General features: G+C 36.2%; 7 protein-coding genes across 7 annotated transcripts; 3 read left to right on the top strand and 4 right to left on the bottom strand.

Annotated features, from left to right (window-relative positions):
• The first annotated feature begins 2,776 nt into the window (after positions 1 to 2,776).
• LOC149002851 (GDSL esterase/lipase At2g04570-like) lies at positions 2,777 to 5,549 on the top strand. The gene is made up of 3 exons (XM_089137083.1): positions 2,777 to 3,221; positions 3,689 to 4,178; positions 4,532 to 5,549. Exons 1-3 carry the CDS (start codon positions 2,835 to 2,837, stop codon positions 4,726 to 4,728), a joined length of 1,074 nt encoding a protein of 357 aa, XP_088993209.1. The 5' UTR covers positions 2,777 to 2,834; the 3' UTR covers positions 4,729 to 5,549.
• A 1,756-nt stretch (positions 5,550 to 7,305) lies between these two features.
• LOC149002850 (uncharacterized) lies at positions 7,306 to 9,073 on the top strand. The gene has a single exon (XM_089137738.1). The coding sequence runs from the start codon at positions 7,538 to 7,540 to the stop codon at positions 8,156 to 8,158; it is 621 nt and encodes a 206-aa protein (XP_088993864.1). The 5' UTR covers positions 7,306 to 7,537; the 3' UTR covers positions 8,159 to 9,073.
• A 5,607-nt stretch (positions 9,074 to 14,680) lies between these two features.
• HT1 (Protein kinase superfamily protein) lies at positions 14,681 to 21,236 on the bottom strand. Its single transcript, XM_089137910.1, has 3 exons — positions 20,021 to 21,236; positions 17,003 to 17,458; positions 14,681 to 15,698 (listed from the first exon to the last, which is right to left on the bottom strand). The coding sequence occupies exons 1-3, from the start codon at positions 20,432 to 20,434 to the stop codon at positions 15,459 to 15,461; spliced, it is 1,110 nt and encodes a 369-aa protein (XP_088994036.1). The 5' UTR covers positions 20,435 to 21,236; the 3' UTR covers positions 14,681 to 15,458.
• Positions 21,237 to 23,113: 1,877 nt separating this feature from the next.
• On the bottom strand, positions 23,114 to 33,912 carry IBR1 (indole-3-butyric acid response 1). The gene is made up of 6 exons (XM_089138297.1): positions 33,678 to 33,912; positions 33,445 to 33,561; positions 26,383 to 26,517; positions 25,198 to 25,323; positions 24,795 to 24,896; positions 23,114 to 23,701 (listed from the first exon to the last, which is right to left on the bottom strand). Exons 1-6 carry the CDS (start codon positions 33,807 to 33,809, stop codon positions 23,552 to 23,554), a joined length of 762 nt encoding a protein of 253 aa, XP_088994423.1. The 5' UTR covers positions 33,810 to 33,912; the 3' UTR covers positions 23,114 to 23,551.
• A 2,885-nt stretch (positions 33,913 to 36,797) lies between these two features.
• LOC149002847 (acyl-CoA-binding protein) lies at positions 36,798 to 39,028 on the top strand. The gene is made up of 4 exons (XM_089138114.1): positions 36,798 to 36,853; positions 38,371 to 38,488; positions 38,576 to 38,638; positions 38,745 to 39,028. Exons 1-4 carry the CDS (start codon positions 36,842 to 36,844, stop codon positions 38,822 to 38,824), a joined length of 273 nt encoding a protein of 90 aa, XP_088994240.1. The 5' UTR covers positions 36,798 to 36,841; the 3' UTR covers positions 38,825 to 39,028.
• Positions 39,029 to 41,386: 2,358 nt separating this feature from the next.
• LOC149002846 (EH domain-containing protein 1-like) lies at positions 41,387 to 57,997 on the bottom strand. Its single transcript, XM_089136362.1, has 16 exons — positions 57,754 to 57,997; positions 57,588 to 57,667; positions 57,232 to 57,300; positions 57,098 to 57,152; positions 56,809 to 56,864; positions 56,682 to 56,721; positions 56,544 to 56,596; positions 55,550 to 55,663; positions 55,033 to 55,135; positions 54,884 to 54,933; positions 45,103 to 45,231; positions 44,774 to 45,025; positions 44,527 to 44,606; positions 42,403 to 42,529; positions 42,166 to 42,309; positions 41,387 to 42,000 (listed from the first exon to the last, which is right to left on the bottom strand). Exons 1-16 carry the CDS (start codon positions 57,836 to 57,838, stop codon positions 41,815 to 41,817), a joined length of 1,623 nt encoding a protein of 540 aa, XP_088992488.1. The 5' UTR covers positions 57,839 to 57,997; the 3' UTR covers positions 41,387 to 41,814.
• Positions 57,998 to 61,468: 3,471 nt separating this feature from the next.
• On the bottom strand, positions 61,469 to 63,489 carry LOC149002845 (uncharacterized). Its single transcript, XM_089137785.1, has 4 exons — positions 62,831 to 63,489; positions 62,278 to 62,727; positions 61,859 to 62,186; positions 61,469 to 61,746 (listed from the first exon to the last, which is right to left on the bottom strand). The coding sequence occupies exons 1-4, from the start codon at positions 63,242 to 63,244 to the stop codon at positions 61,610 to 61,612; spliced, it is 1,329 nt and encodes a 442-aa protein (XP_088993911.1). The 5' UTR covers positions 63,245 to 63,489; the 3' UTR covers positions 61,469 to 61,609.
• Positions 63,490 to 70,749: the final 7,260 nt, after the last annotated feature.

Raw genomic sequence — 70,749 nt, 5'->3', positions numbered from 1 at the left:
AGGCAAGTTCTTTTTTTAAAAGAAAAATTAGTATAAAGGGCTAGTATTTTGCCACCAAGCAACCCCTCAAGCTTGTATCAAATCAAATGTTATAAAAGAATTTTTTTTTTAGTAGAAATGTTAAAAAAAAATCATTGCCTTACTTCCCTTTCAACTCAAAACGAAAGTCATATAATGAGGATTTTTGCCTTCATATCTTAGTAATCTCTATCAATGCTCTTACATAAATTTAGCCTCTGCCTTACATTCAAAAATATACATAGATAAGACAAAATGCCTAATGCCTTTTCTGTGTTAGAACTTGTAGTACCAAAGAAAATAAAATTTTAAAATAGTTCTTATTACGTGATCATGATCCCTATGCTTACCTGTTGAAATATGGAATATAAAATTAATAAAGGCTTTTGCGCATGTTAGCATCATATTTACCACATATTTCATTTGGGACTTGGGAGATATACATCCAAATTCACTAAAAAGGATTTATTTGGAAATGATGATCATGAACACTTCTGTCATATAAATTCTAGAAAAAAAAAAATCCATTAGAGTTCTCCTTATTAGGTCTTAAAATCAAGTTGAGGCCCATTGGTCCAGTTTAAAGTGAGGGGATTGGTCTTCTCCAGGGATTTTGTTTCGAAGTTTGGTTTGGAGAAGGGAAACTTGATTTTTTGGGAGATGAAAACCTTGCTACGGCTGCGTTTGTTTGCAAAGTTGGGGTGGAAAAAAAAACATGTGAGTCCCATGTGTAATGGGGGTGAGGGAGAAGGAAAGGAAAATATTTAGTGGAAAAGTGATAATAGTGGGGTCCCACTTTTTTTACTTTTCCCAACTTTCCCACAAAGTCGCACCAAATATGTGAGTTTTAAAATGGCTTTGTGTGAGAAAGTTGGGTTGTCACATCATCATTCAAGGAAACATGTCTCTCACTTTCTCACCCCAATAGCAATCAAACAATCTACCATCACTTTTTCCCCCCACTTTTATTCCAGAAACAAACGCAGGGGATCTAAAAGTTGGTTTCCTGAGGAATTTGGAGTTAAGGGTGGATTTATCGGCCGCGGTGGCTAGAGCTTGTCGATCTCCATGCTCTTATTAGGTCGAGTCACTTCCCCCCCCCCCACTTTTATTCCAGCAAACAAACGCAGGGGATCTAAAAGTTGGTTTCCTGAGGAATTTGGAGTTAACGGGTTGTGATTTACCGGCCAAGCGGTGGCTAGATAGCTTCGTCGATCTCCATGACTCTTATTAGTGTACAGGAGGACCATATTGGCTATGATTATCCTTCGACTACTATTCTTCTGTGACAAGTTGTGTTTTTCTATTTTCAGCAATTTCTTTTCTTTCTTATTACCTTGATTTACTCCAATGTCTTATTCCTTGAAATTTTATATATGTGATTCTTCCTCTTATAGTTTACCTGAAAAAGAAAAAATGTATACGGTGGATGTTTTTATTTTCAATAAAGAAATTATAGCTTATTATAAGCACATATCACATTAAAATGCATGGTGGTCTTGTATATCCAATGTTCATAGCAAATGCATTTTCATTAATAAATAACTAGAACTGTTACAAACATTGACATCCAAATTTAATGAATGACTAGTTTTTCTGCCAAATTTTTGGCAGGTCAACGAAAAGTTGGAGTTCCTTAAAACAAATAGACTCAAAAGAGTTTTTTCACCTAAATGATATGTTTGATATCATTGATTTCGCATAGAAGTCTAAGCAGGAATTCAGATTTATCCATTGAATCAAGTCTTTTGAATCTAACTCCACCACTAAATGCTTAATTAGCTCTAATGCTAATGGTCTACAATTAACCATTTCCAATAGCATTTGCTTCAGCTATAATAATTGAGTTACATGTAGTTCCAAACATAAAGGTTGTCTAGATTTTCAACTGAGTTTCTAATCAGGGCGGTGGTTGCCACCCAGACTGATTCATCAAGATTTAAGATTTCAAAACTTGAAATTTTTTTGAATAATCTGAAATCCGCAATATATTTAAGAGAGAAACCTACCTTTTGATCCTATGATTATATCATTTATGTAATGATGATGCGAGTTGACAAATAAAGAGAGGTTACCTGAAATCTTATTCATAGATCTGTTAGCATTACTTTTAATTTCAAAAACAAACCAAAAAGGAAAAAAAAATTCTCTCTCTCTCGCCAAAACCATGCAGAGAATTAAAGGAAAGGCAACCCTAAAATTCTATCCCCAGGAAAACTCAACAACCACTTTTTCTGTTTCTAAGTTTCAGTTAAGCAACCATTAATGCCTCTCTCACTCTCTTTCTCTGAAAAAGCTTTTCTGGAAGCTCTGAAAATTTTGAAAAGGTCAGATTAATTGGTCCAATGAATCCATGGCTCATTAAATACAAAGACCAACAGTTTCGGTGGATCTGGGTAGAGAATTGCAGCCCTGCAATGCATATCATGCTTACAGCTTAAACCATCTCAGTTCCCACCTACTTCTTACCAGGATATAGCAGTTTACCATAGACCTTAGTACTTTTAATTCTAAAAAGTACAGACAAGTCTTCATCACTCTCAGACTTACATGAATTAGCTGATTCACCGTTCCTGAATTCCTGTGCATCATTACTTCTTTTTCCTTTTTCTAAAAGTTAAAAACTGTATTGAATTGTCATTAAATCTCTCAACTAACATCTTCTCTCTCGGGCCCATCTTATCGTTGTCCACTTCTCCCACCCATCCTTCTTAAACTCATCACCTGACTTCAATTATAAAAACAGTTCTGATCCAAGTTTCCAGCTCTCAAAGTTCCTTAAGCTCTGCTTTTGATCTGGGCAAGTGAAGGAAACGATGATAGTTGCAGCTTTACCTTCAAAGAAGACAATGCAGTGTCTCTTTCTCTTGATCTTTTTAGTTGCAGGAGCAGTACCCAGTAGAGCCAAGGTCCCTGCAGTCATAGTTTTTGGTGATTCATCGGTGGATTCTGGGAACAATAATCTGATTCAAACCATCCTGAAGAGCAATTTCAAGCCATACGGTCGTGATTTCGAAGGTGGTAATCCTACAGGTCGCTTCTGCAATGGTCGAATTCCACCTGATTTCATCTCCCAGGCACTAGGATTGAAGAACACAGTTCCTGCTTACTTAGATCCAAATTTCACCATCGAGGATTTCGCCACTGGTGTCTGCTTTGCTTCTGCAGGAACTGGTTATGATAATGCCACCTCTGCCGTCATGGTAATGAAAAGCTAAATTTTATACTTGTTCCATTGAATGCAGCTCACATTCTTCCACTAGGTAGCCCTCTCTAAGTAGCTACATTTTGCATTCTTATAGAGATTACAACCCTTGAAGTGGTGCTAGTTCTGATGCCAAGTGTTAGACACCTAAGCCAAAAGTTTCAAAGCTAATGGAACAGTTGAATCAAACCCTTTAACTTATTCTTCATGCTAGATAGTTTCTCTTTTAAGTAAGTACATTTTGTTTTCTTATAGAGATTACAACACTTGGGGTGGTGGTAGTTCTGATACCAAATATTAGACATATGTGCCAAAAGCTTTGAAGCTAATAGAATAGTTGAATTAACTCTCTTAACCCATTCATTCATGTTAGATTCACTCAATCTAGTACCCATACATCATGATATAAGACAATTCAACCTTAAAACCAACAGCTAATGTTATATTACTTTGATTGGCATGCAGAATGTTATACCACTGTGGAAGCAATTGGAGAACTACAAGGTATACCAGAATAAGTTGAAGAACTATCTTGGGAAGGAGAAAGCAGAGGAGACACTGAGGGAGGCTCTGTATCTAATGAGCATTGGAACCAATGATTTCTTGGAGAATTACTACCTATTCCCCAATCGGCCATTGCAATTTTCCGAAGAGCAATATGAGGATTTTCTGGTGGGAATTGCAGAGAATTTTGTCCAAGAACTGTATAAGTTGGGTGGAAGGAAGATATCTCTGGGTGGATTACCTCCCATGGGTTGCTTGCCATTAGAGAGAACCAGAAATATCATGTCAGGAAGTGGGTGTATGGAACAGTACAATGAAGTGGCCATGGATTTCAATGGAAAGCTACAGGAGTTGGTGATCAGGTTAAAGGAGGAATTGCCAGAGATCAGACTAGTTTTCTCTGATTCTTATCAAATCCTCCTTAATATCATTCATGAACCCTATTCTTATGGTAAGTCTCTCATGCATCCACCCTTCCTCTTTATTTTTGCAGCTTTTGAACTACCTCCAACAGTGGGACAAAGAGTGAGAAATTAATGCTAGGAAAAGAGACAGAATTAATTGTACCAAAAATTGAAGGGAGTTGGGAAAGAAATTGAATCATGCTTTTCCTAAGTGATATAAATACTTTTCCCCCATTTGGATTCGTCATCAATGTTTTCATAATTCCCAAACTGCTTTTAAATCTTTTCTGATTTTATAGCATAGTTTTTGAGCTTAGTATAACTCTTACTAAAAAAATTCATCTTCTTGATCTATCTATATTTTTGGGAATGAGATTACTGAGTAATTGGAAAATTGCAGGATTTGAGAGTGTTACTGTAGCATGCTGTGCAACAGGAATGTTCGAGATGGGTTTCCTTTGCGATCAACACAACCCCTTCACTTGTTCTGATGCAAATAAATACGTATTTTGGGATTCCTTCCACCCTTCTGAGAGAACAAATCAAATTATATCTGATCATTTGATGAACACAGCCCTTTCTGAGTTCTTGTTATGATTTATACTCTCTTTTCTCTGAAAGCCACAGATTTAATTATCTGGGTTGTATATAAACATATCATCTGATTGTATCTTTTGAGATGAGACCATGGAATTGCCATGCTATTACTCTGCAATATATGATACCCTCCAAGGACAAAGGATCTCCCTTTCTCTTTTCTTAACCTTTTAGATTTATTATCTATTTATATAAGAGGGGGTTCACCCAAAAAACAAAAAATGTAAGTGGGGACCTTGGGTCTATCTATACAATCCTGATCTGTATTTTAGTACCACAAAAAAGAAGGAACCTTGGAAGAAAAAAAAAACAAACATGGTGGGTCTGGGTCATGCTAGAGGGACAAATAACAAATTGAAGTCCAAGTCCAAAGTTTCAGTTTTCTGGGCCATTACTTCCTCACTATTGTCAGCCCTATTTATGAACATTGACAAGGTGGACTCTCCCTAAATGTATAATGTCGACGGAATTAGTGATCGAGAATATATTTCATTTGGTAGAAATTATAGCACTATTATGTCAAAATATATTCTAAATTCCATTTATTTCATGCATCCTTGATTCGTCTTCTTCACTCCAACAAAGTGTCTTTCGTGCTTGCCCATCTGCTTTGTTTTCATTTTCAAAATTTTTTAAGGCCCTTGACCAATTCTCCATGATTGGTCACCCCAACCTAGGTTGATCTTTGTCAATTAATGTAAGCTTAACCCAAAGGGGTTGGTTTAGTTGGCATAGATTAGGCGTGTCAATTTGCATTTTGAACTATTAAAACTGAACAAAACTTGTCCGTTATAGCCCTAACCGGTCCAAACTAAATCTTAATGGGCTGTGTTTAGCAAAGCCCAAATAGTTTGGGCTGGTTCGGGCCAACCTGTGTTCAGCCTATTAGCCTGTTAGTTTTATTAAGATATAGTATTGTAAAGGCTTTAGTGGACCAGTTCTATTAAGCCCGCTAGCTCTTTCTTTTTTCCCCTTTTGAGGGAAGTCTTAGTTTTCTACCAGATATAGTTTTGGAGATGTAATTTTTCATTCAATAGCATCCGTATTTATGAAATATCTATAGGTTCAATTTTGAACTTCACTTCTCTAATATATTTTAAGTTTAACCCATGTACATTTTGCTTCAAATGCTCTTTATTTTCTATTCAAAATCTATTGTTGAGGGTAAATAACAATAATGTAATTAGCTTAATGATTTGATAACGGGTTGATACTGGTCTAAAGCTGTTATACCATGAATTCAAATCGTTAGTCAACTCAAACCCAAACCGCACCAAATCAAAATTGTTATGTTGTGAATGGGCTGTGTTTGGACTTGGCATTTTTTCAGTTAAAAACCTTTAAGCCTAGACTAAAACTGCCCAAAATCTCACCATTAACACCTCGAGCATAGATCACTACCTCATAATATGAGATATTTTTTTTTGAATCTCCTTAAGCTAGGAGGGGACTTTGGATCACCATCCCTTTGGAGGAACACAGATGTTTTTTCACTGCACATATTTTGTACGGTCCATTTGAGAACCATTGGGTCCCACTCTTGAATTATTTTATTAGTTTCAAAAATGATCCTGTATAAAATATATGGTGAAAATACATAAGGAAGAGCACCCGACAAGAAAATGATCCAGACTCACAAGAGAAAGCCCTCATATGTGTATAACCACATGTGACTTATATCACATCCGTACTCCACCCAGATTGGCAATCACTGCCGTGACACACATAAACCAACATTACCATGCACCATACGGTTCCATCTCCTTCTGTTACAAGTTAAAACAAGACAAAGGGAAATCATGTCTATCTAAATAGTAATTTTAAAAATCTTGACTATTCAAATTTAATTTCTTGGAGTGTTTAAATGACATATGTATAAGCATATTCAGGAACCAGGTTCCTTCCTCTTTATCTTCAAATGCTCTTAAGATTCACAATATTTAAGGGTTTCGAAATATAATTTGAAAATAATTACTAAAAATTCATCTTAATTTCGACTAATTTGCCTTCAAATATAAATAAATTCACAAACCATAATTTTTCTTATTATTATTTTTTTTAATTTGAGGTTCATCTGGACCAGCTTACGGGCACATCGACTACATCCTCAAGAGAACTTTATATAATTAATAAGGTAAAGCTTTGCCCCTGGCCTCAACGAAATTCGAACTTTAACTTCCTATGTGAAAGTATTTGATCTTTTGCCAACTAAACCATCCATCTGAGTTCTTCTTTGAGCTTTTCATTTACATTTTTTCACCACATATTTAAGAGAAATACTTATCTGGCTCACCTTGTCACTGTTAACGAATCTTCGACACTGACAAGGTGGGCCAGATGGACCTCTCTTAATGTATGGTGGATGAAATGACTCTTCCCAAAATATGTGGGGGAAAGAGTATGAAAGAGAAAATACAAATCTCTAACTCTAACCACATGGGTGACTCAGTCTCAACCTTCTCAGGGTGTCTCTCCCCACCTCATACGTTGCCTGTTTTTTTATTATGTATTTAATTTTGTTGGGTTGATAAAACTCTGAAAAAATGAAAAAAAAATCAAACAAAATCGATGATTTATATGTGTGGCCGTGTGGGAGAGAGACGAAGTAAAACCCAACCACCCTTCAAACTTCACTTTCAACTCTGCAAAGCCAGAAATGAAATGAAACAAAGTGACGGAGAGACAGACATATAAGACCAGCAGTGCAACAAAAGGAAGAGAGAGAGAGGGAGAGAGGGAGAGAGGGAGAGAGGGAGAGAGGTATATAGAGATAGAGAAGGAGAAAAGGGTTATCAATCAGTTGATAGATATGAAGAAGCGCAAAGTTCATCCATCACCACCGATGGTTTCCGACCATCTAGCCTTTCTACCGGCGACGCTTTTAACGTTGACGGTGGCGCTTTCTCCAGGAGAGAAGGAGGTGCTGGCGTATCTCATCTCTTGTACTGGAATCTCAACGGATGGTCGGAGGAAAACCCAGAAGAGTGCTACTATCGGCGGCCGTGGAGGCGGCGGCGGAGGAGGAGGAGATCATCCATCGTCTTTTCATTGTAACTGTTTCAGATGTTATATGGGTTATTGGGTTCGTTGGGATTCTTCACCAAATCGTCAACTTATTCACGAGATACTCGAAGGATTCGAAGATGGGTTACTTCATCATAATCAAAGAGTTAACTACAAGAACAGCAGAAGAGACAGAAAGAAGAAAGGTGGTCACGGGTCTAACCAAGATGTGAAACCTTTTCAAGAGGGTTCTGTTGTCCGGCATGAGCTGGAAGCGGTGGAGATGAACAACCATGGTGGTGGTGGTGGTGGTAATGACGGCGAGATTGATGGTGGTTGTGGAGAGGATGAAGAGGTGGAGAAAGGATCGGTTAGAAGATTTGTGAGTTTTATTGGAGAAAGAATCTGGGGTGTTTGGGGCCCTTAGAGAATAAAGATGGGATTAGATTTAGTAAAAATAGGTGAGTATGAGTTCTTCTCTGCTCCTTGAATCTGCTCTTTTCTTCCCTATATTTCCTTTTATTCATTTCCACTTGTTAATACCTACCCTCTTTTTTGATAATGTAAAAATGGGTATTATGAATTAGCTCAAGCTTTTCTCTCTAAAACTTGCAATGAAGAAACTTGAAATGAAGATGGTCTGTTCTGGGTTTTTTATGTTGTTTGACCCTTCTTCTAGTCCTGAATCAGATATGAAGCTCCTTTCTTTTCTGGGTAACTTCTCTTTTGGATGATGTTGTTTAGTCTTCTTTTATGGATGGATTTTCCAGTTTCACTTCTTCTTCTTCTTCTTCCACCTTGAGTTCTTCACCTTCAAAAGACACATAGATAATCTCCATTATTTCTGCAAGCGATGATGAACAAGATTTGATTTTGAGGACATTGGAAGAAGTAGATGATTGATAGAAACGATGTTTTTCTTTTGCCCTACAAATGGGTAATGGTCATGGTGCAGCTGTAATGTCTTTTACTTTGGTGTTTAGGGATGTTTGGACTTTGGAGTCATTACAGAGAGAAAAGCCTAAGAATGGACCGCTCAGAGGCAAATTCCCTTAACTGCCCATATTAGGGATTCACAATATAGAATGATTTGAATTTGGGATAGTGGGTATGATGGTCAAAGAATTCAAATTTTATCCAGTGTGTGGTCCCTGTCGCCATTAACGAGGTATGCTAAGCTGAGGCAGCTCTCGAATATAGTGCCAAGCAGGCAGAGAGTCCCGTTAATGGGGGCATTTATGGAGACTCTATAGTGCTCTAAAACCTCTCTTTTCTGACCCAAAAAAAGTAGAAAAAAAACTGTTATAAATTGTTTCATGTGGGCCTTCTTCAATCTTCACTGTGCTTTTGATATGTGAGGTTGATCTTGGCTAGTTTATATACATCTTCATCATATAATAATGGGGCTTTATTCTACTAAGATTCAATCTCTTCTTGAGATTATTTAAAGATATTTATTGGATCAATTATATAGCACAAAATGTCTTACAAACGCACTGACATGGTTGGTAGTTTAATGGAAGGAAGTCCTTGTCTTGTCATATTGGTATCAATCAGTTCTGGAGTTCCTTTACCAAAAAAAAATAAAAAATAAAAAATCAGTTCTGGAGTTCCTAACAGGTAAAACAAGTTGGGGAGTTTGAATTCAATGGTCTTCAATATTGTTTGTTGAGAACGAGTCTTCCACCTTTGGGTAGGGGCGTAAACGAATCGGATTTGGATCGATGGTGGTAATATCATATTTGCATTTTATTATATTTGGATGGATTCAGTCGGATTTGAATGATAATCGAATAGTTATTTTTTTAAGTAAATTATTCTAAATGAACATGAATATATATTATATACAAGTTTTCGACTATTTGTTGATATCTTTACCAGTTTATTTGTCAATCCTAGATTCAAATTTTAGAAATTTAACAATTTTGGTAGTTATTTTAGTAGAAAAATAGTTACATATCTCAAGTGAAAAAATTACAAAAATAAGAAAAATAAATCTAAATAAGTAATTTAATCGGATAATTTAATCGGACGGATAATAATTTGTAAGAAAGTGATATACCATATCCGCATCTTATTAGTAATCGGATGGATTCGGATACTACTAAACGGATGTTGGTGCAAATTTAGAAGCGGATTTTGGTTATCCATTTACACCCCTACCCGAAGAGTTATAGGATTATGTTTTCTTACACTTTATTATACATTTAATAAGGAGATTTATTTCTTATCCACCTTATCAATGCTCAAACTTTCCCTAAACATCTAGTGAAAGAGTGTGAAAGGAGCAGTGTTCTCTACCTTTGTGGATAGAGGAACCCCTTGTTTGTCTTGTGAAAAACTATTTCTTGTCTACTTTGTATCGATGGTTCGGTGTTAGTGGTTGATAAAAACATATCCAATGTCGAAGGCTTTTGTACAAGCAAAATTCAAGGGTAATTATTTTAAGCAGTGTTATTTGAGTAATTTGTGTTGAGAGGTTATTTTGATGTCTTAACTTCAATTCCCATTTGAATTTTGTCGATGGGTAGGTGTTAAAATGTTGATATTTTTATTATTTTTTTGGTATAAAACTCTTTCATTCAAAGAACCGAGACAAACACGGGAGATGTTCACAGAGTCATCCAGCCACGGAGTGGTATTAGGCCTACAATTTATATTGAAGTGAATTGATTTCGTATGTGAATTAACCCTACGATTTATAAGGTTGATGGGTCATCTAAATTTTTAGGGTTTCAAATTAATTCAAGGCCCATTTCAACTGAAAAAGAACAATTGAGATTAAGAACATTGTCACTTCAAATCGGTCAATTTGTATTGGATCCTTGATTCTAACCAATTCCACTTGAACTAGAATTGATAGAGACTCATCTATTGAATTTGAAAGCATATATTGATAGCTGACTTGGAACTTTTCATAGAATTTCTTTTATACATCATATGATTTCATCTCTTTTGTTAATTTAGGGAGAGATTCTCTCCCCACTTAAGTGAGGATTTTTTTTTAGGGGGAGGGGGGAGGGGGTGTGGATTCTCTCCCCACTTAAAGAAAGAACCAGTAAAGTGTGATTGATACCTTGAGAAAGTAAAATTTCATAAGAGAAAAAAAAATACTATTTCTTTTTCTGAATTTATCAGTTATTTATAGACAAAAGAGTAATCACAATCTCCCAATTGCCACAAGCTATAATGTCCACTCTATGTATCTTTTTCTTCTCTTTTTTTTTAATGACTTTTTATACTTTCATTTTTTTGGGTAGAATATATGTATTTTCTTCTGTGATGACCTGTCTTGCACTCATTGGTATACAAACAATTGTGTTCCTATACTTCTCCCATTATTTATTTTTAAACATGACTTTTTAATTTTGAGTAAAACATGGCTTTTTTATCATTATGGTTTGTTTGTTTAGTTCTTTCCCAACACAAATGGCATTGGTGTTTGGGCAACCCATACTCCCAAGTTTCTCCTTTTCAAAAAAAATGAAAAATCACTAATTAATAAAAATATAAGGGGACAAAAGCAGGCTCATGTCTCGGGAAAACACCTTCATTAGGGTTTTTTAATGCTTCTTGTTTCCAAGCCAAATACTCACATAAAATGGTAAAGATGTCGTCAATAATTTGTACTCAATGTGTATTTATATCTGTTTAGAAGAATCTATGTGAAGAAAATAACTATCCAAATATCATCCGAACCGATTGAATTTGTTCGAAAACCGATAAGATATTATTTAAATTCATCCAAATATAATAGGATGCGAATATGGGTACTGCAACTATTCGATCCGTTTACAAACCTAGTTAATGAGCTCACCCACAAACATCGGCTTTAAGTCACGCATTTGATACTTGTATGCTATCTTGTCACGTCATTTTCTTCATCCATAGCACTTAATCTTCTTAAGTCGATAATTGAACAAGAACCCTCGCTGTTGACTCGGGCATATTCAACCTACATAGTTGACTAAGACACGTCGCAAAACAAAATCCAAAGTAGGGTAAATATAAATATTTTCCCAACCAAAGCCAAACAAGGATATACACTTCTAGTTCTCAATCCCTATTGCTAAGCATTGGTTGAACACCATTTCTTTGGTGTTGCTGATCAACTCGATCAATCTGCTCTAACTTTTCTTTGATTTCATAGCAGATCCAAGTGAGATTCAGCAGCACCAGCACTTCTTAAATTCCTTAAACTCTCATTTCAATTTTTTTAATCAAGAATAAAATCGTGCCAAGCACTTCCTCTTAATCATTAAATTATTTTTCTTCTTTCCTTTAATTTCTCTTAAACTAAAGAATTAATAGAAAACCCACCATTAGTGTCTCCTGAATTAACAAGTGGGGGGGGGGGGGTCAGGAATGTGAGATTAGTATCTTGAGAACAAATAACTTAAGGTTTATATATATTATTAATTTTATTTTTTATTATTTTTTTTTGGTGAAACTTTATTTATTCTTCCTATGAGGAGAACAGAACATAGATACCAGTACCACTATAGGATTATGTTATTCTAGTTTTGGATGATTCTTATGTTTCAACTTTCAAAAGAGCTTAAAATAGATTTGGTCAGCACAAATGTTTAGAAGCTTTGTCAAAGACATAGATAGAAGCGTTGAATGAGTATTCCACATTTTAACTTTGAATTGAAATTTTGAATTCCTATCAACAAATGTTCAAAGGATATGAAACGAATCATGAATCATTCAAAAGTATTTTGACTTTCGATTTAAACATGGAAAGAACATAGTTTTGGAATTTTGATTTTTTTTGGGTTAACTCTGATTTTAGCTAAAGGGCAGAGAAAATGTTACATCAATAATATATCAAATGGTCTTTTGAGTGTGAATTTGAAGGTTTTGACCTGTGTATGAGATATGAATAAGATTAAAAAAAAAAAAAGATTAAGATATGAAAAATACAATACAAGAAATAAAAAATCATGCAAAAATATTTCCCTGTTGATGTTTACCTGTGTACATTCCCATTGGTCCTATTAGACAAGTAGGAGCCCATACACTCATAGAACACTCTTGGCTTATAAATAATTTCAAACTCCTTAGCTGGAGGGTGTCACAATCACAATCACAATCACAATCACTTTCAAAACAAAACTCAGAAAAGTGAATCATCAAGTTGGTTAGGTTGGAATTTAGAATCTCTTTGTGTTGCACCTGAAATAGTAGTGGTCAACTAGATTCGCTTCTTTTAAGTTATATATTATATAATTCAAATTTGCATTTCATAATATGAGGTTAAGAGTTTGAATCTTTATGGGTCAGGGTAAGATTTCATCGTATATTTAAATTATATATAAAAAATATTTTAAAATATAGGCAATGTAAGTTGGCTAGATGAATTCCAAATAAATAAATAAAATGTTAGATATTATATTTTCTAAGTTATTTGTCTAGTTAACTATTTGAATTTAACATTTTTTTTTTTCCAAATTAAGAAACTAAAATAACCCAGGTCCCCAACCTTACCAAAGTCAGCTATTTGCTTATTAAACAAATTCAATTGGATAATTTGAGTTATGTTAATCTAGATTTCATTTAATTACAAAATTAGAATGTTTTGGGCATGGATGGGTTGTTGCTTGCATGAACCCTCTTAAAACAAGGCCATTTCAACCCAAAAAATTGTTTTCTACAACTTGAATAATAAACTAATTTGATTCATTGTAGTTTGGATAATTTACAGGTACATGTACTATTTCTCCTTAAAGTACTAGTCAAGAAAGTGATGAAGGCCTTCCCTTCAATAAATGGCTTTCTACCAAAAAAAAAAAAAGAAAGTGATGGAGGCCAAAATATCTATGGCAATTATCACTATAGGTTTATCCCTATGATAATAAACTTCAGGGTTATGTTGTGATTTTTGAAAAATGCAAAAATGTCATGGTCGTCAGTCAATTAACAGAACTTAACAGCAAGAAGGCATCACTGTTTTCAGGGTCAATGTTGGATTAGTAGTTTCAAATGCATAGGGAATAAGATAGTAAATTATCAACTTTTTTTTTTGGGGGAGGGGGGTTGGTGTCGGGTACTACATGATTAACTACTTTTAGGTTTTTCTTTACTAAATAACCATTGTGTAGTTAGCATTTTGACTTTTGGTTCACAAAACTAACCAAAACAATGATTTTTCATACTCTCTAAACATTTTTAGCTATACTGACACATTAGTGCACCGTGAAAGTAATGAAAAGAGAAAAAGAATAGAGAAATTGGGGTTACAAGAAGAAGATGACGGATGCTTTACTGATCGGTATATAATTAGTTTTAGGGATAAAAATGGCTAAAGATGATAAAAATCACTATTTTGATTAGTTTTGTAAACCCAAAGTAAGTTTTGAGCTAGTTCTGTTAACTTACACATTGAATGGCTAAAAGGAAAACCTTAAAGTAACTAATCATATAATTTTCCTCCTTTTTTTTCTCTCCCTTTCCTTTCCTTCTTGGATGACTCCTCAAGCTGTAAAGCTAAAATTTATGGTAAAGGTTTCATCTAAGCCAAACAACAAAAAAATGTGGATGAACACTACGCATTGGAAATGATTCCACCTTCATGGGGGTGATGAATCATTTCAAATGAAGAAGAGGGATAGACATATAGGGCATAGCATATCATATACCACTAGCATATTCATTACCCAAAAAAATTCTAAAAAAGAATATACCACTAGCATATCTCTCCTTTTTGTTTAAATCGAGCCTACCATGCTTTGACAATCTATAGATAGTTGCATGGATTTGCCATCCAGCAACTTTGCTCCACAGATTCTTTGGTGAAGCCCTATTGCCTCTACTTCTCAGGATCTTGCATGAGCATAATCTATAAAAGCATATAAAATTATTCCAAAAATGATAACATTTGCCTAACCTACTTCCTTTGAAAATGAATAATAACTTTCATATGAAGTTTCAAGAAGATGTCCACTAACATTAACAAGCAGGTTACTGTAGTATTGCAAGGTAAGATATGTGGTTTTTTTCATCCCCCCACAAGGAGGTCAGGGAGATGCAAAAGATAGCTAGGTTGAAGGTGAAGCCTTGCAATAAGGCTGACATGAAGTACTTCTTATTTGACATTCTTAATGAAGTCATAAAGATTAAAAGGAAAATGGATTACCTTGATGACTGATGGCTTGTGCTGATCGAGGTCTACAGTTGAGTCAGGAAAAATGGTTAAGAACAGAGAAACCCACCTCTGCATTGTAAAAAAAAATTGGAGGCAATTTTATGAACCTCACAGGGCCTTGTGCTTCATTTGCTTCCTCTTCTTTCGCTGTAACGTGGCTGGCCAATTAACAGGTTGTGCAAAGTGAATATACAGCTTCATAAAAGTCCTGTCATCACTTCTCCCCATATAGTCTCTGATATAAAGTTAGAAACAATAATAGACATGATCCTCTTATAACCAACAGGATTCTAGAATGAAGAAAGCATCACATCAGTTCTGAGATTTGGCTCATATCATGTGCTTGTAGGAGGCTACAGATGTTGTCGTAGATATATCCACAATTACATTTGTCCACAATCACATAAATAACAAAGAATACAAGCTTAAATTCATCACACAATTATATTAGATGGTCAAAGAATTGTCAAATATACAGCCTATCTACCAAGCTGATCTACAGGATATAAGACACAGGTTACCCTACCCCACAAACCCACCCCCACTGAAAAAAATAATAAAAACATTAACATCAACATTATCAAACATTTACAGGTATGGAGGAGATACAGGTTTTGAAACGATCAAGAATCACATTCTGACTGACCAAACCTGAATGGGAAGGAAGTGGCTGACCATCTTTGACACACCTATCATAATTTTCCAACGTTAAGACAATGTTGCTGAAATCTGGTCTCCTTGAAGGGTTCGATGACCAGCAATGCTTTATGAGGTTTGCAAGAGCAGGCTGACAATTAGCTTGTAAAGGGGGCCTTTCATTCTGCCACAAGAAAAATGAGGAACCAAAATGAAGCTTTATTAAGTATAAAATAGATAGAGAACCACAAGAAGGGGAAGTTTCTCAATAAACAAGGAAAAACGTATTTTGGATCCCAAGACTCCATGCAGAAGTCCATGGTTCCTCTCTATGTGGTCTCTAATGAACAAATGTGTCGTGTACCAAAGTAAACATCCTAGGTTGATGCTTTAAGAACATAATTGAGCAAGATATAAATTTTCCTTTGAGTTGTGTGAGTGAAAAGCAATATATTTTGTTCTCATTTCAATCAAGTGAAATAAATTACAGTCTTTTATTTTATTTTATGTTTCTCAATTGTTGGGGTTGTTTCGGCAATGCAATCATGTTGAGAATCATCAGTATGGATGGGATTTCCACATCTCATGGGTGGCAGTGTGGTTTGTGTACGTATTTATCCCTAACAATAAACACAAACAAAAACTTGCAACCTGTAGGTTGTGAGACATACAATTTGGTCAATGAGCTTCAGAATGACAAGCAGAGTAGCCTGACAGAGAATGTACGGAGTTTTCATCCAACACATGCATAAATACTTTCATCATAATAACAGAAAAAGAAAATGAGTATTTTTCTCCTTTTTCAAGACAAATACCTAATAAAAGTATCCTTTTTAAATCTAATGAAACCATGTGCTATGTAGAAAGTAATATGCCCTTAAAAAACAATCCAAGCATTAACTACTGTCCAATATTTTTAAAGACAGGCACTGACTCGAAGGGTCTTACTGTCCATTAGGTAGAAGAAGACTTCAAATTTTTTTACTCATTCTGAATAAGGACCTTCATCTTAATGAACAAAGCACATATTACTTCAATGAGGTACAAATCTCCTCTTACCTATTGGTTCAATATCTTCTCCTTAGAGTAAATTCATGAAACAATTGATTGACGCTAACAGTTGATTTTTACTTCTGACACGAGGAAAATAGAGAAAATGGGACAAAGGAGATATATAGATCAAAATGAAAAATGACCAATGGTGAGGCTAAATATTATTTTATCTTTTTCCATCTAAAATCTTGATGGTTACCATCAAACAATTGGTCCACCCACCTAATCATGTATACACACCAGATGCAGCACCATTTTGAAAATCCAGATCATCCAACGTCCAACAGAGGATTATATAACATAATAATAACCTTAAATGTTGTCCTAATTCTAAACATTATTTTCCCAAAAAAAAAACAAAAAATCTGTTTCGCTGAACCAAATTAATCAAATAAGCAAAAAGAAACAAGGCTTGGGTTCTGAAAAACTGGCTACCTTCTCTGATACAGCATATCCTGCTTGCACAGGTGTCTTTCCTTGAAATGGTAGCAGAGCTGTTGTGAGTTCCCAAAGAACAATCCCAAAGCTATACACATCTACTTTCCTGGTGTATGGCTTCTCCTTGATCATCTCAGGGGCCATCCAACGATAAGTCCCCATGTTACCTTTTGCTGCTCGGCATTGAGTTTCAAGACAAGAGGTACCAAAGTCTGCCACTTTGACCCGCATCTCATCGTTGAGGAGTAAATTACTGGATTTCAGGTCCCTGTGGATCACACCTTGAGAATGAAGATATTCCATTCCTCTGGAAATATCAAGAGCTAATCTCAAAATTGTTTCAGTTGAAAGCGAATATGGCTCTTTCTTGTTGAGATACATTCTAAGAGTTCCCTGTGACATGTACTCGGTGATGATGCAATAAACAGGAGGCTTTTTACAAGCCGCAATGAACTGTTAAGAGAAGTGGAATGACCTCTGTCACCAGTGTATCCATTTAGTGGCAAACTAGCAACAAGTGAATTAACTTACTATCTTGGAAATCTATCTAGGAAAATATCAGAAAGCACCCCCCCCCCCATCAAAATAAGCCAATCCCAAATCTCATTTTTTAGTTTCTATATCCAATTGGATTCCCAAAATAAAAAACCAACCCTGCCCCTTTGTTACAATGTAGCTGTTTTAAGTATATTAAATTCCCAATCATCCATGATAACACCTACAAACTGGGACTGCAATGGTGTATCATTGAAACATAATTGGCATTCCAACTGGAACCTTTAAGCATGTTATAACACTTCAGTTGTGCTTTGGGTAATGCTTTTGTCCTTCCCTAGATTCCAACAACTAAAATAGCTGATGGTTCTTGGCTTCTTGTGCAAGTAGATACTAAATTTTCTAATGCTTTATTTTTTCAGATACGACATTTTTACTGAAAGGCTATTAAAATACTTTCCAATGGAGATATTAGTTCAAAACATCATCATTTTGAAGGCTTTCAATCAAGTTTACAAATGTATACTTTTCATCCTGATTATATAGTTAAACTAGTTGAAGCAGATCACTTCATTTGAGTACCAACTAATTAAATAATAAAAAATACAACTGGAAAAAGTTGACCAATGAACTAATTAATATGATATCTTCATCTGATATTGGATAGTTTGAGATGATTGAACTCTTCCAGAAAGAAAGAAGAAAAAAAAAAGAAAGAGAGAAGGTTCTCCCCTGAAATATTATGGAAAACCAAAACGAATTGTATCATCCAAAAGGCAGTGTAACTGCCTGAGTATCTGCTTTTGGCAATTTTATAAGGTCTAATATATTAAGACATGCCAGGGTTCTTGCATCTTCAGCATGCTTCTCATAAAAAAAAAATCCAAGACAGTTTTTGCACTAATAATTTCTACTTGCCATTTTGAGCTTATAAAAGTAATTCTTGCATTAGCTGGTATCCTCTAGAGTTCTTTTTCCCTTCAAATATAAATGAACTACCTCAAGTTTTGAGCATTTCAAAGTGTTTTTTTTTTTTTTTATAACATAGTAAACGTATTTTTGTTATTTCATGAAGTAATTTAAACATATAAACGTTTTCTTTTAGGAAGAGAATAGATTAAGGGTCAAGGTTAATTATCCCATTTCCTTTTTTTTTTTTTTATTTTGTAGACGTTTATGAGTTATTAATGTTGATAGATGTGGTAATTGTTTAGGAATTACCTTTTTTTTCTTCCTCTTTTAAAGGTGTTTTTTTTAAATAATATATCGGTGGAATTTTGGGATTGGATATATAGTGCGATTTTTTTTTGGCTGTGAATAATATTTATAGGAATGAAATAAAGGAGGTGGGCAAAGAGACATAAGGTTTGAGCCTTTGAGGTAAGGGGGTATTAGTTGAAGAGGTACCTCTTGGGAGAACCTGTTAGATAGGTAGGACATTTCATTCGGGGTGTTATTCACGAATATTACATGGGGGTGGCTTGAAAGGATTTGTTCAATGAGAAAAAGGTATGTTGTTTTGGAGGAAGGGTATTTTGATCCAATGAAAGATTTGCCATAACTGAATTGGGTGGATTTTTGGGGTCGGATGAAATACAATGAGAATTTTTTGGCTATGAAGAATATTTATAGGGGAGAAAATAAGGAAGGTGGGCGACGAGACATAAGGTCTGAGGTAAAGGGGTTTTAGTTGAAGACATTTACCTTTTGAGAGAACCTATTAAGGATAGGTAGGATTTTTCATTCGTGGCATGATTCAAGGAATATTACCTAGGGGTGGCTTGAAAGGATTTGTTCAATAAGAAAAATGTATGTTGTTTTGGAGGAAGGGTACTTTGGTCCAATGAAAGATTTGCTATAACTGATTTAAGGTTTTACTTTTATATAGTAGTGACAGTAATAGTGATTAAAAAAAAATCATCAACCAAAAGGAGAGGAGGAAAAAAAAAGGTGGGGGGAAGAACAACAGAAGCAAAGGCCTAAGCCCAACAGTGTCATACAGCTGTAAGCAAAGGAAGGTCTAAAGAACTAAACACTAAATACCGAGGCCAAAGAGCCAAAACAAAATCAAGATTGACACTAGTGCTTTCTATTTTTCTTCTTCTTCTTCCAGAAGATTGGAGCTTAACCATGAAATCATTTTCAAGGTGGTGATGCCCTCTAGTAGCAAGGTTACTGCGTTTCAAAGTTGAAAAAAGTGAGAGGAATAAAACTCTATTATAAAATGATCTGAATGAAGCCATACCATTACTGAGCAGTATGATAAGCTAAGGTAACAAAATAAATAAATTTATCTGGCTATCTAAAATTTCACTTGGATGAGTAGTTACTACGATTGGAGATTGATAATTGTTATTACCACCAAATGTATGAACTACAGAAAACAGAAAACCCCAACCATTCTTCCATAGATAGTACTCATACTTGAATTTTGGTGACTGAATTAGTATCAGCAATATAATGAGAACAGTCATGTTTATTTCCAATTCTCTAGATTTGGAGCTGGAGGTGAAATCTAACCTGAACAATATTAGGATGGGAAAGACTGGAAAGCAGCGCAACTTCAGACTTGAACTGCTTTTCAAGCAAATCCCGGGTGTCCTCATCCTGATTTGGGATCCTGACCATCTTCACTGCAACCGCTCTTTGTTTATAAATTCCTCGGTAGATCCTACTGTGAGCACCAGAAGCAAATTTGTTGCCGATAAATAGCTGAGAAAGATCAGCAGTCCATTCCTCCTTATCCTGATTTGATGCTTCCCAGGTCTCCACATTTTCGGAATCCAATATCATGGACCATGATTCCAGACTATCAAATCTTTTTTTTTCCAAATCCTCTGCTTGCACAACTGGAGCCCTTGATGAGGTAAGAGAAGGGAGGGGTTTACTCCTATCCTTCTTCAGCCTAAGTGCCCGGAAAAATGAAGTTCCCATTTTTCCCAGGTTACCCGAATTGGGAGCTTCTCTCTGAGAGAAGTATTTCTTGGTCGATCTAAAGACTTGGGTTTTCAAGAGGGAGATGGGTTTCCATGGTTTCCATGGCTTCCCAGGGTGACGAAGTGAAGAAGAAGAAGAAATCCATTAAGGAAATGGGCTCTGAGCAGAAGAGAGACGAAGATTTTTGAAATTTAGAACAAGAAAAAAAGGGAGAGAAATCATCAAGCAGTCTCGAGATATAGTTGCCCATGCATCCATGATAAAGAATAGGAAGATGGAGAAGGTGGGTAATGAATTAAAAGCAACTGGGTTCAGAAATCTCTCGTGATTCGTGGATCGAAAGTGCTCGTCTGCTATGGGGAGAAAGTTAGAAAGGGACGGAGAGAGAAAGAAGAGCATGGGAGAGAAGAGAGGGAAACACTTTCTAGATTTTATCACTGGGACCGAATCCTTATTCCTTGCGTAAGTACTTTCGCATTCATGGATTATATCATCCATTACAAAACATTTTGATGGGTACAGTGGCAGAAAGAAGATCAAAGGAGCATATACTATCAATTGAGCTCTGTGATTTTCTATTGGAATTTAGCTTTCATCTGAAGAAGATGAAGATCAAGCACTAAATAAAGAAAAGAAAACAATTAAGGAAGAAGGCAAGAAACCTACCAGGTATTCCAGATTCCCTTCCACCACTTCTCCTGTAAAGAAAGGAAAGGAATGGCTTTTCTTGCTCCCCTGCTCGCACCCAGTTTCACACTTTACTTCCCGCTCTGCTATAAATAGGAATTGCTATCGATGGCTAAGCACCCAATCAGGTCGAAAAGATCCATCGTTTAGTTTAGTTAAGTTTAATTTAGCCATATGAGATTGATTGGTTGAACTGCTAAAACAAAATTCTAGCTAAGATTTGAGACTAGTTATTATACAAAATCATTTTTTAGTGTTTCTGTGCTAAAAGATTGTTTTTTCCTTGGAAATGGGAGTTTGATGAATCCATTTTGGAAATATTTATAAAACACTATTAGAATAAGTTGGTGTTTGATAAACTCATTTTAATGTTTGAATCGGGGCTTTGGTAAAGCATCTTTTTTCTGTTCTGTAAAAGGCGTTCTTGAGACCTTTTTTTTTACTAGTTCATTCTTACAGAATAAAAGAATGAACCATTTTAACAAACCGTCTCTGATCTGTTCTTCCATTCTGAAAGAATAGAAAAATGCTAAAACCGTTTTCAAAGAACGTTACCAAACACACCCTTAGATTTAGAGAATGTTAGAAGGTTTGATCTTTAATCAAAGGTTTGTTCACTTAGCAATGAGAATACTTCTTAATGAAGAGGTTATGGATTTACCTCTCCTTGCAGGTATATCTAAATGTAATAATCCTCATTCCCCACATGCTCACCTTCTATTATAAAAGTCAGGATCAGTTCCCGTCGGACGAGAACAATGTTCTCCCATGAAGTTGTGAACCACATAGTAGGGGGTGGAACCCACATGAAGCCCATTAGAATTTTTATCTTTGACTTTTTTTAATATTTACGTAGCTCCCCACTCATTACTATGTAGTTCAAAACTGTTAAGAGAGCACATTGTTCTCCCGTGACAAAAACGTTTTCTAAACTCCAATAAAGCTACTAGTTCCTAAAAAAATTTAAGAAAAAAAAATATTGACTTAGTTTGCAAAAGACGAACTCCTTATAGTTTGAGGTCAAGAGTGTATTTTTTTTATTTTTTCTTTGGAATCGAATTTTGCTCAGCCAGCTTACACAAACCTTGACTCCATTCTCAATGAGGCAATTGTTACATATAATTTAAATATAACGTGAGGCAGGGGTGTTAATCTCCTTAGCCCAAAACAAAATCTAACCATCTATTTAAATAATTACAAGGCTACCCTCCTTTGAATATTGTACAAGATAAGACAATGTGCTTAACACAAACGAACTCTACAATGTAACTTTAACGATTGGATTAATTTGAACTATGAATATATGAAATGTATTAGACTTGTTAAATTTTAAACTTTGAGCATTAATTGTTTCAGTGAATGATCTTTATAACAGGCAATTTTGAAGGTTTCATTCTAGCATAGTGGTGGAATCTTACGAAATCTTAAACTATCTCTTGCTAACAAACAAATAAACCCAAAGAAAAAAAAAACGCTCTTTATTGAGTTGGTGATATGGATCTTGGTTGATATGCCAAAAGGATGGCCCACCCATCCTCTTTGGAGGTTTCTTAACATTTGTCATTTAATTTGACACTCTAGCCAAAAAAAATTAATTTAATACCACTAATTTGATGTGCAGGTATGCAATATTTTCAGTTTATAGTGATGAATTTGACTACTCATCTATGCTTAGATCTCACTCTAATTCTATTTGGAGCAAATTGTATCGACACCTTAAAATAGAGGTCTTAAAACACTGACACTTCACTTTATGTTTAAAAAATACAAATACCCTAAAATTAAATTTTTATTAGATACTTTATTAATCTAATTTGTCATTGAAAACCATTAAATCACTAGTTACTTTCTTTCAATTTAAAAAATATTCCAATCAAAATATGAAGAAGAAGAAAAAAACAGTTTTCAGTGACAAATTGATCTAGTGTGTCCAATGAAAATTCAATTTTGAGATGTTAAAATGTCAGTGCTTTAAAGCCTCCATTTTAGGATGTCAGTGCAATTTGTTCTTCTATTTATACAAGTTGATTACAAGTGATGGGGCCATTTAAGAATTAGGAAGAAGATTATAATCTGAAGCCAGATCTGATTCAAGCCTATCAATCAGATTATGAAAGAATAAATTAGCAGATTTTAAAATGTAATTTCCAGGACAAATATCAGAAATAAAAAGGTTTCCAACTGAACTTGATGAACTGGTGGAAAGAGACTAGTTTGGAATCAAGAATCAAACAAAGAAGGAAGAAAGAGAAAAGTAAAAGGATAATGGAAATTGAATCTAGAGTAACACCAGAAGTGATTATGGATTTTATTAGACTGCCACTCTTATAATAATAATAATTATTATTATTATTATTTTGGGTGTAACATCACTGTTAGTGTGCTGTTAAGAGAATAGAATGACAAAGAGAAAGGCCAACTGAGAAGTCATAGTCTTGAAGGAGTTCCTCCAGCCACCACTATAGTTTCTCCTGTAATATAAGAAGCATCATCAGAGGCCAAGAAAGCTGTTGCTGCAGCCATGTCTTCAGTGGTTCCAAGCCTGTTAAGTAAGGATCTCTCCTCAACAGCTTTTCTCTGCATGAAAATCCAACTCCTTTTAGCATCTAATACAAGTAAAGCACAGTGTTTTGCACACACAGAAAGACTTGGAAGTAAGAGAGAAATCTACCTTTAAAATAAATAAACAGTAATATCTTGTTAACACATGTAAAAGAAAATAATCAAGAGCCACACCCACTATAAATTTATACTAGTGCAGTCTATCTATGAAATAAAAAAGGTCTTATTCAACTAACCATGTGGAAAGCAACAAAATAAGTCATGTTGTTTTGGTCCATAGAAACAAGTCATAAACTAACAGATACTGAGGTAGTTGATGGTTTTATCTAATTGTATTGTATACAACTCAAGTTGCCAACAGTATTTTCAATAACTGGAACACAAAAAAATGGAACCACAATCTGAATTCTCAAATTATGACTGGTAAGCACATTAAAAACTCTATTTGGCTACCTTTGTGCATGATAGATCTGCATATCCAAAGATCTAATAAGACGGCGGGCCTCAGTGCAACTGCAAGATTGCCACATTGTGATCAAGTGTTTCTGGGTTCCAGTCTGGAAAAAACCTTTTTGCAAATGAGGATACATCAACTACAATCCTCCCCAGATCCCAATGGCAGATGTCAAATGCACTGGGTAACGCCCCTATTCAAGAATCTAACTCACATTTCTTTTTCCGTTGGGTGCAAATCTAATTTTCACAAACATTTTGTGAGTGATGCTCAGTAGGAACATAATCCAGAAGCTCACCCTTTCAGGATTTCATAAAAATAAAAAATAAAAGTAAACCAGGCCTCTCCCAAGAAAAAAAACCTACAAAATTCTTTGAACATCACCCTTGTATTTCAAAGCTCTATATAATCTATAAGAAACAAGGGAACTTATCCACAGTGGAATGATAGTAGTTACTACCGCATTCAAGTATATGAGTAAACCAGAATGAGTATGGACTATGGAGTGTCAACATCTTCACAATAACAGTGAGAATTCCAACACAGAGAAATAGATTGTACTTACCATGACTTTGTCTAGATCCAAGTCAAACCCAAGTGGAAGAAAGATAAACAACACAGAATTTTATTCATTTTAAAAAAAAAATTACTTACCACAATTTCATTATTTGTAATAAAACTAGCAAAGCGTGTTGGTACAAATCCAGGAGCAACACAATTGACTCGAGTATTTGGGGCCATCTCAGCTGCAAGCGCCTAGAAATTGAATAACGTCAAAATCATAGACAGACTATAGAAAAGAACAGCCGCAACATATGTTAAAAAGGAACAAAATGTGGTTGTAAATACTTTTAGGTTCATATTGTCGTTTATGAGAGAGTCCAGTAAACGTGCTCAATTTGCTCTCTCATAGTTTCTATCATCCTAAAGAGAATCCTAAGATCCTGCCATATGGTACAGGCTTAAGAACACAAAATGAATATACTTTAAGATGCAGCAAATAGATAACCTAGATCTGTAAGTATCTTAAGAGAAAAGTATAGAACCATCCAACTACCTTGGTAAGCCCAAGAAGAGCAGTTTTGGTCACCCCATACATGGCCATTGATCCACTTGGTTGATAGCCAGCAATAGAAGAAATAAGAACAACTGATGATCCCTCTTTCAAATGAGGTGCAGCATCCTGTAAGGACAACGGATTAGGCAACAAACCATAATTAGTTGTTGAGAATCTAGACTCTTTAACACTAAAAAATGATACAGAAAACTGAAAAGATGGCTCAGGAAGATTCGATGGTACAGACTTGAGAGTTCCTCAAGCCACGTGTTTCTTACCTGAGATAAATATATACATGCAGACTGCTGTTAGAACGGGAAAGATGAGGAATATATCTATGTAATCAGTACAGTTAATGGCAGGTGAAGGCAGGAGGGGGATGTGATGCTCTTCCAGCAGAAGCCAAAGAAGTTTCAAGGATGGGTCTGTGTTACCGTGTAAGTGTAGCCTTCTGAAAAAAGGTTCACATTTCCACAATGGGTTCTGGGGTGTGTGCCCCTTGGCTTTTGTTCTTGTACTTTCTTCTTCTTCTTCTACTTCTTTTTTTTTTTTTTTTTTTTTTTTTTTTTTGGGGGGGGGGGGGGTTGGTGTTGTGCTTTAGGACTACAGACCATAACGGGGTAGTCAAGATACACAAAAAAAAAACAGTACAACAAAATTTGGCCCAATATGGAACTTACCCAGGACATACTTTAATTCATTCTCCACTATTTCTCCACTTGTTGCAAGAGACATAAAGTGGTTCACTCCCTTATTAAAGTGGCTGAACCTAAAAAGTGCAATAATGTTTTGTGCATGGTTGTAAATGTAACATCAACACATTTGTTTCCAGGTGCTTTCCTGGCTTGTCTTTGCACCCCACCCCCTTCCAACTCTTCCAAGTGCTTTGAATCGCCTAGACACCATGACAACTATGGCTTGGTGACTTCTCTTGAAGGGGAGGATGCAGTCCCACAAACTAGTCTAGAAGATTCCTTGGGTTAATAGAATTTCCAACTACAAACAGAGTAAAACAAAAATAAAAATTTGTAGGATTATCAGTTCTTTATACCTAGTTAGCAGAATTGGATGTGAACCATTAAATGATGGATTCTGAATGTGTGCAATGCATGCTCCCAACAGATCTTTGTACAATGGTTACAGACTACCTGACAAGAACCTTGAATTTTCTTAACTGTATATCACCTTTAGTATAAGTATGGCAGCCTTGACATTGATCTCCCAGAGCTTATCAAGGGTAGCTTCTTCTGTTTCCAAGATAGCAGCAACAGAGGGATTGGCAGCAGCATTGGATACAACTACATCAATTCTTCCATATTTCTGCAATGTACGTACTTTACTAAGTAAAAGATGATAAAGCTAAATAATAATAATAATTAATTAATAAATCATCACGTAATGTTAGTTCAATAAATTTTTGGCTCCAATCAATTTTATTCACCCACAGTAACGAAGCCACAGATTCAGAAATATAGACAATGGCCAGAACCAACAACTGCAGACAAGAATAAAATGAAAAGAGACAAAAAGGAATTCAATTTTCATGCTACGTAAACCCACTTCAACCTCATTAACATTTATGATGCATAGTTATTCTCATAAAAGAAAAACATGTATGCTGTATGCGGTTTTACCACTCCGTATTTTCTTTTTTCGGCGTCCCCACTCCCTAAAGAATAAAAAAAAAAAGTACTCAAATTTCCCCAAAATGTTTCATAGCATCATATGAAGGAATTTAAATTGGCTAAATTTCAACCAACTGGATGATGACATGGATAACATACACATTGAATCTGGCACTTACAAACAGTAAATTGGCAGCTATAGCTGCATGTGCTGGATCCATACCCCAAAATGATACATCAAGACACTGTATGATGTTCTCTGCCAAGTTGAGTATTCTTTTATATGTAATTTGGTAAGCAGATCCCAATGAGAGCTGAACTCATGACCTCTTAGTTAGAAGGCATGCTTCTTGCCAACTGAGTTGCTCCCCTGGGGTCATGGGTGGAGCTACATTGGGACTGGGGGCCCCTCCTACCCCCCCCCCCCCCCCCCCCAAAAAAAAAAAAAAAAACTTTTTGAAATTTCCCTCGTGCTGTTCCCAACATTTTGAAAATTTTACCCTAGTCCTCTTTCCATTTGTGATATATCAGTACTTGGGCCCCTAATTGGAGAAAATTTTTAATAATAAAATTAACAGGTAGAATATTCAGTGTGTTTTGTGTGAAATATCAGTACTTGGCACCTCCCAATGTTAAATCCTGGCTCCACCCTTGCCTGGAGTTGATAAGTTGAGCATCAAAACTTATTCTATTTCCTCTGCACTTATATAGTAAATGGTCAAATAATAGGACCTGGAGAGACCAATTGCAAAATGAAGGGATAGTGCATCCAACAAGTGGTCTCCACAGTATTTTGTAACCTGTATCCTTCCCTCAACCCCAAAAGAACTAGTCCTACAAAGGTAAGAAATCATTGGACTCAGTTATCAAGGCAGCAAGGTGACAAAGGTGTTTGGGAACCTTCCTAAGTGACATGGCAATTAGGTAGTTGGAAGGCATTGCCTTGGAGAACAAAGCATTTTAGAGTACATTTTATCAACACAACTATTTCATGTAGCAAACGTACTAAAAACTTATATAATTCAACTATAAGCTAAATATTGAAGAGTCATAAAAATGCAAGATTACACCCCAAAAAAAGAGGGTTCATCTAATCATAATACAATAGCAACATAGCATAATAGCACATTATCATGATTTAAATAAATATGAAATTGAAAATAGTAATTATACTTACATCTGTGATGTCAAATAAGTGCCTTGTGCCTAGAGCATACAGTCAGTCTATAGATGAAAGTAGTATCCTTACCTCTTTGATGTCAAATAAGTCTCAGTCAATTTGTTATCTTTTATGATTAGGTTTTTATTTTTTCACCTTTTGATCTTAAAATGATCCCATGCTTCTCATTACATGATGACAAAGTATACAACCAATAATGTGGTGTTATGGAATAATTTTTTATCATTTAAAAAAAAAAACCCAAAAACATTAAATCTAAGATCGAAATACTAAAAAAGCAATCTCTCAGCCTATATGGCATTAATATGGTGCACAAGGCGTCGCCTTGGCATTGCCTAGAGAATAAAGCATGAATTTTTTTTCATGTACAAAGGCATGCCATCGATTTGGTGCCCATTAAACGACGCCCTACATGCGCTTCGATGACAGAGATGGGCTTCAAAGGTTTCATGGTTGAAGCATCAGATTAGATGCAGTTCATGTTAAGAAGACCAAGTTTGGATACGAAATCTTTTAGGGTCATGCAACTAGGGGTAAAGTTTGTGCATAGTGAGTAGAGCAGTCTCCACATATTACCAGGCGATTGGTACAGGGAGAATTTTGGATCATCACAAGATGCAACAAGAATTGTTGTTTTTTGCACCAAAACAGATACAAAGAGCCGAAGTTACACTAGGGATTACAAACAAATGACAAAACGCTCAATTCTCTTTTCAAAATAGAGAAGCAGGAAAACCTGATCAAGTTATGCAATACTGATAAACCCAAAAAAGGGGACTTAAAGGATCCGGTCCGGTTTGGTATCCACAGAATAATGATAGCTGGTGCTGTTGAAGTAAACAAAGATTAGATTTGGTCGAATGGAACAAGGGAAAGGAAAATGATGGACTACTTTGAGCAAATTCATGCTTAGACTAATAATTCCTATCCAACCACAACAGTCAGAAAGGTTGATCACTCCAACCTTATTCTGCGATATAAGTAATGCAAGAATGATCCTAAGAAGAGTGACCAGCAGAACCAAGATTGCCAAAATAGAGAATAGGTCCGTTTTTTACTGAAAATCTGATAATTAGAGAGGACGGTTTTAATAGCCAAATAATGTGCTTCAGTGGTCTATCCCATTCAAGGAATAGAGCTGCAAGGTTACAAACCATATAACAACGTAGCAATCTTGGAGAAGACAACTCACCAGCAGAACCAAGATTGCCAAAATAGAGAATAGGTCAGTTTTTTACTGAAAATCTGATAACTCGAGAAGGACGGTTCAAATTAGCCAAATACCGTGCTTGAGTGGTCTATCCCATTCAAGGAATAGAGCTGCAAGGTTACAAACCATATAACAAAGTAGCAATCTTGGAGGAATCCTAGTCCAACTAAATGAACAATGAACAGAGCAGCATAACGAGAACTGGTAATCTAGCTAATCAAACTCTGCAGAATAAATCAGATAACCGGAAGGCAATTTCCAATCTTGAAGCAATTCTGATCAATATTAAAAGAGATAGGATAGCAGAAACTATGCTGAAAACAGGTAGAATACAGGGGGCCGCTTATTTCAGAAAATAGGAGAAATTTGATATGGAGGTTGAGCTAAGTGGAACTGGTAGATAGAATATATAGTATAAGACAGAAATCTACCTAACCCCATAAAATATCCACCTTAAGAAGGCTGGAAAACTATGCAAGCATACTATCAATCTACATCTAGAGTTTATTAATTGACCCTCTAAAAGTTGAACTAATTTTGTAACTCAAAATACTAATTTCAAAAGCCAAAAAAAAAAAAAGATTATTTGACCTTCCTACTCAACATAGGACTTTAGAAAGATAGACTTGGAACGAGAACTGGACTCAATGTCCAAATAACACTAGGAATTTACTGAGCCAACTATTAACATAAAAATGACTCCAGTAACTACTTGGATTTTGAACTAAACTGATTTTACTTGACCAGTCTCATAATCCAAAGTCCTACCCATATTAGAGGTCAATTAAAATAGCTTACAGCACACTAAAAATCCCTCTAGGCTAAAGCTGAACATATGAACCAAGCCTAACGCTTGTTTCCACTAAACTAATCCCACACGAATCATCTTATGGATGTTTTATCTTATATTTTTTACAGTAAAAAGCCATAGATACTCATTCTTGTCATCTCTCTGCCATCTTGCACGCAGCTCTAAGTTGTCACCAACCGTATACCCATCACCTCATCACTGCCCTTCCATTGTTGCTCGTCATTTTCTGTTGACTGAGCCAAAACCAAAAACCTTGATGTTCATGACCCGATCCAATAAGTCAAAGAGTCATACACTCTTTCATAAGTCAGTTAAAAAAAATGGAATTGTTAATATATTTGTTAAAACTATCTGGAATTGGATCTCAGTGGCACAAAAACAATAACTAACGTCTGACGGGCTCCTTATCTCTACTAGCTACTCTTTCATAAGTCGATTAAAAAAGATGGAATTGTTAAAATATTTGTTAACACTGTTTGGAATTGGATCTTGATGGCACAAAAATGAGAACTGACAGGCTTCTAATCTCTAGTAGCTACCTCTATGAATGTTTACCAATGCAGAATTCCACAAGAAGGGAACAGCCTAATTTTTTTAATTTTTGTTAAGTTTTCAGGGTTAGCATGAACCAACAATTCAATATTGATTCCAGTTAGACTAAATTTTAAATGTTAAATGGGTTATACGGGTCATGAGCTTAGTATTTTGGGTTTTCATGGACCAATTCTATAAGCCAAGTATCAGGAATTTGAGTCTTATATAGGATTAGGTGTTATACGAGAAAATAAATTGAGGTGGCATGGACACGTTCAAGGAAGGCCCTTAAAAGCCCTTGTACAAAGAAGTGAATTAAACCAAATTGAATGAATTAGAAGAACTAGGGGTAAACCTAAGATAACCTTAAAGGAAGTGGTGACAAAGGAAACACATAGCTTAGGCCTTGTATCTAGTATGGCCTCAAAAAGAGCTGATTGGAAGATAACAAACCATGTAGCCAACCCCATTTAGTTGGGACAACGCTTATCATTGTTGTTATATAAGATTAGGTATTAGTTTGTACTTTGCTCAATTCTAGATGGTTTCAACGTAAGAAACCTTTGCTGTAAAGAATAGCCTAGCTCATGCATCGGATTTCCTACCACTTTTTTCTATTACTAAGAATCTATAATATAAGGTGGTCAGAATTTAGAAAGAAGAGAAAATTGGCCTGAAGTTTTGGGTCTTTTTTCACTTTTTTGGGTTAAGTTAGCCTTAATTTTAAATGCCGAATGGACTAGATAGGCCATGGGCCATGCGCTTAGTGTTTTGAATTCTCTACTTTATCATTCTATAACCTTAGGTATTAAGGATTGAGATGTTTAACTCCTTATAACCTAGGGGCCACTCACACAAGGGTGTTAGGGCCCTAGGATGACGCCATGTGGAGGAGAGAGAGTATTAGGGTTAGTTGAGAGGTAATAAATAGAAGGGAAATTGAGTGGAGAGGACATCAAATGTGAGATAAGTGATTCTTGGGCACCCGTAGGCTGAGGGGCACTGTGAGGTGTTGGGGGTGACTAGCACCATTAAAACCAGCTTTATCCTTGTTATTTCTTGTATTTCATATTGATTTTTAGAGTGATTAGTAGGTTCTTATCAAAGGGTGTTTAGTGCTCCTCACCATATCCAAGGAGAATTCGACATTCTCAATCAACGCAATATGACCTGGTCTCATGCAGTTGTGGAGTCAGCATGGACCTACCAAAAAAAAAAAAGGAGAAAAACACAATACTAATTCAACCTTTCTGATAAAGCTATAGATTTTGTTGTGGTTTACTCTGAGCTGTAGTTTGCTTTACTAAGATGCAATGGAAACCGAAGTGGGATGCCGAGTAGCTTGGTGGGAAGCCATGCAAACTGGAGAGATGTTGGTCAAGCCCAGATGGAAGGTATGGGACATATCTGTACTTCTCTTAGAGTTAGAATATGAATGTATGATCCCTTAATCAAACACCAGTGTTCTTTTGTTTGAATTTTCTTTCCAGGAATCAAAGAGAGTTGAGCCTATGATATCATAATTTTGAGATCTTGGTTGAGCTCTAGGTGGCAGCCGCAGAACATATCTTTTTCCCATCTCCCCCCCCCCCCCCCCCAAAAAAAAAAAAAAAAAAAAAAAACTAAACATATCATTTTCCCTCAATGTCAGATGTTATTCTCTTCTTCAAACTAATACCAGTTGTTTCTTTAAACCTCAAGGAGAGCTAAACTTATGACCATGCATATCTTTGCCATCTAAGTAACCCCCTTGCAGTAAAAGTAAAAGAACTTCTCTAATCTATTACCTAAGTTAAAAGTCACTAATATTTTAGTGCTTATTCTTACCTCTAACTCCTATTGAATTCTTCTCAAATTGTAGGACAGTTTCTGTTGCTGAAACAGCCTCGAACCATCCTATCAAGCCCCCAGGTTGCTGGCGGTATCCCAGCGTTTTGCTTGTTTAATAACTGTCAGAATGTAGTGCTCCTGTGAGATGCATTAACAACCTTGGTAGGAAGCCAAGTGAACTGGGTGAGATGCTTGCTGAGTTCTAGGTGAAACCATGAGAGATCTAGTCGACATCTTTCTTTCTTATTTCCTTTCTTCCTAAGCCTCCAAGCTCTCAAGGCGTGTTTCTGTTTTCTCATTCATCCAGATATCAGTTGTTATTATTCTTTGATCTTCTCGGTCATATTCTATCCACTTCCTTTTTTCTTTTCCTTTAATTTTTTTTTTCTTTTTCGGGGGTGGGGGGGGATACACTGTCCACTAACTTCTATTGAGCTTCTTCTTAGTTTAAAGCCTGGGTTTGTTACAGCTGATACAAACAAACATAGAAGAGATAAAATGAGGATGTCGAAACTGATAACTGGTTAAAGTAGGAAGTAAAATAAGGCTAGACAAATTAGACCTAAACATAATTTATTTCGGAACTTCATACTCCCCCCCCCCCCCCACACCCCACTCCACCCCATGGATGAAATGATCTTCAGTTATTTTCAACAATTATAGTCCCCTAATGGCAAACCCTTAAGCATAATAATATTCTCGACCAGCTAAGAATTTAGTTATAGAAAATTTGAGAGGACACCGTCTTAAAGACCCCAGTTGACTTAGGGATTTCATTCAACCGGATCACAATATTTGGTTAATGCCGAGTTAAACATTTTCAACTTCAACGAAGAAGTTGGGACTTGCAAACCCACGAACTGGGACTCTCTTCCCCGTTCGAAAATTGAGATCAATTGAATCATCAAACAATGCTCTACCTGTCTATCCTAGCCCCGGACTGTAGATCAAATGATCCACCTGGTAAATCTTTCCTCGTTGTAGTAACAGATCAACAGCAACAATTGGATAGAAAGAATGAAATTCATCATTACGCCATTTTCAGCTTTTCCCATACCTGAATAGTTTGATCTATGAGTTGCTTCCTGTGCTGGGCATTCGATACATGACAAACGACCCCCAATACTTGGATTCCTCGAGCTCTGAGCTTTTCAGCGGCCTCATCTACGTTTTTCTGCAAGAATTGAACCCAACCCAGATGAATTCGAAAGGAGAAATATTTAAATATAGTTAGAAAACAATTGAAAAAAGTAATCTCTCCCAGGCAAACGACGAAGGAAATCCCAAAACCTGTTTACGAGAAGAGAGGACAACAGATGCTCCTTCCAAGCCAAGTCTCTCTGCGATACTGTAACCGATTCCCTGTGTCGAGGCGGTTACAATCGCCACCTTCCCTTGGAATCTCTTACCCATTTTCTCCATTACCTATTTCTTTTGTTGCAGACACACGATCTTACAAGGCTGATTCCAAAATCCACAACACCGACAAAAAAATGTCTCTACCAAGAACAGAAAGACAAAATGATTTCTCTGAACATATATATCTTCGTAAAGAATTTGGTTTTTTTTCTGGGGTAAGTGTAAATAAATTGATATCATGAGACTTAAAAATTATTTTCCCTGAAAGAATAAATCATACCATGATGCCATTATTTCTCTCTCTTTTTTTTCTTTTTTTTTTTTCTTTTATTCAAATTTTTAGAGTTTTTTCTGGGTAAGATTACATTTTTTTTTCCCCGTAAATGGCAAAGATTACATGCATTTCTAAAATAACTTTATATAGGTATTTTACTAGTTATCTTTATTTGAACACACACTTTACATTTATTATAGTGTATCAAAATATCTAGCATTATTACGAGCTTTCAAAAATTAAACCATTTTTCTATAATTCATATATTACACTCTACAATGTCATGTTTTTATCGCTGCTTAGTAAGAATAAGTCCAACCATGCAATAATTCGAAAAAGTTTTAGCCTTAATCTTCTCTATACTCACCATGGCTACAAAATGTCTAGGCTCAAATTTATCAATCGTTATTTTAAATTTTCATTTTTTTTTGTCTATCCATCTCTCTTTTTTCCTTTTCCTTTTTTAGTCCGCTTTCAAATGCCAAGTGTCTCCATTTCCCATTATTGTGGTACTCGCCTTTCTTTTTTTTTAAGATAGTATTTTTCATCCTCCAACTTTTTAAGTTCAATTTTATGTGACTTGTTTTTTTTTAAATTATATTTGGAGTGAATGACCATATTCCTATCTGTTTGCCATCACCAAATTGTTTCTAACTATATTTACATCTTCGATTCTTATGAACCACTTGAGAATTGAAATCATTAAACCCTACTTATACATTTTAAAATATAAAATGCATATATGAAATATATGCTAGAAAGAAAATTTTATTGTGTTCTTCAGATTTTTCATTCTTGTATTGCTCTTATTTTAGAAGTTGTTCTTCTACATTTAATAAATCATTCATCTACCGTCAACAAAGAAAAAGAGATGAAAAAGATAGTTTCTTTGGATTTAGTACAGAAAAAAGAAAATAGTCCTTTTACATTCAACAATGAAAAAGAAGATGAAGAAGATTGGAAAGAGTAATGACACTAGTAGCATTTTTTATGGTGATATGCTTCAAGATGTTTAAATCTTGCTTCGCTTGCCATAGTCGATAGCCAAATTGATAGGTGTTTCTTTGTGTTCTCTATTTCAATATTTTTTGGGTTGTAGGAAAAACAATCTACAACCATTTCGTCCTTCTAATTGAAACGATTTATATTAATCATTAGGAATACCGTAATTATTGAACCTGCAAATAAAAATGTTTCAATTATTTGAATATTTAATTATTAAATATTTGTTATTAACAATATTAGATAAAATCTAAGAAAATGAGTAAAGAGTGATAAATGAAAAAGAAGAACATTAAAGTTTATGAAAAGTGTAGGAATCAAAATGTATATGAGACAATTGCTAACATTATTTAGAAATTTTAAGTAGTAAAAAATAATCATATTTTTTGGCTACATGCTTTTATAGTAGTATTATAACATAATATTATAAGTTTCATAATGGCATAAAATGCTTTAAAAATGAATAAACAAAAGTCTTCTTAAGGCCTTGTGAAGTTGTGAGGTGGAGCGAGTAATTTTCATTCAATTTGGGTGTTGTCGGACGCTCTTTGCTATTATTTCATTTTGATTCTCACGATACTGTCTATTTTAGGAACCAATGCAAAGTACATACACATTCTCTCATGGTTTTCAAGGCCTTGCTATGCAAGCTTTATCTTAGTGAATAATAAATTATCATCTAGGATACTAGATACACTATACTTATATTTTTCTTAAGAAAATATTAAAAAAATATATTTTTTTACTTTCAAAGTTATTTAAAAAATGTGGTAAACCATAGACAAATCAACTTTCTTGCCCATAAATAACAAAAATACATTCTTGTATGTCTAGGTACACTATGTTCTACTATAAAGATATCAATTTAAAATTAATAAAATAAAACTTATGATAATACAATCGTTGATTTATATATGTTTCTCTCGTTCTTTTAAGTCAAATAGAAAAATTTTTTTTTCTCTATCATCTTTTTCTCATTCAAAACAGAGAGTTCATATACTATTCATAAAGATTAAAATCTAATTGGCATGAGCTAGTTCTTTGCTGATTTTCTTTGCAGATCTCATGTCACACATTTCTTATGACATTTTGTTTGATGAAAATTGGTTTTTTTTTAAGTAAAAATTGTTGTTGAAGTTAAATAGCACATAAAATTTTTTTTAATTAATTGGTTTAACGGAAAACCATCTAGAAAATACATGGATAAACCACCCAACCACTTGGTTTGGTACTGGCTAACTTTGGGTTAGGGATTGACGATTACGTTATTTTTATAAGTTCGTAATTTGAGTAATTTGTTTAAGATTTGCTTTATTATTGCTTTCTCTTGAAAGAGGAAAAATTGGTCAAGGGGGATCCGCTTTGTAACAAACTTTGTGGATGCAAAAACTCCGTGGGAGACTCACCCACATCAGGTTGAATCAACTGGTTGAAATGGTATTAGTCGATGGGAAATCCTTGGAAACCGGGGTTGGCAAACCAAAAAAAAAAAGAGAATCAAATCCGTGACATCTTCACTAAAAGGTATCGGTCATTATCAATTGAGCAACCCCTTCAATGGTAGTAAAATAAAAAATTATAACTCACTTTTCGAGAATCTTAGGTTTGATAAGGAATTGGGTTCAACCCACATCGATCCATTTTCTAAATTAAACCGGATTTATGTTGAACCGGGTTGTCATTATGAGGCACCACGTGGAATTTTCGTTCAGTTAATTTCTCTCCTTAGGTGAACAAACCTGTATTTGTATCCATTATATTTGTAGGTTCTCTGCTTCTGATCTCTGTTACAGAAAGCTGTTTGCAGAGGAGGATAGACATGGGCTTGAAGGTTCATGCACTGTCTTTTTCTATAATCTCTTAGAATCTCTCCTTAAATTGCATATTTGTTGTGGTAATCAAATCATGGTTCTTTTTATCCTTGTCTTCTTTCCCAATTTGTTCCGTTGCATGGGCCTCTGTTTTTTTTATTTGTTGGGTTTATTTAGAACTGCAATTGGGAGATTGTTTTTGGTCTTGATGGTTTAGACATCATTCATTTAGATCAAAATGATGTAATGCAGGGAAATGAGGGTTAGTAGATTCAGTTTTGTTCTTAGGGTTTTTAGTTAATTAGTTCTTTACTTCTCATGAGATTTATGTTAGCAGTTCTAATTCGATTTATAATGTTCTTAAAAATAATGCCCAAAAATAGGATTTTTTAAAGGGAAATCAGGAAATTCTGGTTTATTCTTTGCCAAGATCTGTTATAATCCCATATGTTTCTTTGCATGAAATTAAGGATCTTCTCCTAAAGGTGTGAATCACTAGTGAATTAAACCTTCGTGTATAGAGTCTTTTCTGGACTAATCTATTTCATTATATGTCCTGCTTCCAAACTCCAAATCACCACCTATTAATTTTTCTCTTTTCTATATTGAATTTGGAATGAAATGAGAGATTTTGGTTATTATCTTTGTTTCTTGCAAGGCAAAGTTCATTTTCTGGGTTTTGTGTGAGTTTGCATGTGTGAATTCACTTGATATTTGTTGCTTATATTGGAATTGAAGTGCTCCATAACTGTTTCAATGCTTTATTTAGTTACACTTTCCTGACCATAACTACCTTTTGAGTTGATCTGCATCTTAAAATTAGGCCAGATAATGAAATAATCATACAAAAAATCAATTATAGAACACTATTTGATATCCTGATTTTTAGTTTCTGCCCTGTGCTGATTTTCATCTTCCCAAAGACCCAGTTTGGAGTCTATGGACCTTCTGAGTGGAACCATGAAACCTGCACCTATTTTGCTCTGTTCTATAACTATGTTACAATTATCTGAATTTGGCTTGTTGAGGTTGCCTGTTTTACCAAATTCTGATATTGATCACAGTTCAATACAGTAATTTTGGATTTTGATGGGAATTTGTGTTACTTGATGTCTTCATGTTGTCCTATTCCTATAATGTCAAAAGCCTATGAAATATCAACCTATACCAAAGATTCTAGTTTGCATGCCCATCCTGCATTCAAGTATCGACTGTTTGTGCCAATATCATAAACTTCAACATCTTCATCAAGAACTGCTTTGAAGTACTTGAAATGGGTTTTCAATGCATTCCATTATAATAATACCAACCTTTTGCAAGGAGGTTTTTGGGTAATGGGAGAGAGAGCTGCCCATTATTAAAGTTTGAGCTGTTATTGTATTGCAATATGCTGAAGTCTATCTGAATCAATGTCTCTACTATGAGTTAAGAAACATTTTGATGCGATTTTGATGCTTTTGAAACTTTTATTACCTGCTAAAGTAGCACAAGTAAATGGCAGAAGAAAATCATTATGAATTTGTTGGACCTTGTGCAGGAAGAATTCGAAGAGCATGCTGCCAAAGCAAAGACTCTACCTGAGACCACAACTAATGAGAACAAGCTGATCCTCTATGGTCTCTACAAGCAAGCAACTGTTGGACCTGTTAACACCAGTATGTAGAATTGTAGATTGATCACTTCCCTACCATGAGAAACCACATATGTTTGTTTAGCTTTTAACCCTACTATTCTCTTTGTAGGCCGACCTGGGGTGTTCAGTATGACAGACAGGGCAAAGTGGGATGCATGGAAGGCAGTGGAAGGTATTAGTTAACCTGCAATTCTGATACATGTTCTGGACCAATTTTGTTTCTCAAACAATTGGTGCAAGGATCATATGTTTATACGTAATTTGCTTTTTCTTTTCAGGAAAATCAAAGGAGGAAGCCATGAGTGATTACATTACCAAGGTGAAGCAGTTGAAGGAAGAAGCAGCTGCCTCTGCCTGATGTTTCTTACAAGGTGTTACACTGAAAAATCAGAATGTGCATTTAGTTGTTCAAGTTCTTGAAATCGTGTGATGGTGGACTCTGTTCCTTATAGCTAATAGAATTTCTATTTGAATGTATGCAAACAAGAACTTACCAATGGGGTTAAGAGAGCATCAATAAAATTAGCAAACCAGTCACCCTAGCAATCTTTTGCGTGTTTCAAATTTTTTGGGTTCACACTTTCATAATTGATTATTCATGTTAGCTTTGTTTTCCTTTTCCTTGCAATCCTCTCTGGTTGATTATAAGTTGTGCTCCTTTCTTTTTTGGGTAATTTTCATCTGGACCCCCTGAGGTTCAGTCCATGTCATTTTTAGTCCAAATAAATGGACACTTTGCATCTACCTCCCCTGAAGTATCCAATAAGATCGATTAAGGACAAATTGTAAATTTTATGACAAAAATACTCTCACTTGTAAAAACTAATTTTTACTCTATTTTAAAAAGGGAATCCTCCTGGTTCCTGTTTCTCGTTGTTCAGTAACAGGACCAAACAGATAGAGCAAAAAAGATTAGCAGCGACAGCTTCTCTTAAACCATCTAAGACCACCTCTTTTGACTGTTCAACCATCTGTAAAAAGAGAAAAGAAACATGGGTTTCAACAGTATAAACCACAAGCATATTTTGAATGAGAATCAAATTGAAACCAATAGTAACCATTCTGGGACCGAGAATTGGACCTGAGAGGTCAGGAGATGGCATTGGATTGGACATCGAGAGCTGGGTTGTGGAGTAATCCCTGTTCTTAGGCGGCCATTCGTTGAAAAAATGCAGCAGTGGTTATTGTGGTACTTCTTCCCTATCCACCTTCATTTGTCTTTCAGATTTGATGTCGGTACCCAAAACAAAGCAGGGTTGCTCTTCATTCTGCCGCTGTTCTTGTTGTTTATAAATGGAATTGAAGTTCTGCAACTGAAATTGAGTGTACTCACCTTGTAAAGCAAAACAACTCTTCTGTTTTGATTGAGATACAGAGGAGTTCACCTTGGAGGCGTCAACTGCCATGATTATCAAAGGGAGACTCATGGACATTCCTAACAGTCCCTGAAGTTTCAGAGAAGAAGGCAATCTCATCCACATCGCCCTTCACCCCATGTGGGTACCTGCTTCTTCATACCATCTTTGTGATCAAACGGGGGAAAGAGAAAAGCGAAGCACACAAAAAATTAAAAATTAAAAAATAAAAATGAAAAACCCTTCTTTCACACAGTCCTGTAATCTTTATCAGCATGAGAGTAACATCCACTGTCCATAAGCAGAGGGGTGTTGCTGTTTTGGGGTGAGAAACCAAGAGTCCTGATCCTCAACCGTCTTCCCGACCACCGCTTTACCACCACAAATTACTTTCGTTTTTTTTTTAATATTTTTTACACTGGGGCCCACCTGATAAAGATTTAAATATTCCACTCTTTTGATTTTCACCGTTGGATTTAATTGTAAAGACATTATGCAAATCTTATGGTAGAATAGAGGTGAGGGTATTTTTGTCATAAAAATCACAATTTGTCATTAATTAATCTTATTGGATACCTCAGGGGAGGTAGATGCAAAGTGTCCATTTAGTTGGACTAAAAATGACATGGACCAAACCTCAGGGGGTCCAGATGAAAATTACCCTTCTTTTTTCGAATGAAAAAGGGAACTAAAGAACAAAATCCCTCAAATTTTGATATTCCAAAGTACATACGGCTTCACACCTTTGCATGAGCCATTACGCAACTGAATTATCAATGCAGACTTTCATCTCTTTGTACCCTTTCAGTAGTTGTGATTTCCTCACATCTCTTCATTTATTTAGAAGGAGTTTATTTTTGGTTCACCTTGTTACTACTTAGAGATGAATAATGAATCTTTATCTTAAATGTATGGCGGAGAGGTTTAAAAGGATTTTTTATCGGATAGAAGATTCAAATTCTGATTCGTAACGGTTCTAAGTATATTCCATTTAAAAAGATTTTTTATCGGATAGAAGATTCAAATTCTGATTCGTAACGGTTCTAAGTATATTCCATTACCGGTAGTGATTTTACACCTCAAAGGTTATTTTTAAGCAATATTAAGAATAAATTTGTCTGATATCATCAATACCCACTAATAGTAGATCAGATCTCATATGGATTTCAATGTGAACAATATCCATTCTTATACAGTAAACGAAAATCATATCCATCTTCATGTTATGCTTTCGTGCATCCGTTAATGATAGTTCCAGATTCGATCAACGATCAAGAGGAAGAAACTTGTATTATGATAGCTGCTCATTGGTTTTGGACTGTCAGGTTCGAAGTAATATTCAATCTATTCCCTCATGTTTACGAAAAAAAAAATCTATTCCCTCCTAACGAATTGATTTTGATGTGACTTTTCAACTAAATCCCTTCAAAACAGATTGATGGTGGGCAGGTTTTTAAAAGTAAAAGTCAAAATCAATCCAGCGGCAATTCAAACCGGTTTAACTGAATAAGAATCGACCGGATCAACCATACATACACGTTTTGCTAGTCTCTCACAACAATGGAGAATAAAATATTTTGTCCGCGAAAGAAAACAGATCTGGCTGAGGAAAATTACTAAAACTGTTGAAACAGGGAATAATTGATTTGATATATCATAATCTAATACAGATCAATAGAAATTGATGGGGAATTCTCCAATGCAAAAACACATAGTAGTACAAGCATGGTTTCTGAGACTACAAAGACAATTTTAGCTATCTTTAACTAGAAAGATATTACCCAAAAAAACCTAGAAAGATGAAAAAGAAAAAAAAATACACACTCCTCCCATCACTGAATATCCAAGTAGGATAATCAAATATGGTGAGAGAAAACATAATTAGTGGAGCAAAAATTTCAGATACAGGGCAAGATTGGCTACCTAATACTCAAATGGCACACTGGTGCACCCTCCTCCCATCTTTCATTCCTCTTATCTAAATTTATCTATCTCAGTCATAAGGATTTCTGAAGTTCTTTAGGAGATCTGGGATATCATAACCCAGCATATCATCAACGTCTTGTATCATCTTAGGCTTCAATTTCTCAAACTTATCAATGCTGTAACCACTCAAGACCTCCCTGAAGTGATCAACATTTGGAAAATCTCCAGCTGGTAGATGAAACTCTCTTTGAACCTGCATAAACAGAGCAGCAAAACAAAAGCAGAAACCCAAAAAGAATGAGACACATGAAATCAAAGCAGCACAAGCTGGCCCCCAAAAAAAAGTTCATACGCATCGATAGACATATTAGATGCTGAATACAACACTATGGGTGGAGGTGGGGGGTTATTTTCGAACCTTTCCAAATTCATCTTCGAGGTTATCAATTAATCGCTGTTGGGTCTTGGCTTTGCCCATTATTGCGGGCATCTCCTTTCTAAGATGGCTGATTATGTAGGCATGTATCTTAGCCGCTCTTGCACGTTTTACGAATTCATTAATCTGAAAAAGATAATTAAAATCACTACATTCTTGAAAAGAAACCACGTGACACTTTTCAGAGTGAAACCATGTAAAATAAGAAAGTGAACATACCCGGCGATCACAAGCCTTCTTGGGAATATCTTTCAGGTCTGTGAGAAGGTCATCCTGTTCTTTCTCAAAAAGTTCTTTGCCAATTGGACCCGTAACTTCTTCATTAATTGGTTTGTCATTGAATGAACTGTCATGTCAGTAGTTGATTGCATTAGCTTTTGCATAATTTTGTCAATCAAAAGCTAAGTTCAAAGAGAACCAAAATATGGGGGAAACTATCTCCAGATTCACTCTAATAGTATTGACAAGCAAATAATAATCCATGGGAAAATAGCTGGTTAGCGACTACCTCAACTAGTACCCAGCTAAGCAATATGGTAATGTAATGGATAGCACTCTGTTGTATTCTTTTCTCGCCATTGGCACATCTTATCTGACAATCCAAACATCAGATTCTCTGTATGCATAAATGTTTCCCCTTACCAAACCAAGCACCCAAACCCACTTTCACCATTATGTGAATTATACATAATGCTGAAAGCAGCTATAATCTTTACATTCCAGAACTTCAATTAAGGATAATATTTTGGAAAAGTTGCACCTTGTAGCCTCTGCTTGTGCGGAAGCCATCTACAGCGGGTCCACCTTTTTTTTTTTGAACCTTCGGGCCAATAGATGGAGATACACAGATTGAACAGAGGGAGATTAAAGCCCCTGCTTTGCAAGGTTAAAGAAACAAACTGACAAATACGAAAGAGGAAGATCTTTAACTAGAAATAACAACCGTTTTCCTCATATTCCCCAGTAGCATATTTGAGGCCAGCACTGGGGCTCCAAAGATCAAGTCTTAAGTCTAATGTTGCTGAAATGGAGTGGTATTTGTAAAGGGCCCGACTACTGCTCAATTCCATGGGTTAAATTCTAAAAATCTTAGGATTGGGAACATTATTATTCATGAAAAAGTATCCAAATCCAAAAGCAAAAGCAAAAAACAAATGAAGCTGCATAGAGTTTGAGGAAGAAACGAGAAGGAGAGATGAAAGAGTGAAGGACTGAAGGTTTATGCTAATGGAATCATGTGAGGTTGAAAATAAGAGATCTCCCTTTCCCAGTGGTCACATGCATTTTACATATGTTTTTTCTCTATTTTTCACCATTTGAATAGAAACAATGGGAAAGCAGTAGAATTCATACTGGTTTTGTTGTTGACTAAGCATAATGATTTGTTGTTGAACAAGGTGGAACATAGATATTCATAAAAAAATAAAAAAGGTGGATCAGAGAACAATAGTCAATAGAGAGGCCAGTGTCTTCTCAATTACAATGGACAATGCAATTTGACAATCTCTGGCCAGCATAAAAAGTTGACATCCAAACAGCATGAAAACCTAGGGATTTCTGATTGATTTACTGGAAAAGGCAGAAAATGTAGTTTCACAGTTAATTGGTTATTGATTGAGGTTCCCAGCACCCGATGATAGGAGAGAAGCCTTGCGGAAGAGAAGAAAATTTTCAGAAACAAAGGAAAGGCATCAGTTAGCTTCCATCTAATTATTAAACACAGAACCAGTCATAAGCTCCATGTTGTAGCTGAGATCCCAATCAAATAATTAAAACAGGGGAAGATGGAAATAAGGGAAATACTGACACCAGCCATCGAGACATATGGCATTGCATATTTTTGCCTATCATTTTGGGAAATTCGCTGTCTGCATTTCATTTCCCAAACACCCCATAACTTGATCCATGAAACCAAGGATTAAATATGAGGTCATTTTCATGAAAATATTATTCCTAGAAACAATATTTAGGTAAAATTTCATGTTTAAAGCAGGATATAGCAAAGAAGATGTTTCAATTGGCCTTCATAAAGCTACCATCAATCTACCATCAATAGATTCACACCTAACCCCTAATACTTTTAAGGAAACCTCAGGACTATCAAATCAAATTCCTTAAGCAAACATAAAATGAACCACAAGTAATCAACTATAAAAAAGGGAAATTGTTCTGAACGGTCAATTATGTACTACATAATCTTGTTAGGTATCACCCAGTATATGGGTTCTTCCTACTTCATTCTGGAGCTCCATCTATTGAAACAAGAGCTATACATACTTCCCAAAAAGTAAAGAATTTTCACATACTGAAAAAAATAACCTTTAAGAGAGATAAAGAGCATACCCTATGTAAACACGCATGACCTCAGGAGTGTTTAAAACTTTACCAAGTGACCACATCAAGGCACCATAAACTCTCATCAGCTACAATATAGTATCAATTTACATCAGCAATAACATTAGAATGTGTTTTTCTTTTTTTGGATGAATAATGTTAGGAATGTTATTACCAAGAACGTGAAAGTAACTGCCTGCTGCTCAATATGAGAAAGAATACCAGAAAAGGGAATAAAACAGTCAAGAAGCCTTACCTGTTGAGTGTCAACTTGATCTGACTTATTTAGGACCACACGTATCTTGTCATCGTGACCACGTAGAGATCCAATCACACGCTTGAACTCATCACTGATGTCTAGTTTATGAGGATCAAATAGAAGAAGAATGAGGTCACATTTCGCTGCAAACCATGATGTAACACCGGTGAAATCATAGCTGCGCTGTGTTCGTTGTTTTTCGCCAGATAGGACTCCAGGAGTATCCACAAATGTGATGTGATCAAGCAGCTAGTAACATATAAAGAAACATAAGTTACAAAGAAAACATGATGTCAAGTAATAATAAGTATAGAATAGTCACTCACTGGATGGGGCATTTGGGAACATTGAAATTTTGATAAAAACGCTGTTCCAAATGTTGTGAGACCACTATAGGGCATGTCTGCTTGAACAGCAACAGTATTACCCGGAATACTTCTTTCATCAGGTCCTGACTGTTCGAAAAAAGGGGTGGGGGGGAGGAAGCAAATACACAATGCAGACATAATTCATATGAGCAAATATGGAAAATATATATATTGCCAAAAGTGAAACAGTGATCAAAAAGATTTTGAAAAATATAAATGGATGCTGATAAAGCTGAGGTAACACCGCATACATCTAACAAACTCCACACCCTGCTAAACACAGGAAGCCTTGTGCCCTGGGTACTCCTGTTTTCTGGATGTTGATAAAATTGGCTATTCTATATATTGAAAGTTGAAACCATCTCAGATGGCTAACTAAAGCCAATGGTTGTCTAGCACTAAGTTTACAACAGTTCCAACATATTTATGCCAAAACACCAAACCAACAAATTTGCACCGAGAAAGATTGCACACATAAACTAAGACAATAAAAGAGACCACATTGGAACAAAAGCCATTTGAGAAATTGAAAGATTTTTACATCATGATTTTAACAATCCCCTTCACAATCACACATTCACACCTCTTGCAAACTCCATCTCAAGTAGGCGATGAAGCCTTCTTTCCATGGTTGTCATGGCACCTAGGGGCTAGGCGAACCAACGCACTGGAGACGGTACAAGGCGACACCAACAAGTCAGCCAAGGTGCCCTAGTCCATCAAGGTGCCTAACTTGGAAATGACAACTCAGAGCCTTGCCCAACTACTCAAAAGGTTCTTATGTATTCCTCACCATTTCAATCTAGGCCATCATCAAGCCTTTAACCTTGTTTACCTCCATTATTTGCCCCCTGTAATTCATTCACATAGGAGCTTTAAATGAATTTTCTTGCAAAAGTCCTGAAGGACTGGAGGCTTATCCTTATCCTAAGTGGGGGTGTATTGGGTTTTTCAATACTAATGCTTGGGCTCAACTTCTACATAAAAAATTAAATATGAAGTCTATGAACTCAAACACAGATTGAAGAGGAGAGAAACTTAGTAAAGGAGAGGGGCAACAATTCGTAGTGGTAGGCACTATTGCCTAAACTGTAAATGCTACCTAGTAGCACCTTGTCTTTCCGCCCTCCATTTCTTTCTATTTAGCAAATAAGCCCTTATAGTAGTTTCCCTTGGCTCAACGCTAACTCTTAAGGGTTGTCCAAATGCCTCAACACTGATTGTTTTTCAATGGTTCTGCACAAACCAAGTGTTTTCCACGTCTAACACTCAAACTTTACTAGTCACCAAGTGAAACTTCTTGTGTCTTTTGCAAAAGGTAATGACATTCTTGTTGTGCGCAATTACAATATAAAGTTTGATGACCATCGATTGCTCAGCAGGTGAAGGGTTCTAGATATTATTAATGTTTCAAGTAAGCACTCATGTTGCATCCTGCTTGGTGGTTGTAGGTCAAGAAATAAAGCCACTAAGTAGGTGGATCATATAACACAAGTACCAACCTCTAGAGGGCATATTTGCAGATGAAAAGCACAGAATGATCCCACCAACCCTTGAAGCCGAGAGGAGATAATTCCCAGATAACGCACAAAGGTCAATGGTATTGTTAAGATCATCTATCTAAGGTCCAAAGACGCAATATATAGGCCTCAAGTGATTCATAAAATATTAGCTCAAAAGAAGCTTAAATCATCCATGTGGACATCTGCTGGCATCCAACATTAAAAAAGTACCTTTAAAACGAGCTGTTGATCTAAAACCCTGAAATCTTCACTAAAGTGCACATAGGCCTTCAATCTTGTGAAAGTTCTCACAAGAATTGACTAATTCAAGTCTAAGGTGCTTATTAAGAAAAAGATGTCCTTAATTGTGAGATTCCAGAGTGCAGCATCTCCTTCTGTCCTCTAAGAGTCCACAAAAGACTGTCCAAGCATATGGAAACGTGGGCATACTCTTTGAGGCTTAGCATGATTTTTGTTACAATACTGGAGATAGAAAATAATGATCAGCAGAGAGAAGAAGAGTGCAATTGCTAAAGAGGCTAGCAAACAATAATGAGGCCTTCCCCCTCCATTCAATATACAATAATTAGAATACACAACACCTAGTAGGAATATGAAAGTAAAGAGAGTCCCAAAGACCAAGGCAAACAAGAGCAGCAAGAATTAGGAGTTAAGAGACATTCACCACTGTTAGGTCACAGTCAAAAAAACACAACGAGTAGGACTCTTCATATTGTTGGAAAATACAATAGTCCTAATCCTATAAAATATCAATTTAAAGTTATTTCCATTAGACCACCAAACATTTCCACGAGACATGGACGTTTGTCCTTCGGTTCAATGTCAGTACAGCACATGGATGTGCTTTGACATACAGTTTACAGTCTTGGACAAAAGTAAGTCAACAAGGTGTCCACCGTAGGGTGGGATGCTCCAATTAGGTTAATGACTTCTAAATGGTTTTTGGGTGTGAGAGACTTTCCAAAGACAAGATTGCAAAAATTTTACAAATTCAATAATACATTGTGGAGATTTTCTACTTTGATGATTCCAAGACTGGCTTCTTCATCCTTCACCAGGTTGAGGTTTTGGTGAAGTTATCCCATTGATTGTTGAAGCCATCTTTAATACTTGCTCACTTAGTGATAAATCTTCTTTAATGCTGCTTTATACTCAATGGATTTTTAAAAGATTTTATATGCAAATAAGTAATCCTACACATGGTAGGAAGTTTCAGCAAATTTCGCCCGAGTTTCGGGCGAAATTCACCTAGTTCGACAAATACCGAAATCGATATTTACTAAAAGTCGCTGAAAAATCGGAGATTTTTCCAAATCGGTAAAATACAGGCAAAAATGGCTGAAACTTCACCGAACCTGCCGGAATCTTTGTTGGAATCACCGGTAAGTGACCTCCTTCCTTTTTCTCTCTCTATGCGATGATTTTCACTTTTGTGTTTGAGTCAATTGGTTGCAGATGATTTTCTCTAACTCTACCTTCAGAGACTCATCTTCCTCCAACAGATTCTCTGTTTGATTCGATCGGTCACAGAAGCTTTTCTTCGACTCTTCCTTTAGACATTATTCTTCTTCATCCGATTTAATTTCCTACAACGGAGATTTTTGCGAGTGCTATTTCTCTGTTGAGTCGAACGTTTGCATGCTTTCCTTCTCATAGATTCTTCTTTATCTGCTTCCTCCGATTCAACTTCGAGCTTTGTACTTCTTCTTGCACAGCACCTTCATGATCTCTAACTTCTTGAGCTAACAAGAAAGCTTACCTTTAGAGGTCTGTGAAATGGAATTGAAATTTCACACTAAGAATTTGTCTAACCTTAAATTAGCTTTGGAACTTGAAATGGCCGAAGATGGTTATCAATTTCTGCACAAAATGTCACATGTCAAAAAGGCATTCTAAGTATAGCGTGCAAATGCCCACCTGTCAATCTTTATCCATGGTTGATCAAGATGAGGAAGTAGCGCTGGAAATGTAGGCGAAATCGATTCGCTGGTTTCAACAACTAGCGAAAGGAGAAATCACCTAGATCCTACATACCGCAATCTGAAAGGTTGCTTTCAACACAAAAACAAGAGGCATGGACTTATAGCTGATGGAGATGTGGGGTCTAATAGTCCAAACCATCTCAGTGACTATCTTGTTTCTTGCCATTGTAGTTACCAGGACACATTAAAGCATTCAGTACCTTTTGTTAGAATTTTTTTGGGTAAAAATACCTTTGTTAGAATTACTCCTACCAGTCTTGCATCTCATATAATCTTTTAATTTTATTTATTTTTTCTTATACTGCAGCTTCTCAACATCCTTAATTAATAAACATTTGTAATTTGTTTGTGTGCTTACTGCTTCTATATATCTACATTCAAGTACATAAAACATGATAGAACCAGTTAACCGAAAAATATGTAAGGGTACATGAGCATATGTGTACCATGGGGGCACACTCCATGTACTTAAAGGTTTCCTATCCACCCCTAGTTACTTCAAGTGCAAGTACCCTATCATGGCCATATATTCTCTTTTTTTTATCTTTCCTATCACATAGCTGTTTAGCATTATTAGTGAAACCATGTGAGGGAGAGAGCTGCATCTTGCACAACTCACCCTTTTCATCTTCTTCTTCCTCTTCTGGCTCTGGTTTCGCAGTAGTGTTCTAAGTGACATGAACTCATCCAAATTTTCAAAACTAAGAACCTATAGTCTTCAGAGTCACCTTTGATTCTCTCTTCTACCTTTCGCAGCTGATTGCTGCTTATTAGTTACCGTTTTTCTTGGATCAGATTATCATTAGGATGAAGAATTAAGATCTACCAAGTCAGATTTACCTACCTACCATGCCCACGATGGAATTTCTGGGTTATTCCTCTCAGAATTTTGTGGATACTGTGCCTGCTGCTGCTGCTGCCATATAATGATATTTATATTTGAAGGGCTTTTTAGTCCCACCAAAAGGAGCACTAGATCCAATTGTTTTGTTTCAGGTTTTTTTGAAACATATATTGAAATTTACAAAATTTCTGCCTCAAGAAACAGTTTTGACACAACAACAATTTTGTCATCGCATCTGTTTCTCAAAGCAAAAGTTGGGTGCGGACAAAATTTATGTGAAACAATTTCGAGAGGGGCATTCAAGGAATTTGGCATTCTAAACATAAGAATGCTGCAAAAACCCTGTTGGTACTGTTTTAGCTTCCAGAAGCAAGTTTTATCAAACGCCTATAAAAGTGTTTCTGCTTTCAGAAATACTCAACACAATTTCTGGTGTCTTTCAAAGTACAAACACTTGGTGGCGTATAAACGGTTCCTAAGTTTATCTCAGATCTGTTTAGTCACTGCTTTGGACTTTTTTTAGTCCTTATTTGCTACTTCTGTTACCGCCAACGTCTGATTCAAAATCCATGACTGATATCCTTAATGGTCAGACAAACTCAAATAAATTGAGTAGGGGGTCTAATTATTTGTCATGCGCACAAGCAGTGGAGACTAATATTCATGCTAAAGGTAAGATCAAATACATTAATGAAGAACCCCATAAATTTGATCTAAAGGATCCTAATATGTCACAGCCCATGTGAGAACTCTATTGTTAACATCTGATTGTCAAATAGCGTTAAGCCACTTATTGCTGCCAATGTGATGTTCCAAACATTGGCTAAAGGAGTGCTGGATGACCCATTGACCTTTTTGAGAGCTACTCCAGGTGAAAAAAATTTCAAGAGCCTACGAACTGTATGAAAGACTCCCAATTCTCTAAAGGTGAATCCGTAAATCTGATATACTTCAGTACTTGCAAAACATACCTTGAGGAGTTAACAGATATATCAGCCCCTATCTACCGATCATGATCAATTAAAGCAACAACAGGCTGAGTTCCATGAGGCATAGTTTTCAGCTGGCCTTCACCCTGATTATCAGACCGTTAAAAGTTCGAGCACTCGCTGATGAAACCACGCCTTTTCCCAATACAGTTTTCTATTGTCTAAATTGACTTGTTACTGGCTCTCTCCTAAGCCCTTTAATGCTGCCCCTACAACACGCTGCTTTTGTTGCTGATAGTAGTAAAAGCGTCAATTGAGGTCGTGGATAATTCTTTGACCATAGCTGTGGCTTAATCAGTCATGGCACTTACAGACAACAGACAGATAAATCTTCTCACCAGTTAACTTCAGAAGCCTAATCATACAGTTGATACATGCTCGCAAAGAGCATAACAAACCCGATTGGGTCTCTTGAGTTAGTCAACACCAATTTTACTGATATTCCTACTGATCAAATATCCAATACCACTTCTACCCACCCATCTGCATCAAGGGGAACTCCTACTAGGTGCATTCTTTCTAATGATTAGTAAGGTATGCATCTAACACATCTACAACAGCTTGAAGCCATTAGTGCCTCCAGTTCCACTGCTACCTTAGCACATACGGGTAATACTTCTCTTTTTGCTTTCCCTTCTAGTTTGAGGATTATTGACTCTGGGGTACCCTGCCACATGATTGATACGTCCAGATATTTTCTTCTTTACGTAATTGTACTGATTGTTCACCAATTATTCTTGCAGATGGTTCCTCTACTAAGGTCACAAGTCAGGGTGTTGTGTCTTCCACTAACCATGAATTTGCCACCTGGCCTTTTTTAGCCTAAATTTCCTCTTGCTATATGTTAGTCAACACAGAGAATTTTAATTGCTCAATGGCTTTTAGTATGTCTTCCAATATTTGCAGACCAGGAGGATGATTGGTAGTGGATTTGGACAGTCAATCTTGTATTACTTAAATGGAATTGGACCTTCTACTGCAGCTGCTGCTTCTACAAGTATGTCTCCATTACAGTAGCACCTTCATCTTGGCCACCCCTCCTTGTCCAAGCTTCAGTTGATGTTTCCTAGCTATCGATTGGTTTCTTCTAAGCACTGTAAAGCTTGAGAATTGGGAAACCACCATAGATCTCCCTTCCCTTGTCATAGTACTTCCAGTAATTTGTCTTTGCTTTCTTTAGTTTATTCAGATATTTGGGATCCTAACATGTTTGATATAGATTAGGATTTACTTAACTTTGTGAGCTTCAATGATGGCCATTCTATGTTAACTTAGGTTTATATGTTAAAGGATCAGTGTCAATTTGTCCCTGTTTTTCAAAATTATTACAATGAATGAACAATAAAAACCCAATTTGATGCTTCTAGTAAAATCTTTTGGTCTGACAATTCTCTTGAATATGTTCAAAGAGAAATTTATGTACTTTTCTCCTCCAAGGGAACAGTACATTGAATGAGTTGCTCTTACACCCCTCAAACAAAATGGGGTGGCCGAGCATAAGAACATCACCTTTTGGACATAGCTCATTCTATTATGTTCCAAATGAGGGTCCCAAAATGTTCTAGGTATGATGCTATCTAAACTGCCTGTTTTCTAATCAACTGTATGCCTTCTTCTGAACTCAACAACAAAGTCCCATTGAATATACTTAACCCATATTCACCATTGTTTTCTCTACCACCAAGTGTTTTTGGGTGTGTGCTTTGTCCATCTTTTGCAGTTGGGATTTGATAAACCTGCACCTTGTGCTACACAAGATTTTTTCTTTTTCGGGGGAAGGGGGGGGGGGCATTCTCATAAGCAGAAAGGGTATCATACCTTAAGGTCATCAGTCCATCAGCGCTGAGGTTACATTTTTTGAGAACAAACTATATTACTCTACATCAGAAGAGCTGTCCCAGGTTCTTCCCATGGACCAAACTGATGCTCATCTTATCCCCTTGCTCCCCTCTATTGACGTGGAGCCGTGTTGTCTGCTGGTATATAGATGGGGGCCAGCCCCTGCTGCCTACTTCAGTGCCCTATGTCACTGCAGCCACTAAAAAAGCCTTCCCTAATCCACCTGCTGACACCGCAGATCCTCCAGGCTTGCCAGTTGCTCTTTGTAGAGGTACTCATTTCTGCACTTCAAAACATCGCACACCATATCCAATTATTCAGTTGCTAAGTATATTGTCATTTCCCATCTAACTTCCATGCAAAAGTCATTTATCTCTTCTTTAAGCTACTAATATTCCTAAACTCATCCTGAGGCACTCTCTCATCCTAGGTGGGAAGTTGTTGTGGACGTTGAGATCAATGCTTTCTTATCGAGAAAGACATGGTCCTTGGTAGATTTACCTCCTATAAAGATGTGGTCCATTTCCACTAGGTTTATACTATCAAATATTTTCCTGATGGAAACACAGAATGTCTTAAAGCCCGGTCAGTTGTTAAGGACTGTGCTCCAACATATAGTGTCGACTACTTAAAGACTTTTTCTCTAGTGGCTAGACTAAAGTCATCTCAGGCTCTCATATCCTTAGCGGTTAATCTTGATTGGCCACTATACTTGTTGGATGTTAAAAATGCTTTCCTATGCAATCGATCTTCAAGAAGACGTATGTATGGAGCAGCCTCCTGGATTTGTTACCCTGAAGAAGGCATCAAGCAAGGAGTGCAAACTTCACAAAGCAATGTATCGGCCTAAAGCAGCCTCCATGTGCTTAGTTTGACAAATTTAGTACTATTGTCATACACTATAAATTCCCTCGATGTTATTCTGATCATTCAATGTTTGTTCCATGACAAGGCAATCAAGTAGTCATTCTTGTTGTGTATGTTAATGATATCATCATCTTTGGTAATGACTTTGCAAGCACAGCCAAAGTAAAAACATATCTTCACCAACATTTCCAAATGAAAGACTTGGGTCATCTCCGATGTTTTCTAGGTATTGAAGTGCTTCACATTAAGAAGGGGATTAACTTATCCCAACAAAAGTATGCTCTTGATCTCTTGACTGATACAGGCCTTCTTGCTACTAAACCAATAGACACACCTATGATGCTCCTCAAAAGTTTGGATCTGCTGGAAGTGAAGATTTTAATGATCTTTACTGATTTACAAGGTTAGTCAGAAAGTTGATTTACCTCATCATCACAAGGCTTTGTAGGACTGGTTAGCCAGTTTATGCAATCTCCCAAGAAAATTCATTGCTGAGATGTCTGCCACATCCAAAATCTTAGGGGATCCCCCCCCCCAAGGTAAGGGCTTATCTGTTAACCTCATCACAACACTGATATTAAAGGATACTCTGATGCTGATTGGGCAAGGGCAGATGGTGATATATTATCAACTACTGGATATTGTGCCTTTGTGGGAGGAAATCTTGTCACTTGACGAAGGAAGGAACAAGCTATTTTTACTTGTTCAAGTGTTGAAGCTGAATATAGGGCTATGGCTTACACTACTGCTGAGTTACTATGGCTATAATCATTCTTTCGGAGTTATGATTTACTATTAATTCCCCTATGAAGATGTTTTGTAACAATCAAGTGCCGAGCAACATAGCCAGTAAACCTATGTTTCATGAATGCAGCAACTAGCAAGCACATCAAGGTTGACTGTCATTTTGTCAAAGATGTTTTGTCCTCAAGAAAAGGACTGTCACCCCATATGTTTCTTCTTAGAATCAGTTCGGTGAATATTTTCACCAAACCTTCGCCTGGTCCCACTTTCAAGGATGGCAATTACAGGCTGGGCATGGGTGATTTATATACTCCAGCTTCAGGGGAGTGTCAAACAAAAAATACGTAAGAGTATACAGGTCTATTTGTACTGTGGGGGTACACTCCATGTACACATATAATATAGGTTTTCCATATTCACTCTTAGTTACTTCCATGTCGAGTACTATATCATGGGCATATATTCTGCCAAATAATTCTGTTTTTTTTCTTTTCCTTCCTCGCCCCTATTAAGTAGCTGCTTAGCATTACTAATAAAGCCATTGTGAGGGGGAGAGCTGCACCTTGCGAAACTCCCCCTTCTCCTCTTGTCTTCTCCATCTCCTTCTTCTTCTTGTCTGGCTCTGGTTTCACAGTAGTGTTATAAGTGACGAAACTTATTCTAACTGTCATATGACAATTCCTTCTAGAATTAATACTATAAATTAGTCTTGAGTCTCTTGATGCTTCAAAAGCTTCACTTCACCTCATCTACCTTCTCTAATTCTATGAACATTGTTCATTCTCTTCAATTCTTTCAGAAGAAAGATACTCAAAATACACACCACAGATATTAATAGAAACTATGTAGTCAAAATTTTAATTGTAATGATGCATGTAGAAAGAAAAATATTCTGATTTGAAACTTCGTGATTAAGAATACAAAAGAACATAGAAATAAATTTTGAAGTACCATAACAACAACAAATCTGTCGGTTGTGGGCTCAGGTCCAATGTGAGATCCTGTCAGAATAAAGCAAGTTTTAAGTACATTAACAGTATTTCTTTGCCACATTCACGCTAAAAAAATTAAAAAACTGAATAAATGTGGTCAAAACTTACCTGGATAGCCACCTTTGAGTAAATGCTTAATAAATGTCGTTTTCCCAGTGGAGTATTGACCCAGAAGCATGACCATCGGCTTAGCATCAAAATCACTATTTGACTGCAAGTTGAATACATCAAAAGTAGTTCATAAAATTGATTAAAGCATCAAAATGCAAACTATAAAACTCAGAAACAAATATATATATATATATATATATATATATATATTATATATATATATATATATATATATATATATATATATATATATGTATGTATGTATGTATACATGTTCACACCCTTTACCTAAAAGAAGGTTGAGATATAGAACATACAGAAAATTGGGATTTCCTAACATCAAACTAAACAAGGATAACAGTACAGATTGCAGCTGTACAGGGCGACACAAGCCAATGCAAGGCACATTCCCATGCCGATGATGGCTTGGAACCCTAGTATAGCTGCTCTCCATTACATGTGCAGTGGTAGTGCCTCCCCGTAAATGGAAGTGTGATAAGAGTAGTCCACTCACCAGTAGAGGAGATACAAAATCATTAAACCGATATGTAACTTCCAATGGCTTCAGCTTTTCAACATACAACCGCTTCAGACCATCAACTATTGATGTGACAGCACTTAAAGGTACCTAGATATGCATAAGATAGTTTGCAAGATGTAAATAAAGTGAAAAACCAGTTGCAACAGCATGATAAATACCCTACATGACAGATTATTGATACACTCATGTACGATTGCCACTTTACTAGGGAAAAGGTAATGAAAATGCATCCAAAGGGCTAGATTAATGTAAAGCACTTTGGAAACATGTTCCAAACAAACATGACTACATAATTAATCCATTGAATGCAGGCTGATATAATATCAAGACTAAGTTTATCACATTCTACATAACTTGATAGTGTTCAAAGACACAGTAATCTGTTCGAAATTAGTACAAGTAGATTCAGATAGCAAACCAAACCACCATTTTGAGATTGCTCAACACTATCAAGAAAAGACCAGCAGTCAGTAGTATGTAGGGTTACATCATTGAAAAATGATCACTTGGTCCACAACCTGTCATTCTTTCCTGAGAATAGGACATTTTCACTTGTATGGAGCCATGGAGATGTGTAGCAAATTTGAATGTTTATGGGTATAATATAATACATTACCACAGGCAACCCAGTTAATTTATTAGGTTTGATCATAATAAATAACTTATAGAGAACCCTCAAAACCCCTCCTCCCTCCCAACCCAAAAAAAGAAATAACAAGTAAAAGGGGATCACATATAACTTTCAGGTTCAGCAAAATTTTCTACTTCCTAAGATTAAAACAAAAAAGCTTCATTTAATTAATCAATTTCCAGAAAATTTATAACTCTCAAATCGAGCATATGTGTTAGCACACAAAATCAGTTTTGACATAATGTACATTGTCCAATGAATGGCATTCATTCAGTTAATATGAGAAAAAAAAAGCATGAACATACTGGGACAATCGATAAAAGAATGAAAGGGTACCCTTTTTGAAGATTTTGAAGAAAACCAATGAGCTGTTGGGGGTGGAACTGTTACTGCATCAAAAAAGGCTGCAACCTTAGAACCAATGAATAAAAAGCCAATATACGTTTATCAGTGAAATACAAGAAAATCTCTTACCAATTGATTCAGAATCTGTCTTCTGGGGCGAACGTCTTTTCTGGGGGCAAAAAAAAAAATGAAGACTAATTAATTTAAAAAACTCACTTGATCACCTCAGTGAGCATAACTTAATAACATAACTTACAGCTAGTAAAACATCCAACCCTTCCATAGCTGGAGTATTAATATTCTCATGGTCAACTGTAAAATCAGAAAAATAAAATAAGCACTGTCCAAATAATTACATATATATAATTCTAAAAAACTTCAAGTGAAAAGATTTAAATAAATCATGATGGATGCACAATAACTTTTTTCAGAACCAAAAAAAAAACATTATGCTCAACTCTTCTTCTTCTTTTTTTCCTTTTTTGATAGTTTTGTGTCTAACGTCTGTTAAAAAAGCCAAAACTAGAAGGTGTTCCTTATTTTACCTTCTTTAAGAGCATCTTGGGATACTTCATGTCCTGCTTGTGCTAATGCAATTAGCTGTTCATGACAAGAATTTAGTAAAGAATAAATTTATCTAGAAAATTGATAAAATTTGAAGATTAAAGTATGCCAGAACCTGCATCGCAGTTACAAAGTCACTAAAAGCAAGGAACCCTTGACGCTTGGAATCTGCAATTGCCCACACCTACGAAGAAAAGAAGAAGAAAAAAAAAGGACATATCAGCTAAATGTGAAATAAATAGGACCAAATTAAAGACATAATCTGCATTTCCCTTTAGTGTAATTTAACTATGCCCGTCGGAGACACTTCCAATATATAAAAGAGTGACCCCATCGGAGCCTTAGATTATCAAGCTACAGAGTCTGGACTGAGTTCATCTAAATACACGGAAATGTGGACCGCACTAGTGAAATTGTAGGACGAATCATGAAACAATAGAAGCAAAAAAGCTACTAGTGAAGAAAGAAAACCTGCTTGAGTTCAGGTCGAGATAATTTGGACATGCCGAAGAACTTGATCGCATCGTTTCCTGTAATGCGGCCATCGCCATCTGGAGGAAAAAAACAGGTTCAAAAATCGAAGATTCAAGAAAGAGAACCATTAAGTTGTAGGAAATGAAGAAATGAGGGAACAGACCTGAATCGGCAAAGTTAAACCATTCCTGATAAATCTTCTGATTCTCCTTCGAACAAATACTGATCGGATTCGAAAGAATTTCCATAAAAGAAGAAGAACTGCTAATCTAAAACAGTTCGATCTGAGATTCAGAAATATTTTGAAATTGAGAGTTCGATTTGAAGTTTGAACTCTCAAAGAGTAGAGAGGGGAGAGAGAGGACACCAACTTTTCTCTCTCGTAAGACTAAATAACAAAAAAAACGAAAAACTTGAAATGAGGGAAAAGTAGAAAACAATAGATATTAGGTTTATTTTATTAACAGTTTTCCCGCTTCATTAATGGGGAGAAGTGGATGATCGGGTGTAAAAAGTAATCAGACAACTATAGGGGGACGTGTCCCTGATGAGGATCCTGACCGTCCAGATACAAAAGTAAATCTGATGATGGAACTGTAAGTTAATTCTGACGATGATTAAGGTGCACTATGTGGAAATTGATAATACGGCCTGTGACCAGATAATTTCTCCGAATAATTCCCTGGCATATTTTCATTTTGATTCAGCTTTTTTTTTCGAAAACTCAAAAACCAATTACCGCGTATGGAGGGCGATGGACCTTTTTTTCAAAACTATCAGTCCACATTGTAAGCTTTGGTTCCCCAAGTGGCTCCCACGAATGGTTAGGAACCCTACATCTTATGGGTACTTCTTTTTTACATCTCAATTCTCAAATGAGTTCTTTGATGTACATCTAATAATGAGTTTTTATGTAATTATAATATAGGGGGTTTTGCTCTTAGTCTCAGGAGATTCGAACACCAATTTCTTACGTGGAAGTGTTGGTTTTTTGTCAACTAACAGTGTTGACATATTTAAACTTCAAAAAACTCTGGTAAAGAGTGTGGTTCCTATACCTTGGATCCTATCTGGACCTCGTCATTTTAGAAGGATCTACTTTATCTATATTTAGAGGTAGGTATTTCTCCTACATATGTGATAAGTACAGCTTATAGTTATCAATCTATCTTAGAATTTTATTTTTTTTTGTAAAAAACTATCTTAGAATTTGATACTAGGAAAATTGAAAATTACCCAACTTCATTGTTCTGAAATAAAATCTAGTGACAATAGATTTAATTCTAGTGGGTTGGTAGCAATACTCAAAATTAATAGGTTGTAGATTCAAATTTGGACTCTTACCATAAAAAAGAATCAAATTTGGTAAATTCCACTAATGCTTTCGTGTTAATTCTTTAAAAGCATTATTCTTTGTGGATGTGCTTTTAGAATTAGCTTCCTATTGTAGTAAGATTAAGGAAGTCTTAGGTTTAAGCTTTTATCCCTCTACATCTTTGACTTTCCATCCTCGCAAGCCTGCAAGCCCTAGTCCCCTTGGCTGAATTATCATTATTCTTATCTAATTTTAAACTCAGGTCTTTAATCTCATTCATATACGTTCCAATCCTATAAGCTTTGAATTCATATATTTTTACCAAAAAAAAAAATAAAAATAAAAGAATTCATATATCATGCCAAAATGAAGAGGGTAATCAAAAATTTCAGCCTTTGTATTTCTTTGCAATTGAGCCGATGGTTCATGTTTTAATTTATGATTTAATTTCTTTAAACCAAGCCCTTTATTATTGGCCGAACCAAAGCCATATGTTTTGTATTGGGTTGGTTCGTTTTATTCTTCACCTAGTCTGATTGATGGTGGCTTGAGAACGTTGAGAGGCTTTTGCGTTAGGGCATTTGACGGTCTCATTCTCCTCTAGCTATGGCGTCATTCCGGTGGTATTTGGAGTCTTTTTCATGGGCTTTTGATTCCCTTGATTCTCTTGTAAGTTTTACATGACTTTTAATTCTTTATATCCCACATAGTGAGATTGAAGTCTTACCTGAGCTTCAAGGATGTAGGAAATATTGTCTAACCCGTCAATAAATCATCTTTGTCTCCTCGCTTATTTTCTTTGTATTTTTATTTTTTTTAATAAATTACAAAATTGCATGTTTTAGTGAGGCCTAAACTCTAGGTTACACACTTTAGTGCCCTAAATTATAAATTGCACACTCTCAAAATTTAACTCTAAGTTGCATGCTCACATTCCATCCAAGAGTCAAATGACATAACTACTCCAATTTAAACCCTCTCCTACTCAACCTTTAGGAGGGTGATACATATCATCGCCAGAAACCCCCAAAGCCAGCAACCACCTTTCGCACACGCCTGCACATGAAATTAGAGTCTCAGATTTACCGTGCCAATGGTTTGTAAGCTTTGGTGGGTTGGGATTGGAATAAAGGAGCAGGAAATCCATTTTCAATCTTTCACACGCAACATAAAATCCACATTCTTGTCAAGCTTCCACAAGTCTTCAGGTTTTATACACCATTGCTCTCAATCTCTCACCATTGTCAGTTGAATCATTTTGCCCCAGTGAGAAGTCGGTTCAATTTTGGTTATGATTTTGATTATTTTCCATTTTGTATGGTTTTCTCCTGCATAATTTTTTTCTTCTATGGTTATCTTCATCACAATCTGAAATAGGTGCTTCAAAGACCTACCTAGAATCAAGGTTCAATGTGTCGGTGATATATTGCCAACACAAGGCGATATATCGCCATGTCGCTTTGGGGCAACATGATTCCCCAACGAAACGACTTATCCAAAAAATACCCATATATAGCCGAAAATTTGGCGATATATTGTGAAAAGTTGATTTTTCAACAATATATCGTCAAATTCACCATATTTAATAAAATTTCATCTGGTTTTCACCGATTTTTCATTCGATTCTTCCAAAGGGACGTAGGACCTCTATAGGCTTTGGGGGCGCTGCCCCCACTCCCTTGCTCACTCACCGAGGAGCGAGACCCCGTGTCCATCAGCAACATAATATGAAGCATGAGTCATATTCAATATAATTGTATAATGAATTGTAGACATTATTACTTCTCTTCACTAGTTGTGTGTTTGTATTCTCTTTGCATGTCTACATTAGTTTATATGAGTTTTCTAAACTTCTATAGCCGGGCATATGCCAATTAGAAACTTTAAAGTAAGTGATGGTTTAGGCCAAAATATTGCTCCTAGTGTGTTTATTGGCATCAACTTAGGCTACACAAGAAAATTCAAGCAAAAAAGACTCTAAATACCCCCTAAAACCAGGTGTTGAATTTTCATCGACACCCTTCCAAAAGTCGCCGACATATCAGTGAAATGTCGCTATGTTGTTGGTGTTGCCAACCACCGACATGGCTACATAGTCTGACATTTTGGACCTTGTCTAGAACGCCTTTCTAAGTAACACTCTCATCGGGAGGGAGAGAGAGAGATGTGGGAGGTGGGAGTGGTGGTCGCCGGCAACAGCGGTAGGTGGTTTTCAACAATGACAAGTAGAAGATGGATGAAGCTCACATAAGGGTTGGATATATGAAGGTTTAAATAGGGGTAATTATACCATTTGACTCTAATAATGTAACATATGGCCATTTTATTCATGGCTTAACAGAAAGGAACGTGCAACTTGTAATTTTGAAAGTATGTAATATATAATTTAAGGTACTAAAGCATGCAACCAGGTTGCCAACAGCACATTTTTTTTTCCGTTGCAACCCAGATTCGTTGCGAGCCTGTCCCGGCCCCGGGGAGTCCAAGACTATGGCTTGTTTCAACCCAAATTTTTTCCCTAGTGGGAGAGTAAAGATTTTTTTTTTTTTTTAGTTAAAAGGGAGAGTAAAGAATCCACAACAGAAGAAAAAGGTGAGAAGGATTAAAAAAAACAAAAACCCACAACTCTTACATGATAAACATCATTTTCCCCTTTCTCCAAGAGTATGGTGGGAAAAAGAAATGAGAGCCAGCCCAAAAATATTTAAGAAATTTCAATTGTCTTCTTAAGCAACCAAAGTACAAGAGATAATTGGATGCCAAAGATGGTATTCAGCCTAGATCTATCCAACATGAATCCAAATAATGTAATCCCAGCTTTGTTGTGCTGAAAATATTTCACTGCAGAGCATCATCACCAAAGAAAACAACACAAAGCAATAAATAATTTGCCTAACAAAATATAATAAAGAATATGTTAAATTTTGTAAATCTTGGGTGTGGAATTACTAACCTAATGCTTGTCTCTTGTGAAAAGATATGGTGGTGGCACAGAGAGGCATGATAATATTGGTATTTCCGAGCTCATCAACAGGCTCTTCATCGTCCCATTCTCCGGTAGCATTGATCGGAAAATCATGTACCTGAGGTGGCGCCACCTCATAATCAGCCAATTGTGATGTTTCAGTATCAGTGCTGCCGATGCGACCTTTGAAAGTCTCAATCGTTGCACACACATGCCATTTGGCCGCAAGGCATGTCACTGCATGCGCCTTATGTGTTATCTTTGCGGCACTCCTCAGGCATATAAACAACCCCGTCACAAGCGTGATCGAACATAGCTGTGTTAGAACATCGATCATGATCATGTTAACGTTGCATCTGTGTGTGATCGTTCGATGAAGAAGAAAGAAAGGAATCCAGAATGCTTACAGCTAATTCGCCGGAATTGAAGACGGTAACCACATAGCTCGAGCGAGTGAGAATAAGCAATGAAGCCAGTTGAATCGCCGTGATAGATAGCAGAGCGAAGATGATGAAAACTCGAAATCTATGGCTTATAATCCTTAAATGTCTCCTTATCCTTAAGTGCTCCTTCAATATCCATGCTATGTCGGATTCTACTTGGAGAACTTCGGCAAAGTTTTGTAGTCGGAGAATTTGCAGGTAGCAGAGCAACCGGAATAAGATGCACACCAAGTAGATGATGGAAGTTCTGTATAACCATGAACATAGCTCAAATGTGCAAACGATCGCGGCGCTTACGAAATCGTTGCCTAAGAAAGGGATTCGACTCGCGGCTGAGCTGAACCACCATATCTTGTAGGCGCTCTCCACCACGAAACAGGGGATCACAAGCCCTAGAAGTAGCTTCCATGACATCTGCAAAATTGGATTGATTGAGGTGATTAAATGAAATGAATTGAACAGAGATTCAGAAGAAATTGAATCAAAATCAATAAAAATAGCAGCAGAAGAAACTTACATTGAGTTGCTCTGTATATCCATGGCCGACCTTTTCGCTTTCCTCATAAAGCTTATCAAGAAAGAGAAAATGGCGAAGACCGTGTGTACGGAGGAAGCGAGAGATACAGAAGAAGGAGAGGGCAGCAACGATGGAGAGAGGCAATTGAACGACGATATCATAAGGGCGGCTATGTCTGGTGTTGCAGGTTGAGCAGGCAAGAAAGGAGTGAGAGAGAAAAGGAACAACGATCGCCAAGAGAAGAAACAGAGACCATGAGAGACCACACCTCCATATAGTGGATTGATCTAAACACAACCATTGAAGACATGATCTGAAGCTATCCAACTCATCTCTTGACTTTGAGATTGAGATGCTTTCGTTGAATACCTTGTTCGTTTTTCTCATCAGATTTTCTCTCTCATACTCCTCCATTATGAAGCTTTAGATTTCTCTATCGGAAAATCTGGAAATTCATGAACACAAACGTTGATTCCATACCTTATATGTGGGAAAACTCTAGAGTCATACGGAAAAGACACCGATTAGAAAACCCAGTTCTTGGAGCCATTTCCGCCATTAAAAATTTGGAAATTCTCTCCAGCTCGTCATTGATTCACGCTTAGACCTACCTTATACCTTTTGTAAAACATGTTCAGACTGATGACCTGAGCTGAAAATGACAGTTTCTGAATTATTCTAAGGTGGTTTCTCAACCCTTTTGGGAAGGGAAAACCACAACTACGCAACCCAGGGACCCAATATTTTTTTCTTTCTTCTATTGACTCCAGATATATTAGAGAGAACGAGCCAAGCACTAAGCTGGCCAATAAATGAGTGAAAATCGGCCATCAAGCGCTCGGAACCGGTAGGAGGCCTCACGACCTCTGCTGCAAAATTTTTACGAGCTCCTCTGATGCTTTTGTACGGTAAAAATAAAGAGGTCTGCCAGAAATACACCATATTATGCTCTCAGCCATTGGAACGGGTGGGAGGGCTCATGAGTCCTGACCTCTGATTCAAAATTTTAAGACTGTTTTGACATTTTTTGACCATAAAAATAAGGCCAGTTAAAATTTTTCACTCACTCTTTGACATCTCATTTTGTTAAAAATATTTAAATAATTAAAGCTTACATGTATTATTTTAATATAATATTACCTTATATTTATTTCAAACTTTTTTTATGATTTTTGTCCTAATATTTTTAGTCTCACGTCAAATAACAAGGAATTGATTATTTGATTAATATATAAAGATCACCTATATCACTTATCTTTATGTTATGGATAGCACCCACGTAGTAAGGTGCGAACTGTTGTGCAACACGAGCCCAGCTTCAACCCTAGTCCGAGCAAGCCACGAATATATAGCTTATATTAATATAATATTAATATTAATAATTCTATATTTGACTTGGAACTTATAGGGAGGTGACCTATCTTACCTTTTCGGGCTTTGTATAAATCCAAGCTCAAGCTCCTTTTTAAATTAATGAATTTTACTCCTCCTCTCTTTTTTATTGTTTTTTTGTATGGCACTGAATACAACTTAATTGCAATTGAAGTCATTTTTCTAGAGTACAACCTTAAAGGTTTAACTAATTGATCTTAGGGGGTGAAGACACACTTAGAACCCATATTGTACAAATCAAAGTGTTTAAATACCTTAAAGAAAGTACTATTGGTATGTTTCAGCTCGTAAAGTTTGTAATTACAACCGTCTAAAAATATTCTTGGAGAATTTTTCACAACAAGTTCTCAACATATTGTTCCCAATAAAAATTAATAAAATAATAAAAAAGAAAAAGGAAAGAAAAGTTCTTGATATCTCAAGTTCTCAACTACTCAATCATTTATGGGATTATGGGCATCACAAGTAAGGGTGGGGTTGGGAGTTTCAGTTGATGGGTGCTGCTTGTAAACTTGGAGAGTCGCATAATGGTTATGTGATGACACTTGACACCGTTTACTTGTACATGGGTCTCCCTTCTCACGGTGAATCCTTGAGGTCGTGGGTCAATCATAAAAAACACACAAAAAAAAAACCCCACATACGGCAATATGGGTGAAGAAGGTCAAATGTATAGAGTAGGATAGAAGATTGTGCTTTTTTTTGGACCTCTAGTCACATGTTTAGGAGAAGGTTTATTTGTGCATCACTAAGAAGATGGATTAAATATTTATATAAAAAAAAAGAAGATGGATTAAATGTTGGGAATACAGATGTACAACCACGAATGAAGAATAATACAAGTAAAATACATAAAAAAATTTAATGTGGTTCGATAAAATTTTGTTTACATCTACCATAGAGAAAATAAGTTTTACTATTTCAAAAGCATCATCACTCTCACATAGACCTGTAAATGGATAACCGAAATCCACATTTGAATTCGCATTCGTATTTGTTTAAGGGAATCCGTATCCGAAATTTTTCTTACCGGAAAATATCCGTATCCAACCGGATTCGGATTCGGATAATTGCTTAATGAATCGGATAATATCCGGATAAATTTTTATCCAAATAGAGTAAAGTATTTAACATTTTCTTTAAAAATAGATGTTAATCGGATTCGGATACCGTAATCGGAAATTAGAATTCATAATAAAAAATGTAAAAAAGTGACAATTATCAATCAATAATCGGATATTTTATACGATCGGATTATTATGGGATATTCGATAAAGTTTCGGATTCGAATTCGGATGCATTCTCTAAATTTTTGAGAGATTCGGATTCGAATAGCGGATTTGCTAATCGGATTCGGATACTGGTGTATCCGAGCCAAATCCGGTCCGTTTACAGGTCTACTCTCACACCAATAAAGTGATACCCTTTACTTGTTCCTAATCATTATTTATGGGATGAGCCAATCCCTACATGGATGTTTCATATAGATTATCCCACATAAACTATTTAGAAAACCTAAAACTCTAATTTCAAATATAATTATAATTTTATTATAGTATTAATAATTGACAAAAATCTTATTTTAATTACAAATACAACTAATATTTAATTACATGGACCCATATAATACAAGACACCCAAACCCAACACTAATAGGTAAATCTACTCCCAAATATGTGAATAAGGAATATGAAAAGAATAAGGTACAAAAGTAGAGAATCCCAACTCAGCAAAAAATTGGGGTCCAATCCCTTCGGTTGATTATTCCTCAATGGTTGACCCATATAAGCCAACACCGTAGCCCACTCCATAGAAAATGAAATCCTCTGTTAGATATTAGCTATTTGAATAATTATCAAATTCCTTAGCTTTTAGGATATTTAGAATTCCAAAAGTTGTAGTAATTCACATTAAGCGTTTTTCTAGAGACCTAAAGAGAAGTATTACAATAGAAAATGATGGGGACGTACACCAGATTTTAGACAAGTTCAACTTTTTAGACTCCTTTGCTAAGGCTCTTTTTGGTATCAATTATAAATTTATTTTATTATTTTAAATTATTTGGTATTTATTATTAATTTTATTTTTTTATCTAAAATAATAAAATAATCTCCAAAACACATAATGGGCTTTTTGTATATAATGGATTATCGTGAGAATTTCATTATTTTTATTTATATGCAAGTTTACTTACAGTTTTTCTATTGTATTTTTCTTTTATTTTGTGTCTGTATTTTCTATGTTTATAAATGAAGTATTTAACTTCTTATTAAAAAAAAAGAAGTTTCAATAAGTGAAGATTTTTTCTTTTTTGATAAATTACACAAGCCAAGCTCCAGGGGCAACAAGTCCCGGAGCCCGGGAGAGTTCACAGGCCATAAACACCTAGAACCAGAAGAAAGAACGGGCCAAAGCATCCGCAACTAAGTTAAAGAAGACCGCCAAATAAGGGAAGAAGTTGATTTTCCTTTTGATTAATTTTCATTTAAATAATGTCGCCAGCGCGCTAGGGGTGTTGGTGATGAGACATTTTTCTGTTATGCTAATGAAAGACTTCAATGCAGTGGTGGTTTCTGCTTCTGCGGTGGTGTTCCTACTACTCCTGGCATTGCTGGGGGTTCTTGTCTTCCGCCTCCGCCGGAAACATAGTGAGGCTGTCCTGAACAAGAAAGAAGCAATCTCCAGTATATCCCCAAAGAGGTATACGTACTCTCAGATAAAGGAGTTCACTAACAAGTTCTCATCAAAACTTGGGAAGGAGGATATGGAAGCGTTTATAAAGGGGTCATCCAAAGACGTGGGGTCAAAATGCCTGTAGCTATCAGGCTTTTAAAATCAAAACAACACCAGAAACAGTTCGTGAATGAATTAGTGGCAATAGTTGGAAATGTCCACCACAAGCACAAGCACAAGCACCTGGTGAGCTTGTTGGGTTAATGTGCTCAGGGAGATAAACGTGCACTGGTTTATGAGTTCATGGAGAATGGATACTTGGATAATTATATCTATACTAGAAGAGGAGGAGGAGGGGAAAGCAAAGGTGGAAGTTTTCAGGCATTAAGCTATAGACATAAATTGTTCTTATTCAAACAGAACAGAACAAGAAAAGGTGATGCTAAAACAGGACAAAGAGATAATGCTAAACCTGAACTATAACATATGTTCATTACAAGCATGTCCTGCAAGTTTCTAGGTAAGCTAAGGGTTAGGCCTCCAAGCAAAAACTTCTCAAGAACTGAATTTTAAATGGATGGTCATTGTGTCATGAAAAAACTAAAAAAAGCAGATGGCAATTTGAGGTTTTAAAATATTATCAAATCCATGTCAGCAACATTCATTCTTCATGGGCTTTATGTATCAGATCTGGTAGATAAAGCTGGGATTGATATCAGAATTAGAGAGAGGGTTGAGAATCTTGATTGGTAGGTTCAAAGCCTCTGTTTGTTGTGAGGCCTTTCCATACAGGAAGTCATGTACACAAATTGCATCACAAACAGTAAATTCCAAGGCATAAGAAGAACCAGGCCAAAACTTAACACTAATTGTACCTCAACTGGAAATTGCTAGTGTAGGCCAAGTGGGTGTTTCTGGTTCACTCAAAACCCAGATCCCAGTCTACATATTGAAGTTTCTATTTTGTTAGGTAGTGGTTGCTGTGAGCAATCACTTTCTATTTTGATTACTTGGAAGTAATAGGCTGAATCACTTTCCACCCAGAAGTTCTGAGAGGAACCTTCAATCACTCAATCACCACACATCAACACAAACATCCACACAGAGAATGTAACAGCATAAGAACTGATTCATTTATTCATCAATTGAAGCAACCACTAAATGAATGTCCAGTTGACAAGGTCATAGTTAATATCTACGGTTCAATGTGTAGATCTCCTATTCGCTTCATCAAGTAAGAAAAATATATGGCTGGATGAATCTGAAACAAACACTCATCAACATCAAGTTGAAGTATCCATCTGTTGAAAGTCACCTTCATTCAGATGATCCACGAATATGGTTACTGGAACTTCACAAATAAAGATTGAATGTCTAGTACCGTTTTCATGTTGAAGATGATAAATTGATAATGATGGTGATGGTATGATTACTAATAATATAAATTAACAGAGATCTACTGTGTCCACCGAATGCCAAAAAAAGAAAAGAAAATCTCAAGAAAGAATGTGTTTGCATCACCGTTACAAATTGGAAAATCAAGATTCGTCAAGTAGTTTGAATCCCAACAACAAATTAAGAATACATAAATGGAAACGACAATCAAACCCAAAGTTTCTGTATGCATTTTTCTCTCCCCTACATTGGTTCTCCACAAAAATGCATTGTATCCCAAATTCTGGATTTCTGTCTGGGAAATTATATGAAACAGAAGAAAAAAGAAATCTATGGAATTTGCAAGAAGCTAGATATTTCCCCTGCTACGACGAACATTAATGGCAACGCAAAGCTTATTTTCCTTCTCTCGTTGTCTAAAACACCAGATCAGGACTTCATCACCAACTTCTAAGAGGTAGTACAACACAACCTGCGACCAACGTCTGCGTAATATATAGCTACCACCTCCGGCGTTTATGCACCAATCGAATTCCAATGTCGTCTTCACCCCAGACGCCTCATTGTCTCCTGTAACCCATACCAAAACTTCTACTTCTTTAGGAGTGCCATTTTGAACTTGAAGCATCTCTCGTCTTGTTAAGCTATCTTCAAACAATGCTTGATCTTCAGGAATATATAAACGGCCATTACTCGTATTCAAATCAGTTTTCTTTAGTGCTTTCCTGATAACCCAAGTCACATCTTCACCACCAAGCATTGTGATCTCATTCATAAGCTCTTCAGGCATCACAGTTGAACATACAGGGGCAGCAGGCATCACTGGAGGAATTACTGGTGCAGGTGGATTGATTTTTACCTTCTTGATTTCCAACTGTCCAGAATTTGGAGACACTCTTATCTCATCTCTCTTCGCTCCCAGCCGGCTTCTTTGACGCTGGTATGTAGCACCAAGTGTCGCTGGTTCAGGTGAAACGATTGGGTGAAGCCCTGAGGAATGTGAAGACGGCATCCTCTTGTTTCTTTCTGCTTCTTGGTTGCTGCTTTCAAGACTATCGGTAGCATCAAACATCTTCTTGGATGGAAGAGAATCTTGAGCACGTTCTTTCCTCTCAATCTTAATCTCACCCAACCTCAAACGCATTTGATCGACAAACTCCTGCAGTGCTGCGTACATGCCCAGAACATCTGGGTCGAAACCCATGGATCTCAATATCCAACCTACTTGTTGTCGCAGCCTTAATTCCTTTCCGTGCTCCCTGTCGAAGAACCATTCTTCTTCTTCCATCATAATGGTTCTCTCTTCCTCTGCTCCTCTACGTCTATTCCTCTCACGGCTCATCCTGGGTTCACAGAAAAACGATGAGATCAAGAATGCTGAATTGGGAATGCCGGCATCAACTATTTATAGCTTAGGTTTCTAATGTAGAAAGTAAAAGGAATCCTGTCTGAATCGAATTAGAAAAATTAACAGAATTCAAAATAACGACTCAGATTTTAAATCAAAGCCTTCGCGGCGGGCTCATTCGCGTCTCTCTCTCTCTCTCTCTTTATGTGTTTTTATTTTATCAAATTACGAAACTCCATTTTTGTATTCTGTTTGAAACTCAAGATGCAGGTGTTGTGGCGTTGAATTTCTGACTCGAACTTGGATCTAACTGGGCCGCGGGCTGGGCTGGGCTGGGCTTTGAGGATGTGCGCCAGACGGTACTGTTCTCCACCCACTTTCCTTGTCATGGGCTTTTGAGACTATTCTCCTACGCGAGCCCAGCCCAGCGTGAACCATTCAGGTTTTTTCAAGACCTGAGTGAATAATTAATTCCTCTAGAACTGGGCCTGGGCTTTAGTATCCAATGCAATATTGCAATCTCTCTCTGTCTCATATTTCATTCAGCCCAGCTTCGTCCCTTTTTATTTTTATTTTTTTGAACACCAATGTTTATGAGTCCGGATCCTCTCTCCCGACTGGGAAGCATTTTGTGCTCCCCCGAAGGCTGTTGTCTTTTGACCACCAATTACAAGGGGACCCACAGATTTAGGGTAAATTTTTAATATATAAATGTTTAATTATTGTTTACTTGTGGGCCCCACATAACTAGGTATCATTTTTTTTTTTTCGGGATTTGAGGTTCATCCGGGCCAGCTTGCGCGCACCACGATTACATGATGAGCTTTTATATAATTAATATAGAAAGGAGTCCGGATCAGCGATCTCGTCGGGGAGCACGAAGACGGCTTACAACCACAAAATACAAGGGGGGCTAGGGGTGGTGATGGGAGTGTTTTTTTTTTTTTTTTTTAAATATTTTTCAGCTGTGGGGCCCACCGTTTTTGTGGTGGAAAAACCATCGGGGAGCACTCTGTGCTCCACATTGGGGGTAATGATCCGGATTCTATAGAAAGGAGCTTCGTCTCAGGACCCGAGGGGATTCGAAACTCCAATGTGGAAGTGTTGGTCT

The sequence above is a fragment of the Hakea prostrata genome, chromosome 10, assembly GCF_041222555.1.
Source record: "Hakea prostrata isolate BN-2017 chromosome 10, UWA_Hpros_2, whole genome shotgun sequence".
Lineage (NCBI taxonomy): Eukaryota > Viridiplantae > Streptophyta > Magnoliopsida > Proteales > Proteaceae > Hakea > Hakea prostrata.
Note: the sequence above shows the minus strand (reverse complement) of the source record. Positions and strands in the feature narration are given on the sequence as shown.

Bases quoted from the DNA above. Each gene is read 5' to 3' on its own strand.
- LOC149002851 (XM_089137083.1), top strand. From the start codon at position 2,835: ATGATAGTTGCAGCTTTACCTTCAAAGAAGACAATGCAGTGTCTCTTT. The intron at 3,222-3,688 runs GTAATGAAAAGC...ATTGGCATGCAG, and splicing joins ATGCCACCTCTGCCGTCATG to AATGTTATACCACTGTGGAA. The intron at 4,179-4,531 runs GTAAGTCTCTCA...GGAAAATTGCAG, and splicing joins TCATGAACCCTATTCTTATG to GATTTGAGAGTGTTACTGTA.
- LOC149002850 (XM_089137738.1), top strand. From the start codon at position 7,538: ATGAAGAAGCGCAAAGTTCATCCATCACCACCGATGGTTTCCGACCAT.
- HT1 (XM_089137910.1), bottom strand. From the start codon at position 20,434: ATGGGAACTTCATTTTTCCGGGCACTTAGGCTGAAGAAGGATAGGAGT. The intron at 17,459-20,020 runs GTTAGATTTCAC...TTCTCTTAACAG, and splicing joins CCCATCCTAATATTGTTCAG to TTCATTGCGGCTTGTAAAAA. The intron at 15,699-17,002 runs GTAGCCAGTTTT...TTCTTGTGGCAG, and splicing joins GATATGCTGTATCAGAGAAG to AATGAAAGGCCCCCTTTACA.
- IBR1 (XM_089138297.1), bottom strand. From the start codon at position 33,809: ATGGAGAAAATGGGTAAGAGATTCCAAGGGAAGGTGGCGATTGTAACC. The intron at 33,562-33,677 runs GTTTTGGGATTT...CAATTCTTGCAG, and splicing joins TCCTCTCTTCTCGTAAACAG to AAAAACGTAGATGAGGCCGC. The intron at 25,324-26,382 runs GTGATATACAGT...TTGTCCTTACAG, and splicing joins CTGCCATACTTATACTAAAG to GATGCTGCACCTCATTTGAA.
- LOC149002847 (XM_089138114.1), top strand. The intron at 38,489-38,575 runs GTATGTAGAATT...TTCTCTTTGTAG, and splicing joins TGTTGGACCTGTTAACACCA to GCCGACCTGGGGTGTTCAGT. The intron at 38,639-38,744 runs GTATTAGTTAAC...TTTTCTTTTCAG, and splicing joins TGCATGGAAGGCAGTGGAAG to GAAAATCAAAGGAGGAAGCC.
- LOC149002846 (XM_089136362.1), bottom strand. From the start codon at position 57,838: ATGGAAATTCTTTCGAATCCGATCAGTATTTGTTCGAAGGAGAATCAG. The intron at 56,865-57,097 runs GTAAAATAAGGA...CTGATTTTACAG, and splicing joins CCAAGATGCTCTTAAAGAAG to TTGACCATGAGAATATTAAT. The intron at 54,934-55,032 runs GTAAGTTTTGAC...TTATTCTGACAG, and splicing joins ACTCAAAGGTGGCTATCCAG to GATCTCACATTGGACCTGAG.
- LOC149002845 (XM_089137785.1), bottom strand. From the start codon at position 63,244: ATGGAGGAGTATGAGAGAGAAAATCTGATGAGAAAAACGAACAAGGTA. The intron at 62,728-62,830 runs GTAAGTTTCTTC...CCAATTTTGCAG, and splicing joins GATATACAGAGCAACTCAAT to ATGTCATGGAAGCTACTTCT. The intron at 61,747-61,858 runs GTTAGTAATTCC...GATGCTCTGCAG, and splicing joins TCACAAGAGACAAGCATTAG to TGAAATATTTTCAGCACAAC.